The 70,956-nt window shown below is 44.7% G+C and overlaps 3 protein-coding genes and 4 non-coding genes across 7 annotated transcripts; 6 read left to right on the top strand and 1 right to left on the bottom strand.

Moving 5' to 3' along the window:
* Positions 1 to 32,148: 32,148 nt before the first annotated feature.
* LOC118398457 (ribonuclease H1) lies at positions 32,149 to 37,892 on the bottom strand. The gene is made up of 8 exons (XM_052470793.1): positions 37,370 to 37,892; positions 37,118 to 37,242; positions 36,767 to 36,937; positions 36,573 to 36,672; positions 36,420 to 36,478; positions 36,191 to 36,271; positions 35,820 to 35,944; positions 32,149 to 32,385 (listed from the first exon to the last, which is right to left on the bottom strand). The coding sequence occupies exons 1-8, from the start codon at positions 37,495 to 37,497 to the stop codon at positions 32,299 to 32,301; spliced, it is 876 nt and encodes a 291-aa protein (XP_052326753.1). The 5' UTR covers positions 37,498 to 37,892; the 3' UTR covers positions 32,149 to 32,298.
* Positions 37,893 to 37,930: 38 nt separating this feature from the next.
* rps7 (ribosomal protein S7) lies at positions 37,931 to 42,152 on the top strand. Its single transcript, XM_052470795.1, has 7 exons — positions 37,931 to 38,006; positions 38,760 to 38,845; positions 38,959 to 39,030; positions 39,420 to 39,563; positions 40,538 to 40,602; positions 41,513 to 41,663; positions 42,040 to 42,152. The coding sequence occupies exons 2-7, from the start codon at positions 38,771 to 38,773 to the stop codon at positions 42,115 to 42,117; spliced, it is 585 nt and encodes a 194-aa protein (XP_052326755.1). The 5' UTR covers positions 37,931 to 38,006; positions 38,760 to 38,770; the 3' UTR covers positions 42,118 to 42,152.
* LOC118398890 (small nucleolar RNA SNORA73 family) lies at positions 39,108 to 39,332 on the top strand. The gene has a single exon (XR_004828713.1). It is a non-coding gene; the product is annotated as a small nucleolar RNA SNORA73 family (small nucleolar RNA).
* On the top strand, positions 40,234 to 40,458 carry LOC118398914 (small nucleolar RNA SNORA73 family). Its single transcript, XR_004828735.1, has one exon. It is a non-coding gene; the product is annotated as a small nucleolar RNA SNORA73 family (small nucleolar RNA).
* LOC118398892 (small nucleolar RNA SNORA73 family) lies at positions 40,758 to 40,983 on the top strand. Its single transcript, XR_004828715.2, has one exon. It is a non-coding gene; the product is annotated as a small nucleolar RNA SNORA73 family (small nucleolar RNA).
* Positions 41,706 to 41,930, top strand: LOC118398891 (small nucleolar RNA SNORA73 family). Its single transcript, XR_004828714.2, has one exon. It is a non-coding gene; the product is annotated as a small nucleolar RNA SNORA73 family (small nucleolar RNA).
* A 3,901-nt stretch (positions 42,153 to 46,053) lies between the features above and the next one.
* On the top strand, positions 46,054 to 50,726 carry allc (allantoicase). The gene is made up of 11 exons (XM_035792655.2): positions 46,054 to 46,427; positions 46,528 to 46,578; positions 46,680 to 46,767; positions 46,881 to 47,000; positions 47,630 to 47,709; positions 47,786 to 47,918; positions 48,015 to 48,170; positions 48,726 to 48,799; positions 49,087 to 49,195; positions 49,672 to 49,799; positions 50,363 to 50,726. The coding sequence occupies exons 1-11, from the start codon at positions 46,338 to 46,340 to the stop codon at positions 50,516 to 50,518; spliced, it is 1,185 nt and encodes a 394-aa protein (XP_035648548.1). The 5' UTR covers positions 46,054 to 46,337; the 3' UTR covers positions 50,519 to 50,726.
* The last annotated feature ends 20,230 nt before the right edge of the window (positions 50,727 to 70,956 follow it).

Here is a 70,956-nt window from a genome sequence, read left to right as displayed (position 1 = left end):
CAGTCATCTCAGCCATGGGGCAGTGTGGTATGTTGCAGTCATCTCAGCCATAGGGCAGTGTGGTATGTTGCAGTCATCTCAGTCATAGGGGGGCAGTGTGGTATGTTGCAGTCATCTCAGTCATAGGGCAGTGTGGTATGTTGCAGTCATCTCAGTCATAGGGCAGTGTGGTATGTTGCAGTCATCTCAGTCATAGGGCAGTGTGGTATGTTGCAGTCATAGGGCAGTATGGTATGTTGCAGTGCAGTGTGGTATGTTGCAGTCATCTCAGTCATAGGGCAGTGTGGTATGTTGCAGTAGGGCAGTGTGGTATCTCAGCCATAGGGCAGTGTGGTATGTTGCAGTCATCTCAGTCATAGGGCAGTGTGGTATGTTGCAGTCATCTCAGTCATAGGGCAGTGTGGTATGTCACTGTTATCTCAGCCATAGGGCAGTGTGGTATGTTGCAGTCATCTCAGCCATGGGGCAGTGTGGTATGTTGCAGTCATCTCAGCCATAGGGCAGTGTGGTATGTTGCAGTCATCTAGGGCAGTTCAGTCATAGGGCAGTGTGGTATGTTGCAGTCATCTCAGCCATAGGGCAGTGTGGTATGTTGCAGTCATCTCAGCCATAGGGCAGTGTGGTATGTTGCAGTCATCTCAGCCATAGGGCAGTGTGGTATGTTGCAGTCATCTCAGTCATAGGGCAGTGTGGTATGTTGCAGTCATCTCAGCCATAGGGCAGTGTGGTATGTTGCAGTCATCTCAGCCATAGGGCAGTGTGGTATGTTGCAGTCATCTCAGCCATAGGGCAGTGTGGTATGTTGCAGTCATCTCAGCCATAGGGCAGTGTGGTATGTTGCAGTCATCTCAGCCATAGGGCAGTGTGGTATGTTGCAGTCATCTCAGCCATAGGGCAGTGTGGTATGTTGCAGTCATCTCAGTCATAGGGCAGTGTGGTATGTTGCAGTCATCTCAGCCATAGGGCAGTGTGGTATGTTGCAGTCATCTCAGTCATAGGGCAGTGTGGGTTATCTCAGCCATAGGGCAGTGTGGTATGTTGCAGTCATCTCAGCCATAGGGCAGTGTGGTATGTTGCAGTCATCTCAGTCATAGGGCAGTGTGGTATGTTGCAGTCATCTCAGCAGTCATAGGGCAGTGTGGTATGTTGCAGTCATCTCAGCCATAGGGCAGTGTGGTATGTTGCAGTCATCTCAACCATAGGGCAGTGTGGTATGTTGCAGTCATCTCAGCCATAGGGCAGTGTGGTATGTTGCAGTCATCTCAGCCATAGGGCAGTGTGGTATGTTGCAGTCATCTCATCTCAGTCATCTCATAGGGCAGTGTGGTATGTTGCAGTCATCTCAGCCATAGGGCAGTGTGGTATGTTGCAGTCATCTCAGTCATAGGGCAGTGTGGTATGTTGCAGTCATCTCAGTCATAGGGCAGTGTGGTATGTTGCAGTCATCTCAGTCATAGGGCAGTGTGGTATGTTGCAGTCATCTCAGCCATAGGGCAGTGTGGTATGTTGCAGTCATCTCAGCCATAGGGCAGTGTGGTATGTTGCAGTCATCTCAGCCATAGGGCAGTGTGGTATGTTGCAGTCATCTCAGTCATAGGGCAGTGTGGTATGTTGCAGTCATCTCAGCCATAGGGCAGTGTGGTATGTTGCAGTCATCTCAGCCATAGGGCAGTGTGGTATGTTGCAGTCATCTCAGCCATAGGGCAGTGTGGTATGTTGCAGTCATCTCAGTCATAGGGCAGTGTGGTATGTTGCAGTCATCTCAGCCATAGGGCAGTGTGGTATGTTGCAGTCATCTCAGCCATAGGGCAGTGTGGTATGTTGCAGTCATCTCAGCCATAGGGCAGTGTGGTATGTTGCAGTCATCTCAGTCATAGGGCAGTGTGGTATGTTGCAGTCATCTCAGCCATAGGGCAGTGTGGTATGTTGCAGTCATCTCAGCCATAGGGCAGTGTGGTATGTTGCAGTCATCTCAGCCATAGGGCAGTGTGGTATGTTGCAGTCATCTCAGCCATAGGGCAGTGTGGTATGTTGCAGTCATCTCAGCCATAGGACAGTGTTGTATGTTGCAGTCATCTCAGTCATAGGGCAGTGTGGTATGTTGCAGTCATCTCAGCCATAGGGCAGTGTGGTATGTTGCAGTCATCTCAGCCATAGGGCAGTGTGGTATGTTGCAGTCATCTCAGTCATAGGGCAGTGTGGTATGTTGCAGTCATCTCAGTCATAGGGCAGTGTGGTATGTTGCAGTCATCTCAGTCATAGGGCAGTGTGGTATGTTGCAGTCATCTCAGCCATAGGGCAGTGTGGTATGTTGCAGTCATCTCAGCCATAGGGCAGTGTGGTATGTTGCAGTCATCTCAGTCATAGGGCAGTGTGGTATGTTGCAGTCATCTCAGCCATAGGGCAGTGTGGTATGTTGCAGTCATCTCAGCCATAGGACAGTGTTGTATGTTGCAGTCATCTCACTCATAGGGCAGTGTGGTATGTTGCAGTCATCTCAGTCATAGGGCAGTGTGGTATGTTGCAGTCATCTCAGCCATAGGGCAGTGTGGTATGTTGCAGTCATCTCAGCCATAGGGCAGTGTGGTATGTTGCAGTCATCTCAGTCATAGGGCAGTGTGGTATGTTGCAGTCATCTCAGTCATAGGGCAGTGTGGTATGTTGCAGTCATCTCAGCCATAGGACAGTGTGGTATGTTGCAGTCATCTCAGCCATAGGGCAGTGTGGTATGTTGCAGTCATCTCAGCCATAGGGCAGTGTGGTATGTTGCAGTCATCTCAGTCATAGGGCAGTGTGGTATGTTGCAGTCATCTCAGCCATAGGGCAGTGTGGTATGTTGCAGTCATCTCAGCCATAGGGCAGTGTGGTATGTTGCAGTCATCTCAGCCATAGGGCAGTGTGGTATGTTGCAGTCATCTCAGCCATAGGGCAGTGTGGTATGTTGCAGTCATCTCAGTCATAGGGCAGTGTGGTATGTTGCAGTCATCTCAGCCATAGGGCAGTGTGGTATGTTGCAGTCATCTCAGCCATAGGGCAGTGTGGTATGTTGCAGTCATCTCAGCCATAGGGCAGTGTGGTATGTTGCAGTCATCTCAGCCATAGGGCAGTGTGGTATGTTGCAGTCATCTCAGCCATAGGGCAGTGTGGTATGTTGCAGTCATCTCAGTCATAGGGCAGTGTGGTATGTTGCAGTCATCTCAGCCATAGGGCAGTGTGGTATGTTGCAGTCATCTCAGCCATAGGGCAGTGTGGTATGTTGCAGTCATCTCAGTCATCTCATAGGGCAGTGTGGTATGTTGCAGTCATCTCAGTCAGTGTGGTAGGGCAGTGTGGTATGTTGCAGTCATCTCAGTCATAGGGCAGTGTGGTATGTTGCAGTCATCTCAGCCATAGGGCAGTGTGGTATGTTGCAGTCATCTCAGCCATAGGGCAGTGTGGTATGTTGCAGTCATCTCAGCCATAGGGCAGTGTGGTATGTTGCAGTCATCTCAGCCATAGGGCAGTGTGGTATGTTGTCAGTCATCTAGGGCAGTGTGGTATGTTGCAGCAGTGGGGCAGTGTGGTATGTTGCAGTCATCTCAGCCATAGGGCAGTGTGGTATGTTGCAGTCATCTCAGTCATAGGGCAGTGTGGTATGTTGCAGTCATCTCAGCCATAGGGCAGTGTGGTATGTTGCAGTCATCTCAGCCATAGGGCAGTGTGGTATGTTGCAGTCATCTCAGCCATAGGGCAGTGTGGTATGTTGCAGTCATCTCAGCCATAGGGCAGTGTGGTATGTTGCAGTCATCTCAGTCATAGGGCAGTGTGGTATGTTGCAGTCATCTCAGTCATAGGGCAGTGTGGTATGTTGCAGTCATCTCAGCCATAGGGCAGTGTGGTATGTTGCAGTCATCTCAGCCATAGGGCAGTGTGGTATGTTGCAGTCATCTCAGTCATAGGGCAGTGTGGTATGTTGCAGTCATCTCAGTCATAGGGCAGTGTGGTATGTTGCAGTCATCTCAGTCATAGGGCAGTGTGGTATGTTGCAGTCATCTCAGTCATAGGGCAGTGTGGTATGTTGCAGTCATCTCAGTCATAGGGCAGTGTGGTATGTTGCAGTCATCTCAGTCATAGGGCAGTGTGGTATGTGTGGTATGTTGCAGCAGTGTGGTATCTCATCAGCCATAGGGCAGTGTGGTATGTTGCAGTCATCTCAGCCATTGGGCAGTGTGGTATGTTGCAGTCATCTCAGCCATAGGGCAGTGTGGTATGTTGCAGTCATCTCAGTCATAGGGCAGTGTGGTATGTTGCAGTCATCTCAGTCATAGGGCAGTGTGGTATGTTGCAGTCATCTCAGTCATAGGGCAGTGTGGTATGTTGCAGTCATCTCAGCCATAGGGCAGTGGTATGTTGCAGTCATCTCAGCCATTGGGCAGTGTGGTATGTTGCAGTCATCTCAGCCATTGGGCAGTGTGGTATGTTGCAGTCATCTCAGCCATAGGGCAGTGTGGTATGTTGCAGTCATCTCAGTCATAGGGCAGTGTGGTATGTTGCAGTCATCTCAGCCATTGGGCAGTGTGGTATGTTGCAGTCATCTCAGTCATAGGGCAGTGTGGTATGTTGCAGTCATCTCAGCCATAGGGCAGTGTGGTATGTTGCAGTCATCTCAGCCATAGGGCAGTGTGGTATGTTGCAGTCATCTCAGCCATAGGGCAGTGTGGTATGTTGCAGTCATCTCAGCCATAGGGCAGTGTGGTATGTTGCAGTCATCTCAGCCATAGGGCAGTGTGGTATGTTGCAGTCATCTCAGTCATAGGGCAGTGTGGTATGTTGCAGTCATCTCAGCCATAGGGCAGTGTGGTATGTTGCAGTCATCTCAGCCATAGGGCAGTGTGGTATGTTGCAGTCATCTCAGTCATAGGGCAGTGTGGTATGTTGCAGTCATCTCAGTCATAGGGCAGTGTGGTATGTTGCAGTCATCTCAGCCATAGGACAGTGTGGTATGTTGCAGTCATCTCAGCCATAGGGCAGTGTGGTATGTTGCAGTCATCTCAGCCATAGCGCAGTGTGGTATGTTGCAGTCATCTCAGTCATAGGGCAGTGTGGTATGTTGCAGTCATCTCAGCCATAGGGCAGTGTGGTATGTTGCAGTCATCTCAGCCATAGGGCAGTGTGGTATGTTGCAGTCATCTCAGCCATAGGGCAGTGTGGTATGTTGCAGTCATCTCAGTCATAGGGCAGTGTGGTATGTTGCAGTCATCTCAGCCATAGGGCAGTGTGGTATGTTGCAGTCATCTCAGCCATAGGGCAGTGTGGTATGTTGCAGTCATCTCAGTCATAGGGCAGTGTGGTATGTTGCAGTCATCTCAGTCATAGGGCAGTATGGTATGTTGCAGTCATCTCAGCCATAGGGCAGTGTGGTATGTTGCAGTCATCTCAGCCACAGGGCAGTGTGGTATGTTGCAGTCATCTCAGTCATAGGGCAGTGTGGTATGTTGCAGTCAACTCAGTCATAGGGCAGTGTGGTATGTTGCAGTCATCTCAGCCATAGGACAGTGTGGTATGTTGCAGTCATCTCAGCCATAGGGCAGTGTGGTATGTTGCAGTCATCTCAGTCATAGCCACAGGGCAGTGTGGTATGTTGCAGTCATCTCAGTCATAGGGCAGTGTGGTATGTTGCAGTCATCTCAGCCATAGGGCAGTGTGGTATGTTGCAGTCATCTCAGCCATAGGGCAGTGTGGTATGTTGCAGTCATCTCAGCCATAGGGCAGTGTGGTATGTTGCAGTCATCTCAGCCATAGGACAGTGTGGTATGTTGCAGTCATCTCAGCCATAGGGCAGTGTGGTATGTTGCAGTCATCTCAGCCATAGGGCAGTGTGGTATGTTGCAGTCATCTCAGCCATAGGACAGTGTGGTATTTTGCAGTCATCTCAGTCATTGGGCAGTGTGGTATGTCACTGTTATCTCAGCCATAGGGCAGTGTGGTATGTTGCAGTCATCTCAGCCATAGGGCAGTGTGGTATGTTGCAGTCATCTCAGCCATAGGACAGTGTGGTATGTTGCAGTCATCTCAGCCATAGGGCAGTGTGGTATGTTGCAGTCATCTCAGCCATAGGGCAGTGTGGTATGTTTCAGTCATTTCCGTCAATGGAAAATGCTTTATGTTTCATTTACAGGGCAGTGCTGTATGTTGCAGTAATCTCAGTCATAGGGTGGTGTTTTATGTTTCAGCCATAGAGCCGTGCTGTATTCCCCCAGCCCCAGCCTGTGTTCCATGCTACCGTCGGAGGCCCAGCTCCCCTGTTCCCCTGTGAGAGCCCAGTGCTAGTCTGAAGGGAGGTGCCTATCTGCTGCAACATGCCTGTTTTGGAATGGGAAGGACCCCGGGGAGGAGAGCCTCTCTCACACTTCTGTCTGAGAGATGGAGGGAGGATGGGAGGCGGAGGAGCGAGAGGCAACCGTGAGAGAAGTCAAGGGGAAGTGGGGGAGATCTCAGATGATCAACGGTGACCTCATTTGGAGTCAGTGTCTATGTTTATCACCGTACCTGCATTTCATTCATTGTACAGCACACTGTACGGACAGTTTCCAAGGCAGAGGAGCTGGATGTCAATGTCTTCCACAGATGACCCAATGCCTGCATAACAAACAGTTCCAAGCTGACTCTTGCCCGCATACATGTTGTGTTTATGACCAGCTGCCAAAAACAGACATCCTTTTATTGTGACTAAGAGTCATAAACAGTTGGGCTCACAGGAAAGTGGATGGACCTCTCTTCTTATCAGTCACGTGTGGAGTCATGGTCAGCGCTCACACTCTCCTAGTGGTTCTATAGGGACACCCCTCCCTTGCCCTTTTCCATCCCCCTTCATCCCATTGTCCCCTCCTGGGGACAGTGACACTGATAAAGGTGTCCCTTAGTCCCAGTGTAGCTCCAAGGTCAGGTTACAGGAGCACTCCTCTCTCTGGGCTTCAAACTCTCTCTCTCTCACTCTCTCTGAAGAATCTCCTGGTCTCTCTCCTCTCTCTCTCCTCTCTCCTCTCTCATTTGCTCTCTCTCTCCATACTTTCTCTCTCTCACTAGTCTGTCGCAGTCGAGTTCCTCTTCTCGGTCTCTCTCTCTCTTCTCTCGCATTTGCTCTCCCTCTCTCCTCTCTTCTCACTCATTCGCTCTCTCTGTCTCTCTCTGTCTCTCTCTCTCTTCTCTCTCATTTGCTCTCTCTCTCTTTCTCAATCTCTCTCACGGAGGAGGCTCCTGTTTCATGTGTGAATCCTGAGAACCTGAGACATGCAGGCAGTGGAGGGAGACTTCAGGGGAATGCTTTAAAAGTGATGCCTCCTGATGCATATGCATTTCTGGGGAGATAAAAGGAAGAAGCCTTCCCTTCCCAGCAGGCATCAGACACCGAGTCTTTCATTCCGATCCCTTCCTCTGTCCCTGGGGGTCAGCAGGGCTGCCGAGGTAAAAGGCCCCCAAAACAGAGCATTCTTCACACACACACGTCTGTGAGTGTGTGTGTTCATGCTGCACGTGTGCCACTGTGTATGTACTGTGTGTAGTGTTGCTATCTGTGTGTTTTGAGTGTTTGTGTGTTTTGAGTGTGTGTGTGTGTGTGTGTGTGTGTGTGTGTGTGTGTGTGTGTGTGTGTGTGTGTGTGTGTGTGTGTGTGTGTGTGTGTGTGTGTGTGTGTGTGTGTGTGTGTTTCTATCTGTTTGTATGTTTTTTGTGTGAATAGGCCTTGGAACTTTAGTTGTATTTGTACAGGGGCTGTGTCAGACAGAGATGTCCTCTCTCTAGGTCATTCATCGGGCTTTCTGGCTGCCGTTCCAGCCCTGCTGCTCTTCTGCCTGCTCTGCTCAGGGTACAGCTGATAACCTCCCAGGCTCACTCACTCACACATACACACATACACACACAGACACACAGACACACAGACACTCAAACACGCAGGCTGCCATGCAGGCACACAGACATGCACACTCGCACCCCCCCACACTCAACTCTAGCACCCACACCAACGCACACCAACACTCACAAGCAAATAAAGTAAACTTCTCTGCATTTGATACATAGCTTGTGTTATATCTGAAATACTCAACCATAATTGGGGTGGACATCACTGTCAGAGCCCCTGAGTCAAGCTACCAACTACCCAGAGTTTATGTACAGCCAACATACTATCTACCATCCACCAACAGAAATGAGAACCCTGCAACCTCAGCCCCTGCTCCAATCAGAGCTCCCAGTCCCAGATGGGGGCCTAGATCACAGGGGGGCGAACGCCTCGTCGGTCAGGCTTCCATCAAAGTGATGCAGGGGGGGGTGTACATGGCTTCTATTGATCCCCTTCTGCTTTGATGTGCGGCTGCTCTGATCCCCCAGCACCAGCTCCCGTCCACAGGACAGAGAGAGAGAGAGAGAGAGAGAGAGAGAGAGAGAGAGAGAGAGAGAGAGAGAGAGAGAGAGAGAGAGGGCAGTTAGAGGGGAGAGATAAAGTGCCTCCGGAAAGTATTCAGACCCCTTGACTTTTCCTGTGTGCTTGGGGTTGTTGTCCTGTTGGAAAGTGAACCTTTGCCCCAGTCTGAGGTCCGGAGCGCTTTGGAGCAGGTTTTCATCAAGGATCTCTTTGTACTGTGCTCCGTTCACCTTTGCTTCGATCCTGACTAGTCTCCCAGTCCCTGCTGCTGAAAAACATCCCCACAGCGTGATGCTGCCACCTCCATGCTTCACCGTAGGAATGGTGCCAGATTTCCTCCAGACGTGACGCTTGGCATTCAGGCCAAAGAGTTCAATCTTGGTTTCATCAGACCAGAGAATCTTGTTTCTCTTGGTCTGAGAGTCTTTAGGTGCCTTTTGGCAAAATCCAAGTGGGCTGTCATGTGCCTTTTACTGTGTAGTGGCTTCTGTCTGGCCACTCTACCACAAAAATCTGATTGGTGGACTGCTGCAGAGATGTTTGTCCTTCTTCTCCACAGAGGAGATCGGAGAGTTCTGTCAGAGTGACCATCAGCTCTTCTCCCCCGATTGCCCAGTTTGGCCGTGTGACCAGATCTAGGAAGAGTCTTGTTGGTTCCAAACTTCTTCCATTTAAGAATGATGGAGGCCACTGGGTTCTTGGGTGTCTACAATGATGCAGATATGTTTTGGTACCCTTCCCCAGATCTGTGCCTCGACACAATCCTGTCTCGGAGCTCTAGAGACACTTCCTTCAACCTCATGGCTTGGTTATTGCTCTGACATTCACTGTCAACTGTGGGACCTTATATAGACAGGTATGTGCCTTTCCAGATCATGTTTAATCAATTGAATTTACCTCAGGAAGACTCCAATCAAGTTGTAGAAACATCTCAAGGATGAGCAATGGAAACAGGATGCACCTGAGCTCAATTTCGAGTCTCATAGCAAAGGGTCTGAATAATTACGTATAATTCAAAAAAACGGTTTTCGCTTTTTTTATTGTGGGGTATTGTGTGTAGATTGCTGAGGATTTATTAAATTTAATGGGTCTGGAATACTTTGAATATTCTGAATACTTTCAAAGCCACTGTATATAGAGAGAGGAGAGAGAAAAGAGAGACAGGAGAGACAGGAGAGAGAGAGAGAGAGAGAGAGAGAGAGAGAGAGAGAGAGAGAGAGAGAGAGAGAGAGAGAGAGAGAGAGAGAGAGAATGGAGAGAGTGAGAGAGAGTGAGAGAAGGGAGAGAGTGAGAGAGAGAGAGAGAGAGAGAGAGAGAGAGAGAGAGAGAGAGAGAGAGAGAGAGAGAGAGAGAGAGAGATCCTTCTGCAGCTGTACAGGCTGAGAGACCATCATAATAAGCCCAGGTCTCCCTACAGCTCCAACCAACACGTTGATTTAGTCACCTGATTTGTGGTGCATTTGCTGCATTTGACGTGCAAAGAGGATGTGTGGATTTGAATGCGTTTCCCGTGGGAGATGTTTGTCTCAAGGGTTCACAGAAGGACAGAGGCAGTAGAGGGCAGACGAACAGACTCCCACACGTATATACACAGTGCATAGCACACAGAGAGAGGGATGGAAAGTGACAGGGGACAGGGAGAAAGGGGAGCGTGGTGTGTCGAGAGAGGGAGGATGCAAACAAAGAGGGAGAGAGAGATGATTGAACGTCAGTGTATGGGGTGTGCTGTGTGAAACTCCAGCCGACACCAGCGGAATGTAAATCAGCAGGGACACCAGGGATACAGAGGCTGTCCCTGGCCCCCCTCTACAGGCAGGGACCGTCAAACACACACGCACTTGATCTCTGGTTGTTTCTCATAGGCATGCAGTAGCAGAGCCTACCTCCTCCTACACAGAGCAGACAGTCGGCCAGGCTCTGAGCTGAAGCGCCGAAAACCCAGCTCCATCCGTCAGTCTGCATGCCTGGCTCATAGACTCACACACACACATACACTGGAGCCACGCACGCACCCACACAGGCACGCACGCACGCACGCACGCACGCACACGCGCGCGCACACACACACACACACACACACACACACACACACACACACACACACACACACACACACACACACACACACACACACACACACACACACACACACACACACACACACACACACACACACACACACACACACACACACACACACACACACACACCTCAACAGGCCTGGCTGGCAGAATAGAGTACTATATGTTAGAATACGAAGTAGAAAATACAATTATTCTCAACCATTAGGTACCAAGTCGGCGTTAAAGGGAAAGCACTTGCGTGTCTATGTCAACCAGGCTAGTAGCAGATCGGGAGAGATTGCTATTGTCCTTTAGAATCTTAACTGCCTCCTAAAACATCCAACTGGAATAAGGTGAAATAAAGAAAGAAATCAGAGAGATAAAGAGAAGTCAGAACCAAACGCCTTTTGCCACATGCACAAGTCAGAATGTACGGCCGTCATTAAAAAGTTAATTCATCTTAATTAACTTCTCTTTTGTCACAAATTTCTTTATGGCGCTGAAATGATTTACCACACAAGAGGAAGGAAGGAAACAGGGTTCAGTGTAATCCTGTAATCAGCCCACTGCAGGAGGGAAGGCACTGGAGCCGCTGATTGCTTTTCTGACAGAGACTTACGCTCTGAAGCTCCACCGCTTCTCTGCCCCAACATTTGAAGAACAATCTACATCGATGGTAGCTTGAAACGGAAGACTGCTAATCCAAAGCAGCAAGGAGCTTTAGGCTTTCTCCAATGGGTATTTCTCCCCATTCTCCCTTTCCTTCTTCACTGCTGCTGTCCTGTGCTGCTGCTGCACTCCCTCAGGCATTATGTAGCCAGTGCCACACAACAGCTGAAGCCTAAGGAGGGGAGGGCCATGGAAAAGTGAACCTGTGTTGGGGGTGTGTGGGATATGTAGGGTGTGTGGACTGCGTGTGCGCATTTGAGAGTTTGTGCACGTGTAGGCATAGGTGCGTGTATGACACAGATGTGTGTCTGTTGGTCTCTCTCTCTCTCTCTCTCTCTCTCTCTCTCTCTCTCTCTCTCTCTCTCTCTCTCTCTCTCTCCCTCCCTCCCTCTCTCTCTCTCTCTCCTCCCTCCCTCCCTCCCTCCCTCCCCTCCCTCCCTCTCTCTCCCTCCCTCCCAACACCCCCCTGTCTACTCTACTCATCCAGGCTCCACATGAGTGCTTGAGTGGTGCTGGGTAAGGCGGTGCGTGTGCTGAATCCCAAATCACTCTGAGGCACACGGAAAAGAACAACAAACGATTTCTCCCACTGTTTTCCTATGCAGTACGCTGCTGTTATTGTCATTCCACACGATCGACGGCTGCTAGTCCCATTGCCTCAGAGGAACCTGTTTTCATGCGCAACAACCACACACACACACACACACACAGGCAACAAAAAAAAAATGAGACGCTTCGTGACGGAAAGGCTAATGTTACTCTTATCAAAGCCTTCCAACGAGAGCTGAGCGTGTAGTCAGGCTGGACTCTTAAGATTTAGTCTTTCAAACAGATTCAACTGCTCAAACTTCTATCTCACACAACACCACACACAAAGTAGCCTACATTCTCCCTCTCGTCCGCAAGCTCTGCACTGCAGTAGCTTCTATGGCATCAGACATAGTGAGAGTTGCAGCATTCGGACCTAAACAAGGCGGTGGGGTGTGTGACAACTGGGCAGCTCTCCAGATTCCAGATGGTTTTTATTTGGTTCCGGCAGCACGTCCCCTATCTGCCTGTAAATATGGAGGAGGGCAAAGAGCAGGGCTCGACGCCCAGGCAGCCAGGGGAATGCTGGGAGCGGGCGGTGGCCATCTTGCTCACGACGTTATCTCCCTCCCATATGTTCACCCCAGGCAGGCTCATCTCGCCGTAATTGACTTCCTCCCATGGATCCCCAGCCTGTAGCTGGAGGCAGCAGTGCACTCGCGGTGTCTGCTTTCACCCTGATACAACTACTACACTCCTGCACATTTCCCCGGCTGTGGTGAGCAAGTGTGTGTTTGTGTGTTTCCAAAGGCAGTGCCTTGCCTATGTCTCTGTGTGCCAGTACTTATGCTTTGTGTCCGGTGTCGCCCGAAAACAGAGGCCGCAATACTGATGATTGACCTCGACAAGGTTGCCGTCCCGAGATTACAAGAGCCACGGGTTTTGGCTTAACGTTGCATACAGTGCACATGTACATCTTCCATGACGTACACACCGTACGCCACAACCAAGACCACTGCATAAAGGCTCCTAACCTCTCCGTCCTTTGTATTGTTTGCAGTGCTCTTCTGGGCTTTCCGCTATTGGAGCCGGCTGAAGAGGATCTATGGCAAATAACGGTGTGGAATACTAAAGAGCTGCCTATTATTTTCCTCTACCAATGCATCTCTCTCTCTCTCTCTCTCTCTCTCTCTCTCTCTCTCTCTCTCTCTCTCTCTCTCTCTGCCGTTCCCCAAAGTATTTGAGTGACTGGCGCTGGAAAACGAGGAGGAAAAGTCTCTGGAAGACCTGTGGCGGTCTGCCTAGAGCCACCTGCGTTGACCGGGATCACCTGCTCGCGGCAGCCCCTTTGAATTCGGGGGGCGTTGATTTTTACCGGCGCTCATTAACTTGGTTAATTTTATTGAGGCCTGTCATGTTGCGGAGGGAGGGAAGGCGGTAAATTATTCATCCCCCCTTGAAATGCAAAAGACAGATGAGGCGAGCATCGCGGCGTTATGTAGGTCACTTTCTCTCACTCACACGGCCATCACACATCACACTGGAGGGGAGAGAGAGAGAGAGAGAGAGAGAGAGAGAGAGAGAGAGAGAGAGAGAGAGAGAGAGAGAGAGAGAGAGAGAGAGAGAGAGAGAGAGAGAGAGAGAGAGAGAGAGAGAGAGAGAGAGAGAGAGAGAGGGGGGGGGGAACTTGACTGCGACAGACTAGTGAGTGCTGCTGTTCCCATAGAGCCTATACGTTCACACACTGTGGTAGGTATAACTGTGGGTTCATAGAGTACACACACATAACATGGCCTTCAGAGAAATGACTGAAAGGCTCTATATACAGATGTAGGATCTTAATTTGAGCTAGTCTGCTACAGCAGGAAAATAATAATTATGTGGTGGGGTATGGTCGGACTGGGCCACAGTGTCCCAGACCCCCCTTGTCTCAGCCTCCAGTATCTATGCTGCAATAGTCTACAGTATGTGCTGGGGGGTTAGGGTCATCTGGTCCTAGACTTGGCGCTCCGGTACCACTTGCCGTGCGGTAGCACAGTAAGCAGTCTACGACTTGGGTGACTGGAATCTCTGACAAATTTATGGGCTTTCCTCTGACACCGCCTAGTATATACGTCCTGGATGGCAGGAGGCTTGGCCGTACCCACTACCCTCTGTAGTGCCTTACGGTCGGATGCCGAGCAGTTGCCGTACCAGGCGGGGACGCAACCGGTCAGGATGCTCTCGATGGTGCAGCTGTAAATCTTTTTGAGGATCTGGGGATCCATGCCAAATCTTTTCAGTCTCCTGAGCGGGTCGAGAGCTTCAAGTTCCTTGGTGTCCACATCACCAACAAACTATCATGGTCCAAACACACAAAGACAGTCGTGAAGAGGGCAAAACAACACCTTTTCCCCCTAAGGAAACTGGCACCACAGGAACACAATCTACCGCACCTCCCCAATCACCATCACACAGGCCAGCCAGGCCACACAAAAAACACTTGTCATAGGTGCCTCCCTCTCTGAGTGATCTGGCCCTCACCGGTGGCTGGTGTTGCTGGGGATATAAGTGGCATTGGGCGTAAGGTCACGGGCCGGCGTGAGGGCGTTAAGAGTGAAGCCCAAGACAGGGAACGTTATCCATCAATGCTCACCCTTACAGGCACAGGCTGAAAAATCGATAAGATCTCAAGATCACGCACCACACTGAATAGACCTCACCGCCACCATCTTCTTCTGGGCTATTGTTCGCTCGACCATTCATCATTGGCATTGGCTTATAGACTTCACATCTGAGTGCACCCTACTGTAAGGAATACCAATGGAATAGGGTGGTTCTTTGTTAATTTCTCTCTCCCCCCTTCTCTTTCTATTTCTATCTCACTCTGTCATCCCTCTTTGCCTGTAAGACAGAATGACTGTATTGGGGGCGTCTTTCTTCTCGGTAGGAACAGGCAGCCATTTTGGCTCGTGGCAGGGAACCTGATGGCGTAAATAAGGCTGCCATCAATCATTCTCAGGAGCCTGGCGGCGATAGAGCCTCTGATCCGAGCAGCAGCACTCACTCACAGGCACATTTAAAGACACAGACTCACTGGTTGGGCTCAACGTGCCAAAAGGACTGGGGAGGAGAGGGAGGGAGGGCTTGCCGTTTACAGTCCAGAGACTGGCAGAAGGAGAGGGACCAAGGATGTCACCTGAAATTGACATTAATAGACATATTTCGATATCAATGCTATACGTGGTGCCTCACTTCTCCTACATGAATCCAATATAATCTGTGGATGCAGAGGCTCTGCAAATGCGGAGCCAAATGAAAAATCAGGAACCGACTTGAGGAACTGAGAGCGAGAATACATTTAGACACATGTCAATACATGCTATGTGCGATCTTCCTATATGAATCTGACATAGGATGAACTAATGGACCCGGAAGCTAGATTTCGGGAAATAGAGCGAGAGAAAAAAAGAGAAGAGCCTAGTGAATAGTCTGAGACAGTAGGAGGTTGATTAACATTTAATAAAGATCCATGAACTCTATTCAATCACTGGGGAACGGTGAGACCGCTGGAGCGCCAGTGTGGACGGAGATGCTGGCGGAATGCTAATGAAAGCCGAAAGGTCGTAACTCACGGGGCAAAGATTAGCGTACATCCGCTATCATTCTCTCCCCGCGGACCCCCACCATCCCCATGCATCTCCTCGTCAACCCACCCCCAGAAACCGGCCGGGTCCACATCAATAGAGAGGAATTACCATTTACCCACAAAAAAATATGTTTCGCTTGTGTGAACCAATAAAATCGATGGCGCTGAGGAGAAAACAGATCTTCATTGACCTTTGACAAAACAAGCACTCATCACATGCATAGCGAAGGAAGGCTGTTTCATGGTGGAGATATCGATCGGCAACATCTCTGCACCTGCTATGCTTATGCCTTCCCTCCTCATGTCGAATCTTTACTTGGCATCTGATGAGTTTTCCTCTGCTGGAACCACTGCCAGTCAAGTGAATTCATTAGTGAGACAAAAAGAGAAAGTTGGGGATTTTAGGAATGCCTCTCACTGGCAGAGTAACAGGGCGTCCTTACAGCGCGAATTAGTCGACACGGACAGGAGCCAAAAAGCAATAAGGCTGTCTTGTCTCTGTATCTCATTGAGGACACACCAGACTTTAATCTAATTCAAACTTAGAAAGAGGAGAGAGGGTGGGGCGGGGGGGGAGAAATAATTAAAGATTGAACGAGTAGAGAGAGATAGGAGACAGAGACAGAGAGATATATAGAGAGAGATAGGAGACAGAGACAGAGACAGAGAGATATATTTATAGAGAGATAGGAGACAGAGACAGATATATAAAGAGATAGAAGACAGAGACAGAGAGATATATATAGAGAGAAGGGAGACAGATACAGATATATATAGAGAGACAGAGAGATATATAGAGAGATAGGAGACATAGACAGAGAGGAATATATAGAGAGAGATAGAGACAGAGAGAGAGATATAGAGAGATAGGAGACAGAGATAAATATATAAGAGAGAGATAGGAGACAGAGACAGATATATATAGAGAGATAGAAGATGGCTGTGACGGGTGGAGATTATAACAGAACATGGCCAAGATGTTCAAATGTTCATAAATGACCAGCATGGTCAAATAATAGGTCTGGGACAGGTTGCACATCCGGTGAACAGGTCAGGATTCCATAGCCGGAGGCAGAACAGTTGAAACTGGAGCAGCAGCACCTATATAGAGAGAGATAGGAGACAGAGACAGAAGACAGAGACAGAAGACAGAGAGATTGAGAAATAAATACAAGGGAGAAAAGGCAGCCCAGGTAGGCTTCATTATGAGTGAAATTAAATTATGCTAATAAGTGGATTTTAGGCCCTGTGTGAGAGTACTTTGTGCTTTAGTTACAGTGTGTCTGGCAGAGCTGAGGGAAAGGGAGACTGCTTTATAGCGTAAGAGAACAAATGTGTGTGTGTGTGTGAGCATACATGCATAATATTTGCATCCCCATCAGTACTGGGGAAAATGACTGGGTTGCCATCCTCTTTTTCTATTTGAAATGCCGCAGTGCCCTCAGTTGGCAGTGCCACTCCACAGCCCCCGCCTGCTGTGCCAGGCTGACTTCGATGCTGGAGAGGAGCCAAATCTGCACTATACCTCAGCCTCCACTGAGCCAGAAAGCTAGACAGACAGAGAGCCAGACAGATGCACTGCACACCAGCCCAGACTGGACATCCCTGGCGTCATGTGGTGGGCCAGGAGGAATCTGGAGGTGTGATTTGAAAATTCAATATATTGATAAAAGTACTGGTTCATGAAATAATATAGGCTCCTATATGGATACCAATGTGCACACATACACACAAACACACACACACACACGCGCGCGCGCGCAAGAGAGAGAGAGAGAGCACCAGGCTCTAAATCAATAGTGAGGTTTCAGCCAGGGCATGTAGATGTGGGCTGCGGGCTGGGTTGTCAAGGTGACAGAGGAGCTGGGAGCTCTGTGGGATGTGTGATGAATCGGTGGAGGATGAATGACCCTCTGATCCGCGGGTTGGTTGCTCTACTGCTCGGCTGTGGGTAGGCTCCACTGGGTATGCTCATGCTATGCTAGCAAGCTAACCGCACGCTGCCAAAGGGAGGGACACCCATGCGTTACAGGAGGCTAGACCAGTCGTAAGGGATCCGACCGATACGAACACGCTGTCCTTTGCGGACCTCAACAGAGATTTGACCGACATTACAGTGAATCATATAAAAGCATACGATCATGTATACGCGACTGGTTCAAAAACAAGTGCATACTTGCAACATCTTGTGCTGATTTCTGATCAAATGTGATGTACTATTACTGTACATCTTTAAACTGCCCCCCCCCCCACAAAAAAAGAAGAAAATGGTCTACAGATGGTGCTCTCACACCTTATGTGTTGGAGATAAAGACAGTAAGAGAGAAGAACACTGATGTGACTGACACTTCCGCAATGTGTTCATGCCATCTGCTCAGCTTGGCACCAGCGCTGGCACCCATGGGTTCTCTCTGATGATGAAACGCCTGTGCCATGTTGAGCAGGGTCTGGGGGGCACTGTGGAACTCTCCAGGGGGCTACTTGCCAAGTTGGCATGACTGTGTGGCATGTGCCCATTAACACCCTATCACAGATTATTGTGAAATAGACACTAATTGCTTAGTCGAAATTTGCGATAGGCACACACAATTTTGTTCATAAGGGAATGCGTGTCTAGTACACGATTTTCAGGTCCACCACATGATTTTATTCGTAATACATTTGTAGCCAGTAACGTTAAACGTTTTCTTATTAAACTATTCCAATTTGTTGTGGCTAACATTAGCTAGGTGGCTAATGTTAGCTAGGCTAGGGATTAAGGTTAGGAGTTAAGGTTAGGGTTGGGGTTAAGGTTAGGGTTAGCTAGCATGCTAGGTAAGTAGTTGGAAAAAAAAGTAGTGAGTAGCTGCAAAGCTGCTAACTAGCTAAAGTGCTAAAGTCGTCAATCCAGTGATTTAAACACAGGATGTTTCGGTTGCTAGACCTTTGCATTATGTGCCTAACCATCCTCCCAGAAAAACCTCCTATCGTTTCTGTCTTAAGCAACCTGCTGCCTTCATCTGTTATTGAAATCCACTGTATACAAAAATATTGGTTGTCACGGATTTCACGTAAGTAATTTCTGTCTATGTTCACAATAATTAGTGATAGTGGGTTGGTGCCCACAGGTGGAGGGGGTGGCTGTATGTGACTCATTCTGCAGTACGACCATGAAGGTTTGGTGTGCCTCAAAAGCATTCCAGCAGTCAATGGGCATAGGATGGAACACACACACGTGCACAAAGTAGTAGTGTACACACACACACACACACACACACACACACACACTCACACTCACACTCACACACACACACACACACACACACACACACACACACACACACACACACACACACACACACACACACACGCATATGCATAACCAAACACACACAGTGTAGGCTGGGGAGGCATCTGAACAGTTTTGAAACTTTAGTTACTCTCCCCTTCACCAGAACTGCTGCCTACACCCATGAAGGCTCATTTAAACCACTCTAAAAAAAAAATGCTCACTATTTACATCATGTCCTTGGCTCTCTATTCATGCATGGGACACAGTGGACAATTTATGTTCAGAATGGAAAACACTATGCTATTTGCAGGGATTTCAGAGCTGCGTTTCCTGCAGAGAACGTTCATACTTCAACGAGAAAGAGATTCAGGCATGACAACAACAACAAAACTTTGCTCTGACTCAACTCCCAATACAGGCAGTCAGACACACAGACTGACTGACGCAACTCCTCCCAGATTAAGTCTCCCTGCTGTGGTCTAGGTTGTGTGCGCCTCCACCGTCAGTGTACGTGTGTGAGAGAAAAAGATAGAGAGAGAGAGAGAGAGAGATCCAGGATCTAAGATCTAAAACACGCAACCATTTCAAAGAGACCGTAGGGGGCTTCTCCTTGATATCCGCCCAACAAACCCAAGGTAGAGTCTTCCTTCCTTCTCTCTCCCCTGCCTCTATAACCCACCACCTGCCTTCAGAGCCAGAGCCAGGCGGGCAGGGAGACGGGCAGGCAGGGAGACAGGCGGGAAGGGAGACAGGCAGGCAGGTGGGCCCGCGCTGCATGGCGCACACTGGCTTGGCCTGGTGCCATCAGATTGGAATCTCTCAGGGACCTAATTAACTTGACAGCAGGCCCCTACTTTTCACTGATGAGCAACAGAGGAAGTCAAGCCTTGGTTGGCTATGGTCTGTATCTGGCTATGTCCTCAACCAACCAGTCCACATTATCCTTCTGTAGAGGTCTTATCATCTCAGCTCCAAAGGCACTAGGGAAAAGCTATGGGATTGGAATTTGTACAGAGTGAACCCCTGTGGAATAGTAAAGGGAATTCTCCAGTCCAGACCTCTTGCTTGTCCACACTTCTGTGTTCCACATGAAGTCCAACTGACTGTTTTAAACATGGATTTAATGTAATAGCCTAAAATGGATTTAAATCCTCAAATCAAAGTAATTCAATTATTCCTAAAACCTTATAGGGAAGCACTTTATAATAACACCTTGTAATAAAGCATCTATAATGGTTTAGTAAATATTTTATTCATTTATATAACGGGTGGGTCAAATCCTGGATGCTTATTGGTTAAAACCGCATTTCAGACTGTGTCTGTTCCACAAGTTACCACCGTGAAATGCCTATCTACTCTATTCCATCTCACTGCACAATCCGCTGTCTCATCAGCCCAGCCAGGCAATTTATAAACTTGATCTCCACTGTAAAAAGCATCTAGATATTATATTCCATTCCTTTTAGACTAGCAATTGGTTTTCAATAGCGGAGATTTTTTTTAAAACCTTGCTGTCTTTCTCTTATATTTTAAAAAATGTTCCGTATTGAAATTCGACCTCCAGCTGTCCCATAGTAATGAATGTGTCGGGAGTCCGGATGAGACAGACAGGCAGGCAGCTTTTCTCAGCCAGACGAAATCATGAATCGGCATAATTTTAATTTTTTTTATTATGTAATAGAAAATAAATGTCAATAGAAAACAGGAAAAAAACGAAGCAAAGTGCAGCTAGTTTGCTGTCTTCCCAGCTTCAGTTTGAAGTTATTGTGTTAGCTGTATTGTTGGCTAGCTCCTCTGAACAACAGTGTCCTGACGAGAGAGCACATTTTCTATGTCAGGTGAAACCATGCATCATTAGCACATTGTTAAGGATGTATCCAAATAAATGTCACTAGAAATAAACAAACGCAAATGCAGCTACTTTGTTGTTAATCTCGCTGCACTGTTTGACGTGACTGTAATTTAGCCATCGTTGGCTAGCTAGCAAGCAAGGGATAAGAATGTTGCCAGCCAGTACGGCAATAAGGAATTTAGAACAAATGACTGGGTCACTTCCATAGATAAAGAACAAAAAGACTTAACGACTGGGTCGCGTCTCTGACAACAGAACCGAAAGAATGAACGACCAGCCGGCTTGGGTAGCAACCCTAGATTTGTGTCGGGATTATATCTTGTGGAAGGATGAAATAATATTAATCAATTCATCCAAATAACATTTTGAATGAAAATATGTAAAACATTATTTGAATATGTTGGTAACCCCTTGTATAAATGTGATAATGCCCTCGAAGCCGATGTTTGGAGGACATATTGGCACGGTGTAAAGGTTTTCCTCCTCTTCATCTGAAGAGGAGGTGTAGCAAGGATCGGACCAAGATGCGGCATGGTAAGTGTCCATGGTTGTTTATTTAAAAAACAAACTGAACACTATGAATACAAAAAACAATAAACGTGAACAAACCGAAACATTACCGTGTGGCGACAAACACAGACACAATCACCCACAAAACAACAGTGAAACCCAGGCTACCTAAGTATGATTCTCAATCAGAGACAACTAACGACACCTGCCTCTGATTGAGAACCATACTAGGCCGAACACAGAAAACCAAGATAGAAACACAAAACATAGAATGCCCACGCAACTCACGTCCTGACCAACTAAAACAAACACATGACACAAGAACTAGGGTCAGAACGTGACACACGGTTTACAACAACCGTGCCAATATATCCTCCAAACACCAGCTTTGAGGGCATTTTCACTTAATTATTAATCATTACTCCCAAATTTGTAAATGTTATTAAGCTAGTTACCGTTAGTCACACATTTTTAGAAAAAAAGTATGTAATAATGATTCATAAGTTGTCATAAGCCTACTCCCGCTCTCTCTCTCCAGCGCTCGACGTTGCCGGTCTACTAACCACCAGCCCTGGCAACCATTATTACGCACACCTGCTCCCCATCATTACACACACCTGGACTCCATTAGCACCTTGATTACCTTCCCTTTATTTAGCACTCAGCAGCCTCAGTCATCAGGCAGTATTGGTTTGTTTTCATGTTACGCCTTCCGTTTGCATTCTGTTCATTTGCCTTGCATAATTGTTGTTAAACTCTCCTTCTGCACCTGCTTCCCGACTCCTTGCAGATACGTGACATAAGATCCTTCATAAAATGTTTAATATATTCCCTTACAAACCATTTACTAATCATAACTTAAGTATGTGTGTATGCACTAGGAAACAGGACTGCCTTAAATTAGTATTAAATGTACCTTCATTTTCCCTTAAAACATATCAATTCCCCTTAAATTAAACAATTGGCCTCTTAAATTTCCCTTAATTTTAAAAGGCAAAAGGGGATCCATTAAACATAGCCTATTATATTTTTGCAAATGTGTGTATATATATATATATAAAAAACTAAAAATACCTCATTTACATAAGTATTCAGACCCTTTGCTATGAGACTCGAAATTGAGCTCAGGCGCATCTTGTACCATTGATTATTCTTAAGATGTTTCTACAACTTGATTGGACATGATTTGGAAAGGCACACACCTGTCTATATAAGGTCCCATAGTTGACAGTGCGTGTCAGATAAAAAAAAAACATGCTATGAGGTCGAAGGAATTGTCCGTAGAGCTCCAAGACAGGATTATGTCGAGGCACAGATCTGAGGAAGTGTACCAAAACATTTCTGCAGCATTGAAGGTCCCCAGGAACACAGTGGCCTCCATCATTCTTAAATGGAAGAAGTTTGGAACCACCAAATTCTTCCTCGAGTTGGCCGCCCGGGCCAAACTGAGCAATCGGGAGAGAAGGGCCGTGGTCGAACCAAGAATCCTATGGTCACTCTGTCAGCTCCTCTGTGGAGATGGGATAACCTTCCAGAAGGACAACCATCTCTGCAGCACTCCACCAATCAGGCCTTTATGGTAGAGTGGCCACGGAAGCCCCTCCTCAGTAAAAGGCACATACAATTACTCTCAGACCATGAGAAACAAGATTCTCTGGTCTGATGAAACCGAGATTGAACTCTTTGGCCCGAATGCCAAGCGTCATGTCTGGAGGAAACCTGGCACCATTCCTATGGTGAAGCATGGTGGTGGCATCATGGTGGTGGTTTTTCAGCAGGAGGGACTGGGAGACTAGTCAGGATCGTGAGAAAGATAAATGGAGCAAAGTAAAGAGAGATCCTTGATGAAAACCTGCTCCAGAGCAGGACTTCACACTGGGGCGAAGGTTCACCTTCCAACAGAACAACAGCCATAAGCACACAGCCATGACAACGCACTAGTGGCTTTGGGACAAGTCTCTGAATGTCCTTGGGTGGCCCAGCCAGAGCCCGGACTTGAACCCGATCTAACATCTCTGGAGAGACCTGAAAATGGCTGTGCAGCGACACTCCCCATCCAGCCTGACAGATTTTGAGAAGATCTGCATAGAAGAATGGAATAAACTCTCCAAATACAGGTGTGCCAAGCTTGTAGCGTCATACATACGATGACTCGAGGCTGTAAGTACTGAGTAGAGGGTCTGAATACGTCTGAATACGTTCGTAAATGTGATATTTCATAGCAAAAAAGTCTAAAAACCCATTTTTACTTTGTCATTATGGGGTATTGTGTGCAGACTGATGGGGGGGGTTGAATCCAATTAAAATAAGGCTGTAATGTAACAGAATGTGAAAAACGTCTAGGGGTCTGAACGCCGCCGCTACCGAATAAGTGTGGAGGAAACACTGGGTCTACTTTTAGTAACCTGTAATTTCCTGTTCATCTTCCATTTTGTTTCATACACTAAAGACAACTCCACAGAGCTGAGGCTAATTAATGTCACCCCAGACTTCAGGAGTACATCTGAAGTTTGGTACACAGACCTTTACCTACCCTATCTTAAGCGAGATACAGTATCGACTGCCATACGTCAAGACCAAGTCAGCACATTTGATTGAAATAATTCAATTTCATGATACATCTAACAGTTGTAAAGCAATGTGAACAAGGCTACATATTGTCATGCAACCACTGTATCTGTGTTGTGTCTGTTTTATATGAGGGCCAGTATCTGTGGTGGAAAAGCACCTGTGTGCACCCTGAAGGAAGGGGAGAGGGAGTGGAAGAGAGAACTCGGAGCGGGGGAAAGAGGAGAGAGAGTGGAGCAGAGGAGAGCAGAAGATAGGAGAGGGAAGAGAGGAGAGGGAGGGAAAGACAAGAGAGAGGAGAGAGAGTGGAGCAGAGGAGAGCAGAAGATAGGAGAGGGAAGAGAGGAGAGGGAGGGAAAGACAAGAGAGAGGAGAGAGAGTGGAGCAGAGGAGAGCAGAAGATAGGAGAGGGAAGAGAGGAGAGGGAGGGAAAGACAAGAGAGAGGAGAGAGAGTGGAGCAGAGGAGAGCAGAAGATAGGAGAGGGAAGAGAGGAGAGGGAGGGAAAGACAAGAGAGAGGAGAGAGTGGAAGATGAGAGATAAAGTATTGAGAGAGGGGGGGGAAGAGCAGAGAGGGGGGGAAGAGAGAGGAAGAGGAAGGTGCAGATATAGAGGAAAAGAGAGGAGAAGACAAGAGAGACGGTGAGGTGAGAGAGCGAAGATACACTTGGAGTGAGCAATGGGGGGGCAAAAGTATTTAAGCCCATTAGAGGGATGCGAAAAATAAATAAATACGGCTTTAATAATAATGCTTTCACCTGCTATATAAATTCTGATGAATTTATTTTCTTACAATCTAAAGGATAGAGTATCGCTGATGTGGTTTAACTTCTTTAAAGTGAACTGAGTTTGGTGTTTCTCCAGGGTCATTCCAAATATTTTAATTCAGACTTAATTCTTACTTGGAAAACTTAAGCATGTGTACATACCCAATATCCTTGATTTTTCTTTTTAATGTTTTCAATTTTGCATTTAAGGGAAATTAAGGTGAATATACATGACTTGTAAGGAGTAAAACCCCTGAAAACCCCGTACAACAGTCCTTAATCAGTTGGCTGCAGTTGTGCCTTCTTCACCATACTGTCTGTGTGGGTGGACCATTTCAGTTTGTCCGTGATGTGTACGCCAAGGAACTTAAAACTTTCCACCTTCTCCACTGCTGTCCCGTCGATGTGGATAGGGGGGTGCTCCCTCTGCTGTTTCCTGAAGTCCACAATCATCTCCTTTGTTTTGTTGACGTTGAGTGAGAGGTTATTTTCCTGACACCACACTCCGAGCCCTCACCTCCTCCCTGTAGGCTGTCTCGTTGTTGTTGGTAATCAAGCCTACTACTGTTGTGTCGTCTATAAACTTGATGATTGAGTTGAAGGCGTGCATGGCCACGCAGTCATGGGTGAACAGGGAGCACAGGAGGAGCTGAGCACGCACCCTTGTGGGGCCCCAGTGTTGAGGATCAGCGACGTGGAGATGTTGTTTCCTACCTTCACCACCTGGCCTGTCAGGAAGTCCATGACACAATTGCACAGGGCGGGGTTGAGACCCAGAGCCTAAAGCTTAATGATGAGCTTGGAGGGTACTATGGTGTTGAATGCTGAGCTAGTCAATGAACAACATTCTTACATAGGTATTCCTATTGTCCAGATGGGGTAGGGCAGTGTACAGTGTGATTGCGATTGCATCGTCTGTCAACCTTTTGGGGCGGTAAGCAAATGGAAGTGGGTCTAGTGTGACAGGTAAAGTGGAGGTGATTATGATCCTTGACTAGTCTCTCAAAACACATGATGACAGAAGTGAGTGCTACGGGGCGATAGTCATTTAGTTCAGTTACCTTAGCTTTCTTGGGAACAGGAACAGTGGTGGCCATCTTGAAGCATGTGGGGATAGCAGACTGGGATAGGGAGAGATTGCATATGTCACACACCAGTCAGCTGGTCTGCGCATGCTCCGAGGACGCGGCTAGGGATTCCGTCGGGGCCGGCTGCCTTGCGAGGGTTAACGTGTTTAAATGTCTTACTCACATCGGCCACAGAGAAGGAGAGCCCACACAGTCCTTGGTGGCACTGTATTATTCTCAAAGCGGGCAAAGAAGGTGCTTAGTTTGTCTAGAAGCAACACGTCGGTGTCTATGACGTGGCTGATTTTCCTTTTGTAATCTGTGATTGTATGTAGACCCTGCCACATACATATCGTGTCTGAGCCGTTGAATTGCGACTCCACTTCGTCTCTATACCGACATTTTGCGTGTTTGATTGCCTTGCGGATGGTAAGACGGCACTGTTAGTATTCAACCATATTCCCAGTCACCTTTCCATGGTTAAATGTTCGTGCTTTCAGTTTTGCGCGAATTCCGCTGCCTATCCATGGTTTCTGGTTAGGGTAGGTTTGAATAGTCACAGTGGTTACAACATCTATACACTTCCTTATAAACTCACTCACCGAATCAGTGTATATGTCGATATTATCAGGTGGATGGATGATATTGGCAAAGGAGAAATGCTCACTAACAGGGATTTAAACAAATGCGTGCACAAAATGTGAGAGAAACACACTTTGTGCCTATGGAAAAATTCTGGAATCTTTCATTTCAGCTCATGAACCAATCTTTCTTATGTCTCTCAGACACTTCCTTTAGATTTTTTGGGGGGGATTATCTGTTGCTCCATATAGTTAATCTGTTACTTAAAGTGTGTGTAAGGGCCAATTTTCTTTTTCATCATCAAAAAAAAGAAACAATTATACTTAAAATTCAAAAATCAATATCAAAATCACCCTTGAAATCACCTAAAAACACGTCCATATTGCTTAGTAAACCCCCCTTCTGTCTGTCTGTCTGGACATGCTGTATTGCTGCTAAACCTCGTGTGTGACGTCTGACCAACATTTTAACACCCCAGATTGAGACCGAACGTGTGTGTGCGCGGGAAGGGCTTTTTTGTGAGAGAAAGAGACGGAGGGAAGCCGCTCACTGAATCCCAATAACATCGAATAGAAATGTGTGTTGCGTGTCACAGACTGGATTATCAGGCAGGGGGACCTATGGAGCAACTCCCATGTCTGTCTAACGCTACAGTGAATACAGTAGCGGTGAGTACTGTTGCAGCCAATAATATGACTAAAAGCCTTCTCCTCTCCTCCTGACCTCTCCTATCAACAACCCCTTCCTCTCTCCAGTCTCTACCCCCTATGACCTACTGTCTCCTCACCCTCCTCAAACACTCCCTCTTGCACAAGTCTCTTCTCACCTCTGCTTGTCTTTTCTCTTTGTGTCACTCATTCCTGCTCCTCTTATTCTATACTGTCTGTTCTTTTCTCATCTACTTCCTCACAGGTTTTTCCCAGCGTCGCTCCGATTTCTTCTCACTTCTTCTTGCCCCTCCTCTCTCTCTCTTTCAGTGCCTCACTCATTTCCCTGGGTCTCTCACATCTTTTCCTCAGTCTGTCTTCTCCATCTCCTCTGCTCCTTCCTGTCACGCCCCCCCCCTCCCCCCTCACACAGTTCTTCTCAGTTGGGTTCCTGCACCCCACAGTTTCTTCCCTGAATTCACCTCTCATTACGATGAAATATGTGCTCTAGGTGCTGCACAGGGAAAGCCTGGGGCGTGAGGGTAACCTAGGTTCAAAAGCTGATAGCAGCAATTAAATCTCTTTCTTTAGCCTCCGTGAGAGAAGCATTACGAAGATTTTTCTGACTTACTCAACGCAATGTTTTCACAGCAACAAATCGTTTTTGGGGGGGTGTTTTCTTTCTGGTGATGAGAAGAATAAACGCTGCCATGAGATATGGAGGGGAAAGTACTAGGATGGACCCGGGCTTGTTCTACAATCATTTTGATGCTCTGCTCGTCTGGCTAAGCTTGTCGACATCAGTTTTGTGTAGTAGTGCAGTACAGAAATATTGAATCATTATGTTCTGAGAATGCAACTTTTTGTTTTGCTATTTTGAGCTACATTGCCCCGTCTAATGACAATTCCGAGGCACTGGATGTACCGAGAGCTGGGTGACAGCCCTGTCCTCCTCCTCCTGTCAACCCCCCCCCCCCCACACAAACACGGCCAGAGAAAGAGAGAGCTAGAGGAGCTCCCATCTGCGTAATGACATCTCACGCTTGGTTAGGGATCTGCAGGATAATTAGAGCCCTGGCGGGTGATGGATGGCACTGCAGCGGCGCGCTGCACGGCCCGCCTGACCTTGGCATCATTATGGGACGGCAGGGCCGACTGGACCGGCTCGAGCACAGGCGAGCAAGCAGCTGCTGACTTTAATGGGACCATTTGTCCCCCCCCCTCATCCTCTCTTTCTGTGTATTTTTTCTCCTTCTCTCTCTTTTTATTACCCTGGACGGCTGATACTCCCCGTTTTGTTCTCTGGAAGGAGTGCTGAAAGCTGCAGGACCATGCTGAAGGGTACAGTGTAGGAGGAGAGGGGGGCTGGCAGACATACCCTCAGCTGGTCCACAGATAGATGGCTCTTCCCAGACATGACCAAGTCATTACATGCCAGACAGGCGCACAGATCATTGTCATTAGTGCCCTACTGTTGCACTTGATATATGTTCTCCTGAGTACATATTATCACCACACCTACTACAACTGCAACAGGCTCTGTATGATAATGATCTATAAATAATGTGGTTTATATAGCATTCTCAAAGAGAAAGACAAGACTGGTACAAACACAGTTCCATTGACACAGTTGCATACTGGCAGGACAACATATCTCCAAGGCAACATGAAGGTTGCATTTGATAGCAGTATGATATGTTATGTGACTTATCTTTCTCTCTGACTCAACATAAGAAACCAACAAAAGGAAAATGATAAGCTGAACCCACACAGTCTTTGTAATGTTATGTTTTAAATCATCACTGCATGTCTAATCAGTGTGTGTGCTTATTTCATTTTTATTTTTAGCATTTATATCCCTGAACTTCCTTTGGCCCTTGAATTGCTCAGTCTGATTGTGTGGGCATTACGAAACACATTTTAAGATATTTACATGCACCGCCCTGATTGGCTGATAGGGGGTGTGCTTTAGACCATCCTTAGCCAGATGAACAGACATTGGTCTATTATAAACAGATCACATTGTGACATCATGATGTGGGACAAAAGTTTCATACCACCTGAAGTGACCGAATATCCAGGCATTTGTTTCAAACAGCTCTTATACAGAAAGGGCATCATTTTTCACAATCTCAGTGTTATTTCCACACGGAGATCGAAATATCAAAAAAGGAAAGTCACATAACTGCCCTGCCCCTTTAATCTAAAGAAATGTTATCGTGACCCTGAAGTCAATGTACACATTCTGCACAAAGCACTGATCCCTATGTTCCAATGTTTCAGTAACCTTGCCAGTCCAACTGCCTCAGACCTGAACATTACAAAGAAACCCCTTGTTCACAATGTGTCCTCTATCTGTGATGAGAGTAATTACTACCATTTTTAACCATTATAGACCAAACTTGGCTGCCTTGCTATGCTAGACTGTGTCCAGGTAAAACTCAGTCAAAACACTCTCACAATAGTTATTTCTTACTGCGGCGTGTCTGTGTAGATGTTTTTATACAAGCCAGCAGGGGACAGTACAACTTCAAGGCCGTTCTCTTTCCACAGGCACAAACTGGAGCTTTTCATCCCAAGCAGCCTGTGGAGAAGAGAGACTTAAAAATGTCTCTATGCTGGCACAAGCTAATGCCTTGTTCCCAGACTCCTCATCAAGCTATGGGTTGAACAGCAGGACTAAGACACAGACTGACAGTTTACCAGTGTGGAGTTTTCCTAGCTCGAGTGGAGAAAACTCTGCCTCTCAGCTAGACAATAGAGCTAACGTGCTTATAGAATTCAAAATTCATGACCAGTGTTCAGTCTCCAAATTTTGTCTCGATGAGGACCCACAAACACTGGTTTAGGGGGGGACATTTTATCAACTGAACCCTGTTACTTTTTATGGATCTTGTGTAATTATATGGTAGAAAGTGAAGACTGTAATTGATCGATACGTCTAATCTACAGAGAGTAAGAAACTGGGCTAAACCACCTGTCTGCTATTCTCAGATGGACACAAAACCCCATCTGATACCTGCAATTTTCGACAAGCTACAGGATGAGTTAGGAGAGTGTTCCTCTTCCTGAGCAGGTGTGTTCCGAGGAGGGAGGGGGGGTCTGGAGGCAGCCTTGAGAGGAGGAGCTGCAGAGTACCGCAGTGCCAGCCTCTCACCTTGTCAAGCACCCTCTTGGGTATGGCTCACATGCAGACAGCAGGCTGGCGCTGCCCTCCCCCTCTGCCAGCGGTGCATGTCTCTGGGAGTGAGCTGTCAGGCTCTGAGGTGACCACACTGGGCCTGGCTACTGCCTACAGTAACCCAGCCTCACAGGGTCTACTCCAGGGGCACCATGCCAAGACAGGGCCTGGATGCCTGTCTACCAGTCGTGCCCGATACTTACCAGAGAGGGGAGGAGGATGAGGCGAGAGGAAGACATGTGGGAGGAGGAGGGGATGGGGGTAAGAAGGGGAGGAGGAGAGGAGTAGGTTGCTGAGGGACGTTGGGAGAGAGACAGCATGAGAGGCCGGGAGACAGAAACAGAGGGACGGTGGGAGAGACTGAATGCCGGTAAAGAGAGGGACAGAGAGATACTAATGAGGCTGATGAAGTAACCTCCCGTGGCACAGTGGGTGGCGAGATTCATCTGCTCATACTTTTCAATGACTTTAGCTTCCAAGTTTCTTTGCATGTGCACATTCTCTTCTTCTCACTTCTCCTTTCTTCTCTTGCTTATGAAGAGTCTCTCTCAACATTGTTCACCTCCTATTCCCTTCATGTCGGTCCCTTATTTCCCCACCTCCAATTAATGTCCAATGACGACAGCAGGTTGAAAGGCATTAGCTCACCCTGTTGAGATGATAAAAACGAACTTGTTGTTCGACTACCTCTCGATTCGCGGAAACCAAACAATACTGAGTGAGTACTGCTGACAGAATGTCTTTCCTTTCACTGCGAAATCAAACGGTCACATTAGTTCTAAGGCAGGAGTTAGTTAGGCTGATCCAGACAGCTGTCATGGAAACAGATGTCAGTTCTGTTCCGAGGTGCCGCTTTTGCTCCACAGAGGCGGCTGCCACGATGTTTGATTGTGACTCCCTCTGCCTTCCACAAAGAGTGGCTTCCCTTGATGTTTCCCACCGTCACACACACACACAATTGCTGGATTCGTTAGGAGAGAATCATTCTCCATACATCTTCTAATGCACATGACAAGAGTCAGCTGCCAGCAGTCTCTGAACTGCGTCGGCACCAGATGTGCGGTAACGACTAGGGCTCAGGACTCAGTCTACTACTCCTCCCCTGCATCTCACATGGATGAATAGCGTTAGATGCTTATCCTCAAGCCACACACAGAGAACTCAATATTATACCAAAAACAAGAACAGATTCAAATGGATTATCTGTATAACCACAGGGCTTTGCAATATCTTTCACTGTGGCAGTCAACACCCTGATAGAACACCATCTTGAAATCTAGATTTTTATTGTGAGTTACTCATGCAGACAACACCCAGCGCTCTTAACAGTAACCAACGCAGAAATCTCTTCGGTCACCCGCCGTGACTGACCTGCCCTGAGCTTGGCAAGCGAAACAAAACAACTAGGCGACAAGAGCTAGTCAGCCACAAGAGCCAAATAGAAGAGGCGGTGTCAAACAGATGAATGCCTGAGCAGCATATTTGCTGATGGAGCAAATGTGTTGCGACGAAGCCCTAACGAGCTTCAGTCTGATGTGGTGAAGCCCCGTGACCCCTCTCCACCCCGTCTCGCATCGACCTCCGAATGCAGCCGCAGTATCTCCCAACACCCAGCCCCAGGCAGGACTTCACATCTCCAGACAAGCCGGGAGCGTGCCGTGGAGAAGCCAGCCAGCTAAGGTCAGAGACAGGCACACTCATTCCTGGTGCTCTGGTTTTCTACAATCACCAACCTCACAGAGGGGAAAGGCTATATGGAGATTTCTCTCAGCTAGAGCTGTCATTATTTTCCCTCGCACACATATAGGCCCACTGTCTAGACACCAGCTTACTGAATGGATGAGACACGTACTGAAAGACTAAGTAGTATCTGCCAAGAGCAGACTGAGTAAAGTGGAGAAGATGGAATTGTGCACCAACTAGTCAAAGAGAATATCACCAAGATCATTTCATGTCAGAGTATACATGAATAGATGATCTTTGAAGCGTGTGTTGTTTTTCTTTAGAAGAGGGAAACGTTCATGTGACCACTCGCCCTAGTAACAGACGGGCTTTTGAGCAAGACAAATAATCCTTAGATCACACAACACAAATGTCATAAGTGGCCGTTATCTTACAGCATGCAGCATGTCTCACATAGAAACCAGAGAAATCCATCTTCTATGTGAGGAATCCTCTTTCCACAGAGGAGCCTAGTACAGAATGTAATTCAGAGAGCCAGTCCTATTCCGAGGTATTGGATTTGTTTTGATGAGCTAGAGCTCCATCTACTGTCTGAAGTGTACCATTACACAGTGGTTACAGAACCGTTTCATCAATCAGAATGGAATGATTTTGGAATATTGAGAAATGTTCATATGGTACAAGCACAAGCTGAATTCATTCCTTAACTTAGAAAGAACCATAAAGATGTCAAACAGGATGGAAATAGATGGTATTTCATAACATTTAGAACATGGCAGCCCAACAGAACAAACAATATATAATTCCCATATTCCATTCAAAACCATAATCCAAATGTTGAATGAACTGCCCAGGAGCAGTAAATGAGATAAATTTTCCTTTGGCTAATCTAAGTGTTTCGCTGCTCCCGCTCTGGACAGCCTGTCGGCCTCCTCGTTCCCTGGGTACCCAGCGTGGCCCGGGATGTGCAACTGGGAGACAGAAGAGAGAGAAGATAGTCAGAGGCAAAAGGGGACTGTTAGTCATTTCAGTTGTGCATCATCCATGACTGAACGTTCTAGTGCAGGGGTTCCCAAATGTCTGTTGGGCCACGACCCAACTTCCATATCAGAAATGTATTGCAACCCCAACCAACCTTTATTTGGGGCTATGACAGTCGATTTCAAAAACAGTCAGAGGATTTATGATCTTCTTAACTCACCACTAAGGAGATGGGTATACATAAATGTCCTGGGGAGGTTCTCAAAAGTCAGGGGGGCGCGTGGTCGATACTGCACACCTCGTCACTGTTGTCTCATCCTTCAGTGTTTGGATCGGACGCAGACAAGAGCCCTGAATCCTGCTTCACATAGATATGAGCTGGCAAAGGATACCACTCTCTTTCATGCTGACGAAACAGTTTATCACTCTGGTCATGTAGTACCACGTTTTAATTTTTTGTTGTCCTAGGCTACCTGTTTGCTTGCCTAACTTCATTTCATGGGCAACGTTAGCTAGTTAACATTAGCCTTCTACATCCATCTACTGTACATGTTGAACTTTGATCCTCTCAGGACAGGGGCACAATAATGTAAATGTTTATTCAGATCACTACACAGGTTCAGGAACCTGGGGGGACCTCTTCATTCAGTACTCCCTGTAACACTTCGGCTGTAAAGTCCTGGAGATCCAGAAATCTATGCCGCCTTCACATATCTAGCTTCTTAGATGTATTAGTTTGCCTCGTGCAATTCATCACTTGCCCTATAAAAACGCAACAAAGTCCACCTTCACTCACTATTAGTGTGTTGGGATCCTTCTCCTGCATGGCATTCACTGCAGACTGTGGGACATCCACTGCCATCTCCTCTCACCTTCAGCGATTTTTCACTGACGCCATATAAGAGACTTGCTGGGTGGCCCTGATCCTAGCTACGGTGGACCCCTTCATCCTTACAGGGATGTATGAGAGCTGGACTTCTAATGCTTAAACAACTTTAAACAGAACAGAGGGGAGGTTCGGAGGTGAACGGGAAGACGGAGGAAGTGGATATTGAGTTGGAATTAAGCAGCGCGACGAGTACATTTGGAGGAGACGAATATTCTGAACGGACAACAGTAGTATTGAAAACTAGTACAAAAAGGAAATTGTCAAAACATTTGAGTAGAGGATACGTGTGTTAATGATAATGAATCGTTTCTTGTTGGGATGCGGTTGTTCAGTAAGGATCCATGTGGAAAACCCGTTTGAGGTGTCAAATGGTGAAGTATATGCGCTTGGAAAAGTGGAGTCCGAGTGACAAGGAGTGGTCTTATTTTGATTCATTGTATTTCTGAATAACTGAGGAAGAATTGCAGTGGGGCTCAAAACAATCCGGACAACAGACGTTTTGTGTTTTAAACTTTGGAGTAGAACAACCGTCAAAGGAGTCATCTCAGGGGTGACGACAGATGTTCAGGTTGAGAACCTGAAAATAATTCCTGGTGTGGTTGGTTTCTGGCATCTGACCCACTGGGCGAATGGAGAGAAAGAAGAAAGTCTGTCGGTCGTGTTGTTTTTTTTGATAAAGAGTAAATACCTCCGTATGTGACGCTTGGTTAAGTAAAATAAGCCGTAAGAGCTTTTGTCCCCAAACCACTGCAGTGTAAAAACTGTAAAGGATATGGCCATGTTTCAAGTGTGTGCAGACGAACAAGAGTATACTGAAGAACGGTGTGTAGAATAACGATGGTGTTGCAATTGTGGTGGGGATCATGATCCTGAGTTCCTGGAGTGCCCGGTAAGGGTGAAGGAAATTGAGGCGGCAACAGTTAGAGCGGTCAATCGAATCTCCTATGCGGGGGGGGGGCGCTTAAAATAATTGAGAACACTAGTGATGCTAGTGAAGAGATGGTAGTGGACACACCACAGACCGTAGTAAATGTTTGCTGTCAGACAAAAGATAACGCGTGTTAAAAAGGTGGATTTGGTTGCGTTCATTGCCAGTTATAAACTGTACAGCACAAGTCTCAAAGAAGTCGAAGAAACTGGACATTACTGTGGCTGCGGCAGAAACGTTTTTGGGACTCAAGGATTTTACATCGGGAGATTTGCAAGGGGTACCAGCACCGGAAGACGCAGACCCGGTGGGGAGTGTGGTGAAACTGTCACTGTCAGTCTTTGAGTTTCGAGTCAGTCTCTACCAGACAAAGTCATGTTAGGATATATCAGTTATACTGTTAGAGGTCTTGTGCAGAATCCACTGCACTGTTTGAGGTACAACGTTTATGGTCATATTGCAGCAGTGTGTAGGAGGGAGATTCCAAGATGTGGGTAGTGTGCAGGAGGGTATGGGAAAGAGGATTGTGTAGTTTTGGTGGGAAAGGTTGTGTGTGTCAACTGTAGGGGGGGCCCATGTTGCTGGGGATCGGAGGTGTCTGGTGCGAGAGAGGCAGGATGAAGTGGCCAGAGTCAGAGTAGTGCAGAAGGTGTCGTTTGCTGAGGCAGTGAAGAAAGTAGAGGGGGATGGGGCGAGGAGTCAAGGGTGAGGGATCCTGAGAGGATGTGTAGTAGATTTGTGTCAGAGCAGAGGAATAGGGCAATGAGTGATTTATGCTTCAGTAAGGTTGGCTTCTGAGTGTTCATAGCAATGGTTACCAACTGTATTGCAGATACTTAACATAAATCACGGAAAATAGAAAAAATAGCAGAGAAGTATTTTAGTATAAGAGATCTGACTTCAGAAGAGTTAGTGTGTAGGTGTCCTGTCCTCCCAGGCCGTTTGCATGGTGCAGGAGCAGATAGGATCAAAGCATAGGAATCGGGTAGTGGGTTTTTAATTAGTAGGTGGCAGCTGCAGAGGAGTATCTGGGTATATAAGATTTTACTGCAGAAGTTAATGGGGTGGTGATTTTTATGAAATGGTGGTATATACTGCAGGGTTAGTCGGTGGTGCTAATGAAGAGAATGTAATATAGGTAGGCTGTGACTGGTCTCACACAGTACAGTATGTGGCGGTGTATGCACCTTAAAGTTGGATGCGATCTGCCAACCCAATCCCAAAGAGGACCGACATAGAAACTGGAATACTGAATGAACTAAGGACATCCAACTTGCTTTACAAATACTTTGAACAAATACATTTCAAAATAAATGTATTTCGTGAAGGCGACTCCATCACAGTTCATTTTTTTGTGTGGTTAACCACAAATGTTTTTGAGATGCGGGTACAAACATTACTTATAATGATAAACATATATATTTTTTTATTATTAAAATATTTCACCAGGCTTTTGAGAGTTTCTCCTGCCATCACATCTTCAAATCAGGTGAGCCCTCATGGGGTCGTGACCCCTAGTTTGGGAACCACTGTTCTAGTCTGAAACTCAAAACACTTGCGTACTGAATCTCTGAAGTGAAAATATGTAGAGCAACATTGATATTTACCCATACAACCTCCAGCTCTTCATTCAGCTTGTCAAGTTTTTCAAAGTGCTCTTTGTTGATGACGGGGCCACCAGAGTTGAGCCTCCAGTTGTTCAGCTTCCAGTTCTTCACCCAGCTGGTGACACCTGATGGAAAAAAACACCGACATATGTATTTTCTTAATTGCATACACCTCACCTCCTCTTCAAAACACATTGGAAGAGAAGGTCAGAGGGGAGGGACCTCTGGATTTCTCATCCATTGGTCACAGTAGGCCTAGCTAGTAACATTAGCTGCAGCATCAAGCCTGCAGCATTACATGATGCCATGCCACATTTAGTCAGGCCCTTGCTGATAGTGTTGGTAGAGTGTTGTAAGCAGCACATATGTACCGTTTATGGTGAACTTGCTGTCTGTATAAAGCACCAACTTCTTGATGTTCATCTCTTTGGCCTGCTCCAAGGCTTTACATGCTGCCTGTTATTTAGAAGCAAAACGTGAGATTACATCTCGTGGGGTTGGTTACAATCTAAAGGGAACTGTGGCAATTCAATAAGTCGAAAATAATAACAATCTGGTTTAGAGTTCACAACTAAAGCAAATATGACATTAACACAGTACTTGCCTGTAATTCGGCTCTCTGGTTGGTCTGTCTTCCATCCAGGGGTTCAGCTACATTCCTACAATAAAAAGACAGTCAACATGAACACTTCTGGACTCTATTGTGTCAAGCTCTCTTGAAGTATAATTTCCTACAGGCCTGAATCAACTCACAGAGGATGGTCACGTCCCCAGTACACTCCGATGCCAGCTCTGGCCCCGGCCTTCCCATTGCCTGAACAGCAACCATCTGTGTACACCACCACTGCATCCCCTGGAGGAAAAGACAACACTTTGTTTCCCCCAAAAAACATTGACAGTGACCATTTCAATCTGCAACATTAATAACCCAATGAGAATGTCTGTACCAATGTAGGTGAATCCATCAGAGCTTTTTGAAGATGGGCTGCTGTATTGACTCTGTTTGGCGGGGGACACCTCCTCCTCGTCTATGTGATCATAGTGCCTCTTCTGACCAATGGGTATGTACTCAAGGGCCTTCGGTGCTCTTCTAGGGAGTGTTGCCTCATAGCTGGCTCCTAAAAGGTAATATTGTGATCTGAGTGCAAGTCTGATTTTGCCATGCCTGAATGGTGCACTAGTTGTGTAATGATTAGACGTGCTGCCCATTCCTAGAGCCAGTAACATCAGCACCCATCGTATTGCCATTTCAGTATAGCGACCTATAGAGAAAGAACATAGCCATCTAATGTATCTACCCTCTGACAGGTCTGCCGTTATCGAGGTTGTGAGGCTTCTGACAAATGCCCATGCATCCTTTTCTGCTGCAAACTTCTTGTAGCTGGCATATGGGAACTTGTCGACTTGGCTCTTACATTCATCCCTAAAAAAAAGTAGACACATGCAATTCTATGAAAATAAATGGGACTAGAAATGATCATATAAATGTCAATGAGTTAAGACACACCACAGCTGCAATTAGCTAGCTAGTCAACTACACCACAACTCACCAGGTTTTGTAAACGCCAGGTTTGAATCCTTTCCTCACAGCGTAGAAGAATTTGCCTTTCACGATGTCATCTGTGCCATTGCAGACTGCCCTGCGTACTATACTATACAGACCAGTCAATCTGAACATCACTTAGACCAGCAATTACTTGAAAGTGGAGGCACCGGTCATTGCACTTAACTTAACTTGAGCAGTGTGAACAAACTGACTTTCTATGTGTTGAAATGCTAGGAAAACGATTAGCTAGTTGTCATTGGAACTAGTACAGGCACGTAAACAGTGCAGATAGCATGCTAGTTAACACAAAAACATATTTGGCTAGCTAACGTTAGGCTAGCCGCTATCTGACGAGCAAATATGTTATTTCTGTGTGACAAGCGTAATATCAACATATAAACATATAAAAGTTAGCTAGCTAGCTATACATTGTAACATGACGTACTTATGCTTCTCCTTTGCCTATGTATTCGCATGAATTAATTACTTTTGCTTTCGAAATAGACTATCTGCTGGGGGATGGAGAAAAACAAGTCTTCAAAATCACGGCTACTTCCGCGATCCCATGACTCCCTAGCGCGACGTACTTCTAGTTAGCTCTCGCGAGATTCCGGCCTCTTCCCTGGCCGTTGTTGACTGAGGTTGGTTATAATCATGCTCCCAATTTCGGAATTTCTTTTCAAAATGTTGTACATGTGCATCAGATCCCCTGTATTTTGTATCAGAGTGCATGCGAGACGTTTGATGCGTTAGATTGTTATATTTCAGCTTTTGGATGGCCGGTGTGTAGTGAATTATGAAGTGTTTCAGGATAGACCCAACGTGAACGACTTGGAAGGAAGGACTGGTAGTATAACTGCCGCGGTTTGAGGCCCATGTGTTCCTAGAATAATTGCTTGTAGTCAATCGACGTGTCCGTTTTTTAACCGCGTAGCTTAGTATTTGACTTTGTAGACTTGAAATATGGTGTATGTTTGAGTACTGTGTTCCCTGGTGTTAGCTGCTAACTAAAGTTAGCCATATGATAAGGAACATTGGTTGAAAGACACTGCTAGCCGGCTAACGCTGACTAGCCAACAATGTTGCATGGGGACATGCGACCGTAAGTTATATTGATTCAATGCAATTACTTGCTCGGTTGTTTGCGAGATCATATGGTTGAATGTGTAGATTGGAACCAACCAGTGTCGGCTTCGTTTGATCAACCGTAGCTGGATGATAGCCAAACTACTGTCGTTATACTGACTAGTCAACTTATTAACTGCATGTATGTATGGTGAGATGGCGTTCAGCATGGACCACTTTGCTGCAGTTTAGTTTCATCTGAAGCATTCAACTATGCCCAAAGATGTACAACATGCTCAAATGGCTTTCTGGTCTGTCTTGTTTTCCAGAAACATAGGCCATGTTCAGTACCAGCGCCAAAATCGTGAAGCCCAATGGCGAAAAGCCAGATGAGTTCGAGTCTGGCATTTCCCAGGTAACCAATGGCTAATATGTTAGCTATTGCATGTATGGCTAATTTAAACAACTCATTTAACTTAGTCACTTGGCTAATGTTGTTTGCAGTATTCAACATGTCTGCCTTTCTAGGCTCTTCTCGAGCTGGAGATGAACTCGGACATGAAGGCTCAGCTGAGGGAGCTGAACATCACTGCTGCAAAGGTAAGGATCATGCACACGGCACCACATGGAGCATGTGTTGTACTTACGGAGCTGTGTTGGGTTATTTGAGTTAAACCCCTACGTGGACATCCTGTGAGGTTGCTCTCACATGGCTCTGTCCTTGTGGCGTATGGGAGCGTAGCGCGTCACAGTGCTGTGACGTACAGTCCCGTTCCACGACGTTGGAGAGCAAGCTTTGTCCCCGGCCTTCGGGCTGGTGAGGACGGTGTTCTGTATATTCCTACATCTTCCCAGAGCCCTTTGGGCCGTGACTGGGGGGCTAAACCATGCAGTGCATACTTTTTCATCCAGACAGCTAAAAAAGACTATCTACTAAAGTGTTTGTATTTGCCTCCGTACGTTCAAATAAATCTTTTCCCCTCCCTCAGGAAATTGAAGTTGGTGGTAGCAGGAAAGCCATCATCATCTTTGTCCCAGTGCCCCAGCTGAAATCTTTCCAGAAAATTCAGGTGCGACTCGTGAGAGAGCTGGAAAAGAAGTTCAGCGGCAAACATGTCGTCTTCGTTGCACAGGTAAGAATGCAGCACAGGTAAGAATGCAGCACAGGTAAGAATGCAGCACAGGTAAGACTGCAGCGGTCCTGTTTTCTGAGTTGCAGGGGCAGTTTGTATAGCTGTTGCTGTGAACCAAGCTAACATAATGGGTTATTTGAGACAACTGTTTATATATATATATATATATATCACACTTTTTTTGTGTATGTGGACACCCCTTCAAATAAGTGGATTTGGCTATTTCAGCCACACCGATTGCTTACAGGTGTATAAAATTGAGCACACCTCCATGCAATCTCCATAGACACGCCTTGGCAGTAGACTGGCCTTACTGAAGAGCTGTGACTTTAAATGTGGTACTGTCATATGATGCCACCTTTCCAACAAGTCTGTTTGTAAAATGTATGCCCTGCTAAAGCTGCCCCGGTCAACTGTGAGTGAAGTGGAAACGTCTAGGAGCAACAACGGATCCGCCACAAAGTGGTAGGCGACACAAGCTCACAGGACGGGACCGCCGAGCAATGTTCTCTAGTGGAAAGCTTTCCCAGTAGAGTGGAGCGCTGTTATAGTAGCGAAGAGGGGACAAGCTCCATATTAATGGCCATGAGTTTGGAATGAGATGTTCGACAAGCATGTCTCCACATACTTTTGGTCATGTGGTGTAGATGCTGTGATTGTAACATTACTATCAACGTGGACATCCTGTGAGGTTGCTCTCGCATGGCTCTGTCCTTGTGGCGTATGGGAGCGTAGCGCTTCACAGTGCTGTGACGTACAGTCCCGTTCCACGACGTTGGAGAGCAAGCTTTGTCCCTGGCCTTCGGGCTGGTGAGGACGGTGTTCTGTATATTCCTACATCTTCCCAGAGCCCTTTGGGCTGTGACTGGGGGGCTAAACCATGCAGTGTACATTAGTTATCAAGTATGCTTCTTGGGCTTTTAAATTCTGCCTATGTAAATTAGTAATCCTTAATATTTTCATTAAACTTGCAGAGGAGAATCCTGCCTAAACCAACCAGGAAAAGCCGTATCAAGAATAAGCAGAAGCGTCCCAGGAGGTGAGTTACATTATCATACCTGCATGTGCACGACTACATACTGTTTGGAAGAGACTATTAAATGGCTTTAAAGTTGGTGTGAATGGGTACAAGTTCAAGAACTTCAAATTGTTTGTCATATCTGGTGCTGCCATAATTGCTCACCAATTTTGGACCCAACGTGGACATCCTGTGAGGTTGCTCTCACATGGCTCTGTCCTTGTGGCGTATGGGAGCGTAGCGCTTCACAGTGCTGTGACGTACAGTCCCGTTCCACGACGTTGGAGAGCAAGCTTTGTCCCCGGCCCTTCGGGCTGGTGAGGACTGTGTTCTGTATATTCCTACATCTTCCCAGAGCCCTTTGGGCCATGACTGGGGGGCTAAACCATGCAGTGTACAATTTTACTAACATGTAAATGCTTTCTACCACTCCAGTAAACCTGCACATTGTAAATATGGTATTGGCACTGACCCTGAAACGTACCCAGTATATAGCTTGCTTACTTGCTTGTTTTTTCTTGTGTGTTTTTGATCTTAATTTGTAATACTGATGTTTGTTATTGCGTTGTTGGGAAAGAGCTCGCGAGAAAGGCGCTTCTCTACTTCAAGCATGTGACAACTTGAAACTTCGAATGGGATTTTGAATAAATCGATACGGTTACAAGATGACCGGAGACTAACCGTATGATGCAAAATCAACGTTCCCTCGTATTACCTTGCGTTATCTAAAGCAGACTGCTTGTCTCCAGTGATGTGATTGAGACATCTGCATGGCGTTTAGATTTACTTTCTCTTTCCAATATATGCCTTCAGACATGTATAAAGAATCTTTAATTTTGAATGAGGCAGGTGGTAGGAGAATTTTGTTTTTGTAAGGATTGCATTTTTTTTATTTGCCATATGTCTAATGCAAGTTGATTTATTTCTCCAGTCGTACTCTGACAGCTGTGCATGACGCCATACTTGAAGACCTGGTCTTCCCCAGTGAAATTGTTGGCAAGAGGATCCGCGTGAAACTGGACAGCAGCCGGCTCATCAAGGTCCACCTTGACAAGGCTCAGCAGAACAACGTTGAACACAAAGTGAGTGTCGTGTAGCAGTTTGCTAGTTCACCCAACTTAACCCCAACGTGGACATCCTGTGAGGTTGCTCTCACATGGCTCTGTCCTTGTGGCGTATGGGAGCGTAGCGCTTCACAGTGCTGTGACGTACAGTCCCGTTCCACGACGTTGGAGAGCAAGCTTTGTCCCCGGCCCTTGGGCTGGTGAGGACGGTGTTCTGTATATTCCTACATCTTCCCAGAGCCCTTTGGGCTGTGACTGGGGGGCTAAACCATGCAGTGTACAACCTTTTTTCTTTTTTTATGTCTCAGTTTTTAGTGTTTCGTACAAAATCATTATGACCTATAAATGTTAATATATGCAGTGGTTAACTAGTGGTTGCTTTTCTATTTTCTAGGTTGAGACCTTCTCTGGCGTCTACAAGAAGCTTACAGGCAAAGACGTTGTTTTTGAGTTCCCCGAATTCCAACTGTAAAGTGCAGATGACAAAATAAATGTGTTTACTGTTAACACCATTGCTCTGTTCTTTGGGGGTGGGAGGGGGTTAGTCATGCTAGTCCATACATGTTCAAGACTGATGTCCTTTCAGACAGAAGGAACTTAATAACTAAAACAGTAGGACCGTTACCTCAAATAACTACACTTGGAGCAGCTTTGTTCAGACTTGCTTTTGTACCTCCATGAAATGGTAGTATTCACAATATGTTTTTGCACATTCACTGATGCAGAATGAAATTGACCAGTAATCTATTTGTCAATGTATTCTGGTGGTGGGCCATAGCAGGCCACCTGCTTTAGTTGGTGAGAAAGATCGCTGTTGAGGGAGGAGCTGGTTTTACATAGTGTATTTCTGCTCAACACATTTCCATTTGGTAATGTCAACTCTTGCACATTTCTTCAAAATACTTATGTTCGCTAGCTGGACAGGTAATTGCTGCCAAGTTTTAAACTGAACCAATCAAATTGTGTAGAAACTCTGAACAACAATCACATTATGTGCATTTCAGGTAGTAAGTAGAAAGCTGGTGACATCGAGAGGGATCTCCATCCGACAAAATGCTATCAAATACGGTATTTATTTGTAATATGTGATACCATCATTCCAAACTGAAATGACAGCTGAACACGGCAACCTTAACGTAGCTAGCTACTGTAGTTGCAACAAGATCTGTTGCTAGCTAGCATGAACAGATTTATCACGAGCTATCTAGTCATTCTGGGACTGAGAGATTTAGCTTTTAAGGTTATTCTAAGTAATTTAAGACTACAAACATGTATAGGAGAAGTGTAAATCTAATAGTCAAAGGCAGGACCCACAAATGTCATTCATACTGACTAATGCCACAATCCTATCAATAGGAGTAGGATGTTTGCAGCCCACAGTGTCAAGGGTGTTTCATTTTCTAGCTTACAAACTACATTCCTTTGCTGTGATTTATTTATTCAATCTCACTTTTGTCGCGCATTATCTTGTCCCAGTGATCAACCAAGTGCTATTCACCAAGCATGGGCTGAATCGCTCACCTGTGAGGAGAACATCCGACTGCAGTTTGAATTAGCCCTAACGTCACTGTTTAGACATTGGGACCACATGCATTTCCCAGTTTCTGTCTTAAGTCGTGCATTTTAGAGTTGGAACACCCAATACAGATGCAGTTGCTTGTTTGAGCATCTTTATTCACTAAGGTTTTTAATCTTAGTCTTCCATGATCTATTCACCTAGCCCTGCCGTCACTATATAAACACGGAGACCATTTGTCTTTTCTTTGTGTGTTTTGTCTTAGTCACATCAGGGTGTTAGGTAGCCAAGCACTTAAGAGCATTGGGCCAGTAACCGAACGATTTCAGGTTTCAAAGACAACTAGGTGAAAAATCTCTGCCCTTAACCGAGGCACTTAATCCTCATTCCTCCTGTAATTTGCTTGGGAAAAGAGTGTTAAATGACAAATGGAAATGTCTACATCGGTCAGCTACATTGTTGACCGCGGTGGGATACTAATTGTGCCCTCATTACAAACACAATATTAAGTTGCACTCCCATTTTGCCCCAGAACAGCCTCAATTTGCCCCGGCATGGATTTCCACACTGATTGAAGTAGAGGCAGTGACTTCAATAAGCGATCATAGCATTCACCTGGTCAGTCTGTCATGGGAAGAGCAGGTGTTCCCACTGTTTTTTATACTCAGTAGATTACAATATATTTACATGCGTCAAATACTGCCCGAGACGCCTTTTATTACTTTTCTCCATACTCAAATGGTGAGACATGATTTGTGATTTTGTTCGTATCTATATGTGTGAAACGCACATTGAAAATGTTTCTCACAGTCACAGTAGAAGAACGAATGGATTGGCGAGATTCTGGCACCGTCAACTTTTAGAAGGTTAGTAGGAAAGTTAATATACTCCCATTCAATGAACATTGAGTATTTCAAACAAAGTTTAATTACCCAACTGCTGTTTCTATAATCCTGCAGGTTCGTTATTCTCCATACTTTATATTCCAATGCATCCAACATTATGCAGGCCCACCATGGTATTGGACAGCTGCTATTTGAGAGAACTCATATGGTTTGGAGATTAAACTCTGGTTATTTTACTGCAGAGTACATTGTACAACTGTTTTTAGAGATGTAAAGCGAGGTATGCTATAAGTGCTAGGCTATACCACATGTATTGGCTAATATGCATATGCAGCTGTCGTTTAAAAAAAACTCCAGTCAAGCATGACAGACATTTCTCAAAACATGCTTTTATGTGTTTCCATGCTAAGTGTATGATTTAATGTTCCTTTAAGCCTGCTGCTAGTTACTTGAGACAATCATGCCAAAACATGATACAACAACTGAATTCACAGACAGATGGCTAATGAACCACAAATTGACATTTATAGTTGACTAGACTAGTCTGTTAACATTGGCTAGCTTTTAATAAATAGTCTAAATGGTCAACGAAGTTACAGTGCCTCCTTTATATGATCAAGACGATTCGTATTGCTTACTGCATAATACTGAACAGAAATATAAACGCAACATGTAAAGTGTTGAACCAATGTTTCACGATATGAAATAAAAGATCCCAGTATGTTTTGCACAAATGTTTACATCCCTGTTAGTGAGCATGTACTTTGCCAATATAATGCATCCATCTGACAGGTGTGGCATATCAAGAAGCTGATTAAACGGCATGATCATTACACAGGTGAACCTTGTGCTGGGGACAATAAAAGTCCACTCGAAATGTGCAGTTTTGTCACACATCACAATGTCACAGATAACAATTTGCATACTGACTGTAGGAATGTCCACCAGCACTGTTGCCAGATAATTGAATGTTAATTTCTCTACCACATGCTGCCTCCAGTGTTGTTTTAGAGAATTTGGCAGTACATTCAATCGGCCTCAACCGCAGACCACGTGTAACCACACCAGCCCAGGACCTACACATCAGACTTCTTAAACTGGGGAGTATTTATGTCTGCAATAAATCCCTGTGGAAAAACTCGTTCTGATTGGCTAGGCCAGGCTTCCCAGTGGGTATGCCCTCCCAGACCCACCCATGGCCACGCTTATGCCCAGTCGCGTGAAATCCATAGATTAGGGTCTAATTCATTTATTTCAATTGATTGATGTCATATGAACTGCAACTCAGTAACATTGTTGCATGTTGCGTTTGCATTTTTGTTCAGTATATTTAAACTTCTTTCCAAAACATATTTTTATCGTATTTCAGTTTGGGAGCTATATATGTTCCTTTTCATCAGACAGTAGCTCACGTTTTCACAAGAGTCGAGTGTTGAAATGTACTGTAACGACCCTGGGTTTATAAGCGCGAGCATGCTTTTGCGGCACAGGCGATAGTGCGCCGGACCTCGGGCTAGAAGGTCGCGGGTTCGAGACCTGCTCCATCCATGCTGTTTCATTACAGTACTTGTAATGAGAAAATGTGCAAAAATGTCACATTCAAGAAATGTCAAGTCACCAGAAGAATGTTTTACTGGTATATACAAGAAAAAAACTGCTCCTCCCTAGACAGGAGTGACCAGTTCTGCCCAACGGTGAAGTCAGCTCAAAACAAGAATTGACACTCGGTTAAGCACGTGGAGTAATGAGTAGGATTCTGTTTTCACATGCAAAAGTGATTGCTTTTGATAAACGCCTTTTCTGCCTTCCCAATGATAACTGGCTAGAAAATGTGAACATGCATTTTATGGAAAAGAGACGAACGTTTCTGAATGACGGATCATGCTGCCTTTGTAAAAACAACCAGGGCGCGCCTCCCTCACGTGACGGACCATAGCCCCGTGCAACTCTGGCCAGTTTAATATAACCCAATCGTGGTTGTACAAGGTGCTCTCGCTTTCTTCCCACAAAAGAAAGCTAGAGCACAATCTTGAACAGATATTCAGTATTCAAAACAAAAAAAATCCATTCCCCCACCACCTATCTCGTTTAGTTAACACTGCTGTCAATGACTTCCCAGTCACCGGACTTTGCCCTGGTGAATTGATTGAAAGAAAACAGGCACAAGAATAATCTTTTCATTAGTGGTTGTGGACTGCTTTTTTAAACTTGGAAGTACAGGAAGCTGTAACATATACAAGCAGATTTCTTATTGTATGAGGTAAATGATAATTATTTTCTCAATCTGGATCGAGTTACATGTCGGTATTGTAAATTATAGTCTGCAATAGAATGGCAGACCGAAAAGCAGTGAAAATTGTCAGTGATCAACCAGACTTTCTGCAGTTTAATAACCTGGCCTGTGAGACAGCTGGAGGAAATGTAAGTCTTACACCATGGGCACAAGTTTGACATTTTGAAAACTGTAAATTACACAACACGAGACAATGTTCATCTGTTTACGTGCTCACTATCATCTTAGGTTATTTTTGCGACAGACGAATGGTTTGCACCAGCTAGCAATCTTCTGAAGGTACTGTGCACACTTACATTACTAATCCACTGTCATCTGTTGATCCACTACCATTCACATCTACCACCCTCTTCCCTTTGTTCACTGCACGTGGTTGGAAGAGAGAGCCACCAGAGTTCATAGCGTCTGCATTCACAGAGTACGGAAAATGGATGGACGGCTGGGAGACGAGAAGGAAAAGGATACCTGGTATAACTTGAAGAGACACAAAATTACAATAATTTCATTGGTGGGAAAATGAAATGATCATAGGTAGGCTAATCTGAATACAGAAGCTTGACCTTGTCTGCTTTCTCTGCCAGGTCATGACTGGTGCATCATCCAGCTGGGTGTACCTGGCATCATACATGGCCTGGATGTGGACACGTCCTTCTTTACTGGAAACTACTCGCCCTCTGCCTCAGTTCAAGCTGCATGTCTGGGTATGGATGACCGTGTAACAGGCTGTGTTTACACAGGCAGCAAAATACTGATATTTTTTTCCACTAATTGGTCTTGACCAATCAGATCAGCTCTTTTGCTAATAATTGTGAGAGGAAAAAAAATCTGTCTAATACCTCATGATAGGTTAGAAAGATCCATAGGGTGTTTTCACATATGGAATTCAGTACCCTGGTTTGGTTTCCTGGAGTATTTGTCAGAATTCTACAGAATACGTTTTGCATTCACAAGACAAGAAAATAACTGTTTCGGGGTATGAATTAGCAAGGCCCACATTCTACATGACATCCGAAAACTAACCAGTGTGAAATGCCTAGCTAGTTCGTGGTGCGCACTAGTAGTGTTTCAATCGGTGACGTCACTTGCTCTGATACCTTGAATGAGTTGTTTTAAAATAGAGTGAAACAGGGAGGTACTACCTGAACTTTTTCTGTAACTTTTGTGGAGGGATAGGCAACGATGCTTCGAGCGTGATTGTCACCGACGTGTGCAGAGGGTCCCTGGTTCAAGCCCAAGGTTGGGGCGAGGAGAGGGACGGAAGCAACACTGTTACAGTTACAATTGGCAAAAGTCAGTCATGTATGTTTCTGTGTTTTGTCTGTCTGATTAGATGAGGCTCCAGCACTGACCCTGGAGGGAGACCGCACTGGCATGGCTGCTTCCGACAGTCAGTTTGAAGCAGTTGCTAAGGTACAACCGTTTACACTGACACTGTACACACACACACACTGGAGAAGATCAATGATCAATTGTGTTTGACTGACAGTTGCACTCTGAGTTGTGGGAGGAGCTTGTTCCTGTGACAGAGCTGAAACCTGGATACTCTGACACCTGTCATAACTACTTCCCAATCACCTACCCCAGCAGAGTCACCCACCTACGACTCAACATGTACCCAGGTAACACCTCCACGTCAGACACTCTCTTTGCTATTGGTTACATCATTTCTCATCAATATTCCTGATAAAGGATCTGTACTTATGCTTGTGTTGCAGATGGGGGGATTGCTAGACTGAAGGTCTATGGCGTTGGGCAGAAAGAGTGGTCTGCCCTGCCCACACAGGACCAGCTGGACCTGGTGGCCCTGGTCAACGGTGGGGTCTGTCTGGGCTACAGCGACGCCCACTTTGGCCACCCCCGGAATATGATTGGTATGCCAATGCTGTCATTCTGCAAACATTTCAATGGGGCTTCTGTCATCATACTGATTAAGGAATCAATCACTTCAGTACAGATGGCACTGGAATATAAAGTAAAAACAAATAGGGCAATATTTATTTTCGCACTATTCATTTGGAAATACAAAGACCGATATAACAAAGGCAGAATTCTTTCAACCAGCTGTGTCCATCTCATTTATTGATCTATCTTTCACTAATGAAGTGCACACATGATTTATCTATTTGGTAAATGATTCCAGTCAGTTGGGCCTTTGTCGCTGAAAGATCTTACTCCAATCTCATGATGTACCTTTGGGATTTGTAATTGTTGTCGAAAGAAGCCGTGTGAGTCTTGAATAGTTAGGTGTTCCTTTATATATATATACACAGGGAAATTACTGGCAGGCCTGTGATATGTTTTAATGACGATGTCAATATTGGCAACGGTCCAGAATCTCATCGGTAGTGCATACCATTGGTAATGAACATATCAAAATGAGACAAGTCTATAGACTGGGTTGACCGGGAAACATCATACCCTTGTAGGTTTGGGAAGATCTGCAAACATGGGCGATGGATGGGAGACAGCCCGTCGACTGGACAGACCCAAAAACCTACAGGTAACTTAAAATCACATTTTATTCGTCACGTGTACAGGATACTTACTTGCCGCTCTTCATCAACAGTGCAAAATAAATTCAGCTAAGTTTGGCACATGCCATAGCACTGGATCGTGTTCAGTAGGACAATTCAGAGTAGAACTTTTTGAAATGTTTTCTACAGAAAATGTGTTATTTTTGGGCAATTTCAGCTACTACCTCCCTGTTTCACTCTATTTCAAAACATTTTCTCCTTGGTGAACACGACACTGATGTATCATCTGGTGACATGATACTGTGCTCCACAGGTGGATGGGAAGGGCATCCTACAGGTACCAGGTTATGAGTGGGCCGTTTTCAGACTGGGGCATCCCGGAGTCATCAGCCAAATTGAGATAGACACCAACCACTTCAAAGGTAGAGTAACACACGCACGCACACACATTCTGTCTGTTCCAGTCTCTGTTAAAGACTTGGTTACTAGGGTTAGGATTAGGGCAGGTAGGCTAGCGGTTAAGAGCGTTGGGCCAGTAACCCGAAAGGTGGAAAAATCTGTCGTTCTGCCCTTGAGCAAGGCAGTTAACCCCCAACAACTGCTCCCCGAGCGCCCATGACGTGGATGTCGATTAAGGAAGCCCACTGCACTTCTCTGATTCATAGGGGATGGGTTAAATGCAGAAGACATATTTCGGTTGAAGGCATTCAGCTATGCAACCGACTACTAGGTATCCCCTTTCTCTAGTTATGACAATGTAACAGGTTAGATTACAAGCGATCACAATGGAGACATCCACATCTTTCGCCTCTGTTGTAAAAATTTGGCAGTCCACTGTACAGACTACTGAGACAGGTTTTGTGTTTCTCTTACTGTATCATGTGATGACAACACGCAGGAAACTTCCCAGACTCCTGTAAGATAGAAGCGTGCCATCTGACCCCGGAGGAGGAAGGGAAGTATGTGAGTGGCAGGTGGAGCAGCGATCCAGGAAACAAATGGCGGGTGCTTCTGCAACCTCAGAAAGTATGTCAACCATTATCCCTATAATTCACTCCAATGCCTGGGCCCGTTAGATTGCTGATCTAGGATCTGTTTAGCCTTTTAGTAAGTTCACAATGCGTAGGGGGGACCCGATCCTAGATCAGCGCTCCTACTGAGACTTTATCAGCCCATTTTCATCCAGAATGTTTTTTTCAGCATTTTAATCCATTCAGTGTTTAAATGGTCTCCTCATCCAGACAGATGGGGAGAAATTGAAGTGTGTGTGTTTCAAAACATATTATTTAGGTAAACAATGTTGAATGTGCATGTATAACAACTAAATCAGGTCTTGGCAAATGTAAGGAGGATATCTGTCTCATCTGTGAGAGGTGTTGTGCTTCACACTTCACTCTTCAATGTGCCCAAGTTTCTGTGACGTGAAACATCTGCCAAAGTCAACAGTCCACCTAACTTACTTTTCGCCCCTCGTGCAACTGCTTAAGTACGAAAACGACTCATAACCTACAACCTGTGATGATAATAACCATTCCAAACTGCCACAGTAAAACATCAGTTTGGTGAGAACTGTTTCCTGTCTGTTCTAGCTGCAGGCCCATCACAGGCACTTCTACTCATGTGACTCGCTGGCGCTGTCTGGGCCGGTCAGTCACGTGCGTCTGGTCATCGCCCCAGATGGAGGGGTCAGCCGACTCAGACTCTGGGGGCGTCCGACTTCCACAAGACACACGTCCAAACTGTGATGCATTAGGCCACATTATTGGATGAGTTTTGGTGAGCTCATTGTGGAAATTAATGGTCTGAGTGTAACATGTAGGCTACATATGAAACCTAAAAAAATAAACTTTCATCTGAAAAGATACAACTGGGTCTAAGGAGATGCATAAACTATGTATGTTTTGACATTATTTTTGAGTTTATATTGGATGCAATGATATTAAGAAATCTTGCATAGCTGCAACAGTGGGTCTCACAGGGTTAAGCCGTTATAGGAAACAATGGTGTGTGTGTGTTGTGTCAATACCATGTGAAGAATTGTAGCAGACAGTAAACAAACAAGTGCTTGCACTTGTTGGGGATTCAGCACCACGGACAGCGGCAATTGGAATCCCCACGATCTGACCTTCACACTATTTAGGCCTAGTTGTAGGTTTGCACTGGAAACAAGCCAATAATATTGTAATTTTCCATTTGTTTCCCACATTCAGAGCTATCTAGCCTTATCAACCGCAAACGTTTGTCATATTTTGGCTACAATGTAGGTAAAAAGTGAAATCAGACATGCCGGCTTACTTAATCTAGCCTAACATTTATTTTGCCATGTGACTGAGATAATAAGATGGAAGTAGACCGAATTGTAAACAGCTTAGTGTCTTTGAAAAAATGTGTTGCTTTTTTGTTATAGACTTGTCCAGTTAAACAGAGTCACGCTGCCATCTAGTGGATAGACTCATCTTCAACATTTTCATTTTGAAGACTGATTGAAAATACTATTATTGAAACTTAAAGTATGACAAATAATTTCAATCAAATACTTAAAAAGAAGTTTGTAGGCATGTGCCCATCAGTAAGGAAAAAGAAAGAGGAGACAGACTCTCACATTCATCCTTGAATCTCCTATTTCACTATTTCATTTCAGTTCAAACTGTAATAAGGAATGTGCCTATGAACTGCAATTAAGTGTAGACATATTTATGTATTTGTTTATCTGGATAGAGTTTAAGCTTCCAAAAGATATGCTGAAAAATATGGTAGCCTACATGCACGTGTTCTGGTGGCGTGCTGGTGATAATGGGATTTGATTGAAAAGCTAGTTTGGAAAAAAACTGTCCAAAGCTTTTGAGTTCGTCTTAGCTTTTGGGTTCGTAGTATATCCTGATGACGAATTCAAAGTGTAAGACAGTGACGAGGGAAAAGTGGATCGTACATGTTCTACCAAAACAAATCCACAATAGGATGGCATAGGCTACAGTGCATTCGGAAAATATTCAGGCCCCTTAACTTTTTCAGAATTTGTTACGTTACAGCCTTATTCTGAAATTGATTACATTAATTTTTGCACTCAATTTACACACAATATCCCATAACGACAAAGTGAAAACCGTTTTTTAGACATTTTTGAAAATATGTTAAATATAAAACAGATACCTTATTTACATAAGTATTCAGACCCTTTGCTATGAGACTCGGAATTCAGCTCAGGTACATCCTGTTTCCATTGATCATCCTTGAGATGTATCTGCAACTTCATTGGAGTCCACCTGTGGTAAATTAAATTGATTGGACATGATTTGGAAAGGCACACACATGTTTATATAAGGTCCCATAGTTGACAGTGCATGTCAGAGCAAAAACCAAGCCATGAGGTCGAAGGACTTGTCCAAAGAGCTCAGACAGGATTGTGTCAAGACACAGATCTGGGGATGGGTACCAAAAGATGTCTGCATCATTGTAGGTCCCGAAGAACACAGTGGCCTTCATTATTCTTAAATGGAAGAAGTTTGGAACCACCAAGACTATTCCTAGAGCTGGCCGCCCAGCCAAACTGAGCAATCGGGGGAGAAGGACCTTGGTCAGGGAGGTGACCAAGAACCTGATGGTCACTCCCACAGAACTCCAGAGTACCTCTGTGGAGATGGTTGTCCTTCTGGAAGGTTCTCCCATCTCTGCAACACTCCACCAATCAGGCCTTTATGGTAGAGTGGCCAGACGGAAGCCATTCCTCAGTAAAAGGCACATGTCAGCCCGCTTGGAATTTGACAAAAGGCACCTAAAGGACTCTCAGACCATGAGAAACAAGGTTCTCTGGTCTGATGAAACCAAGATTGAACTCTTTGGCCTGAACACCAAGCGTCACATCTGGGGGAAACCTGGCACCATCCCTATGGTGAAGCATTGTGGTGGCAGCATCATGCTGTGGGGATGTTTTTCAGCAGCAGGGACTGGGAGACTAGTCAGGATTGAGGGAAAGATGAACGGAGAAAAGTACAGAGATCCTTGATGAAAACCTGCTCAGGATTTCAGACTGGAGCGAAGGTTCACTTTCCAACAGGCCAATGAACACAGCCAAGGCAATGTAGGAGTGGCTTCGGGGGACGTCTCTGAATGTCCTTGAGTGGCCCAGCCAGACCCCGGACTTGAACCTGATCTAACATCTCTGGAGAGACCTGAAAATAGCTGTGCAATGACGCCCCCTATCCAACCTGACAGCGCTTGAGAGGATCTGCAGGGATAAAATCCCTAAATGCAGGTGTGCAAAGCTTTTACCGTCATACAGAAGAAGACTCGAGGCTGCCAAAGGTGCTTCAACAAAGTACTGACTAAAGGGTCTGAATAAATGTGATAGTGTTTTTTACATTTTGAATAAATTTGCAAACATTTTTTTTAAGACTTTTTGCTTTGTCATTATGGGGTGTTGTGTGTAGATTGAATCCATTTTAGAATAAGGCTGTAACGTAACAAAATGTGGAAAAAGTTAAGGGGTCTGAATAGGACCATTTCTGTGTTTTGACTTGCAGAGAGTGGTAGAGGAATAGTAGTGTCAGGAAGCCAGGGGAGCAGGGCACTGACAATGATGCAGGTAGAGATATAGGCCACAGCATTGGTTCTATACATCTGTCTTGTGATGTGCAGGCCAATTGTAATCTGTTGTCAATGACACTGTAGTCAAATATTGTAGTCAGGATGAAAGGCTGCGTGGACAGTTTTATTTAAAGAGACCTATAAAACAATGATATCACTATCAGAACATGGTATTGAGAGAGAACGTAGATTTCTCTTACATTTTCTTCTACTTCCTCAAGGTGCTGGAATAGCTGTGCTCCTGTTATCTTTGTGCTGACTTGCGGTAACGCTGTGTTTCTAAATCAGTAGTTGTATAGTAAACTATTGAAAAACATGAACTTGTTTGACCATGCTGCAGGTGATAATTGTTTTGTAGGCAACATTTGCTTTGTGGATTTCACCAGACAGATGTTTGTCTCTGGTTTTGTGATGAAACAAACATATGTGTAGTTGAATTTATTCCACCACTGTGTGACTGTTGTCTTTTTGGTGTCACAGCCTTATTGTACATCACGGTGGCTCATGAACAAATTGATTACAGAGCAAACAACGCAATTATCACAACAGGTTGTAAAATGGCTTTTTGCTGGCTTGGATTGGCTTCCTCAGTGATTTTACCCACGCACCACTACTGTGAGTGAGATTGATTTGATCATGCATTGCTTGTTTGTTTTGAAGTTCCCAGAGCTCAGTGAAAGTCCACATAGGGACGTCAGAGGACAGTATCATCAGCAGTGTCCAGGAGCAACTGTCTGACCATGAGATTATGTCCTCTTGCCCACCTGAGCTGACTGCTGGTCTTTTCAAAGAGGTGATTGAACAGCTCAACTCTTATCAGCAGAACCCTTTCTGGGCAGTCCTCCCCTGTTGCCTCTGGTACTCCGGCAACCGAACAGATGGTCAACATGGTCCAGAAGTGTTTCAATGATCACACCAATCCAGAGGACGAAATAGATGTTGAGTCCTGCATTCCACCCGCGACAGACAAGGTGATGACTGTTTTTGAAGACATGTTGGATAGATGGAACAAAATAAGACCCGGGAATCGTCTAAGTGGCTTTGAGAAGTGGCTGTGAAAGTTAAAATGTTGGCATCTGGCAGTGACCTTGCATTGGAGCACCTGGATGCTGAAGACTCTCCTGTTCCAGAGTACCTGAACATACAGTTTATTGCAAGGCATTGGTGGAAAAACCTTGACACTCTGTCAAGTGCCAAGTTCAACACTAAAGCTTCAAAGGCTGTGGCCGAGATGGTAGCGAGAAGGTTTTGTAGCGTTACCTAAAGGTTTTGGTTCAGACTTCCCATTCATTTAGTGGCACTCCCAGCTTAATGAATACGTCTGGCCCATCTGACAGGATCCTTGATTTCAGTGGCCATTGGGCTCATACAGACAGATGTGGATTTGGAGGCGTCGAAAATAATTGACAACTTTGTTGTTGATGTCAAAGATCTTGTGAAGGAAGCTGAATTAGATAAGCCAGCAAGCACCCAGAGAGATCCCCAAATGTCACATTGCATGTCAAAGCAAATAACTATTTCAAACTAGAAAAACAAGCCAAAGCAAGAATGGCTGAAGGCAAACAATCCTCAGCCATATTCTGATTTCCAAAATAAAAATGTTGACCAAAAGGAGACTGCAGGAGAGCTTTCACAAATAGGGAATGTGGTTGGAATTATGCTGGAGGACATTGAGAAGGTTAGCAGTGGATGTGGTGAGGACCTGGAATCCATTTTCCTCTTTGCCAAGGTCATCAGCCAAATTACGGAAAAGAGTGTGAATTTGCTCTCCCTGGCACTCCCATCCCTTCTGAATAACCAGAGAGGACTGCTCCACCCATTGTGAGATGTCCAGTTATCGACATGAGCGGATCCACTAAGCCAGAAACATTGGTGTGTGGTGCCAGGAAATCCATGTCTGCTATAACAGATACCGTGATAAAGGAGGAATATCCAGAGGGAGAAGGGCAGGTTACTGTGATCTGACAGCTTGGATAGCTAGAATGGAGGAGGTCATATATCAGAGTAGGATTGGTGCTCTCTCCCATGATCTTACTCACCAAGTCAACGTCATCAGTGACCGTGGCGGCTGGAAAGATTGCATCCGATACAGTTCTTACTAAGCTGAAGAGAAAGGACAAGAAGTTCGGGAATCCAACACCTTACGAGCTTGTTCAGCTGTTTGCAGAGGAGTCTGTGAAGCATCTCCATCCTAGCCTTGTTTTCTTTAGCATCAACAAGTTTGGCTCAGGGAGTCAGTTTGTCGGCTAGCACGTCCGAAGATAGGATTTCCTGCTCCTCTTCTTCATCAGTATTCAGTGAGTGGCACAGTCAGTCTGTTTAACAAAGTTATGGTAAGCCAGGTCATGGACTCTGGTTTCTGATGCCCAAAGCAGAGTGTCATCTTCAACCGAGGGACCAGAATCCCTCCAAGTATCTTTGTCCACTGTCACTGACCTAGGCAGTTTAATGAGTGGCAAATCCTCCCCCTCGGCCATCTCTCTCCTGTGTCAGTGTGGCAATAAGTGAACCCTCCAAAGTAGTACGAGGCTTTGAAGCCAACCTGGACGGAGAGAAAGAAGATACCACCAGTCATTCTGGTGTAGCTCAGAAAATCGCCAGAGATCAGATGTCGCCGGTCCCAGATGTGGTCAAATATGCCTCGCCTCCATCCCAATCCTCTGACAACTCAGACATTGATGATGCCTTTTACCGGCCTCGTCAACACGCTGTCCAAAATCCAAAACCCCAGTTGATGTCGCACGCACATCACAAGTCCTGAATCCCGACCGTAATGGCTGTCTTCTGTGCAATGTCAGGCTCCTCTTGAGACCCAAGCTTCTCCAGAGAGCCTGAGGATTCATAAAGAGTACAAACATCTGTTGGAGTTTAGCTCAGAGAAAATCCTCCAACTGGCTTTGTCGACTCACGACCATACCTTTGATAGGATTCTTGTCAAGTCCTTGAGTAAAGAGCTCCTCGACATATGTAATAAGGCCCGCCTCAAGAATATTGTTCGAAGCCACCGGATCTAAAGTGCTTCCTCTGGCTGACGATGCGAAGGCTAGCAAAGTGATGTTCTCCTTCCTACAACGGCTTGTCAAAATTGTTCAATGTGAGTAAATAACTCAATTGCGAGTGTCCCAAATCTAAAACCATCCATTCATTTATTAATCTTTCTGGTGTGTTAGATTCGGTAATTATTATGTTGTTGTTTTTTCTCTTCCAACACTTAATCCTCAAAGAAGAGGAACAATAAGGATTCACACCTCTCAGAGTCCAAAGACCAGACTACTGCTGAGAGTTTGCCTGGATAAGAACATACAGCAGGACATTTTCTATTCAATATTGGTGTACAAAGAAAAGCTATTGGAAAATAACAAAAATGATCTAGTCTAGTAATCTGTTATGTAAAACTCAAGTTGCTGGTTCTCATGTATCGATGTAATTTATGTTGTAACTGAGAATAGATGCCATTGTACATTATAACATCATTCCTCAATGAAAGTACATGTCAAATCAGTCTTCTGTAGTGCCCAGCATAGTTCCACATGCTGCCACATCTGCACTTCCAGAGGATCTTCCCTCCACGTCTCAACAGGAGAAAGCAAGCATACCCTTGTCAAGATGTTTTCGGCGATCTCCAAAAGGCCTGTCCAGGCCCTTCAAGCGCTTCTCAAAGAGAAAGTAAACCAACCAACTTATTGGCTAATTGATTAAATATCATTGCATGAATTGATGGCCTTTCTGACTTCTTGTGGGGGTCATGTGTTAAATCAGATTAGAAAATATATTTTTAAAATGTTAGTCTAGTAATTAGTGATTACCACTTAACAGGGATTAATGCAGGTTGAGGACAAGCGTGGAGTGCCACACTCAATTTAATCATAACTATATCACCATCTACACAACCAGACCATTACTAAACAGAGTAGTGCTGTCCATGAGTGTTGATTCTAGATGACACACACACGGAGGCAGGTAGCCTAGCGGTTACGCGTGTTGGGCCAGTAACTGAAAGGTTGCTGGTTTGAATCCCAGAGCAGACTAGGTGACAAATAAGCCAATGTGCCCTTGAGCAAGGCATTTAACCGTAATTTCTCTTGTAAGTCGCTCTCAATAAGTGGGTCTGCTAAACTAACGCACACATTAAATACTTTATTTGAATCCACCAATCGAATGTACATTTTAAAAAAAGCATACAAACATTTCAAAGGTGCCTGTATGCAAGTCACTGAAGGGTACAGGGGGCACAGAAATAATCTCCTCCTTCTGCCTACGACAGCGCAGTACCCAGCCGCCAACAGCTTTGGCTAGTTTTTGCCAGGCCCACAAGCCTGTGCACGTGGCAGAGGCCGTCAAATATCAGTGCCACCAGCTTGCACCTCCACCCAGGCTGTCCAAGCACGAGGGGCTGGTATTTAAGAAACTAGCCATCAAATGAGCAGCCCACTTCCAAAATGAGCTGTCGTTGTGAGGGACTATAGTTTTATCAGACATCTGTTCTGTTTTGTCCTGTGATGTGAGTGATCTGTTTTTTCACACACACACACACACACACACACACACACACACACACACACACACACACACAATACTTCAGATACTTCCTACCTCAGTCTAAAATAACTGATGCAATATTAACTACTTAGTTCATATGTAATGCATTGATAAAGGATGCAGGACACAAGGAAATCAACAGTTTCTTTTGTTTTTTTAATCATTGTAGAGAATTTGGTGCCATAATACATATTATACCTGTATATCCAGTAGGGGGCAACATATACAGTATACACAAGACACAGGACCACTACATTCTATCATCAGCCACTCATAGGAATATAGTTTTTAAAAATATTTTTCAAGGGGTGCTGTAGCACCCTCAGCAACCCTACTTCCCTCAGTTATGGACATAGGACCAAATGATAATGTACTACCAAAACTATAAATGCGATTGAACATACTCGGGCTTTGGGCTATCAAAAACCATGAAGACATAATGGATATAGGCCTACATGATATAATTGCCCAAATTGTAGAGGGTAGAGAATGATAGAGCAACCAATGATGACCTGTGACGGAGGCATCGTTGACGACATGCTGGCGCCAAAACACATCGTGGGATTCAATCACGACGTATGCCGTTGTCCGTATTGTCCGTATGTTTTCACATTTTAGGGGCGAGGCACTCCCACACTTGCATCTTCCCTCCGGAACGACATCTCTCACGTTGCGCACAATAGTTCCTGGCGCCATCAGAGGTGTGAAGACTGATCAAACTTGAGTTGACATATGAAATATAACTGTATGAATTGAATTGTGATGTTTGTAATCTCATTAGCGAATAAAGAGCTGAACATTTTCATGTCTCACTGTACTGTATGTGGAGCAGATATTTATTTCCAGAGTTGCTCGACTAAACTGGTTTCATCAAAGCAGTAGCGGCCCGGTTGTGCGCTCATATTATTTAGATAGAGTTGTGATGATTAGATTAGAGGATGTGTGTGATGTTTTTATTCTCTTTGATTTCTTTGTTTTCGCTGGCAAAGTGAAGCTAATAAACGTTGGGGGTTATTGAAATTGGGTTCCGCCCTGGGTAGGATAAAATGAGGATGTTTGTCTCCATTCAATCTGAGTCATTTGTAATTACACATTTCCTGGCAACACTGACTTCGCTCACGGTTACGGTGTATGCTATGTTCTAGACTTAGACAACATTTTACCTTTTTATATTGACGACTTATGGTATGTACTCTTTTGATAATTGTATCTTATTGCATTCCTGTAATAAATCTGATTACTGTTGTCCTCATACTTCAGAGTAATATTATTTGATTGATGTTATGGTTTAATGGTACAGTTAATTACACAATCTTATACTTTGGTTTCCAACTTGGTGTAACCTTCCGGTTCTAAATCCTTTCTGAGGCATGGACACGATAGTACTGGAGCTCATACAATCTTTGTTTATTTATTTATTTCTGGGACAGACAAAAACTTACACCGCAGTGTTAGTTGACATGACTTTTCCCACACTCCATTAATTACATCACCATGAAACAGTATGTTATATTATTCTTGTTCTGAACGTATAGTATTTTACATTTTGCATATGCGCTCCACACAAAATGATCAAATACAAAATGTACAATAGCAATCACATGGTATAAATACCCGATTGACAACAGACAATAACATACACCGCAGTGGTAGTTGACTTATGACTTCTCGCACATTGCTACAACATAAAATGATACAAATCCAACAAAAATGTTGAACCTTCTAGGTTTGGACAGGGCGCACACGTTGAAAACAAGCTAAAAGTGTAACGTGAGATGGCGAACAGGACGAGAGCTAGCATAACAAACGATTTAGCATTTTAAAAAACGGTTAAAACAACCAAAATACACTTAACACCAGTGGCAATTTTATCATGTAAATCTTGGTGGGAAAAAAAAAAAAATGTATGCATCCCGGCAAAGCCACTACACTACACAGCCCTAAACAGAAAATTACGCTATAACGGTGACAAACGGTGCCCACGTTCTTACCCAATTAAAATTATTCGGGTGAGGCACATGGGCTACTAACAGTTTACTACACAACATACACTAATTGTTACTTTCTTACCTGCAGTATACATATCACCATGTCTTATTACATAATTTATCCAGAAGCATACAATACATTTTTGGACTCACCTTGCTGTGTTCACTTGAACGTGGGGCGGCAGTCCTTCCTGTGTAATTTTTGTCATTAAAACGTCTGTCATTCTCTGGATTTATGGTGCTTTCAAGACAACTGGGAACTCTGGAAAAAAAAACTAAATCGAATCATGACCTCAGTGATCTTCTGGTCGGAGCTCTAGAAAGAGGCCTGAGTTCCCTACTTGGAATTCCGAGTTGGATTGCTATTCAAAACGTATTTTCCCAGTCGGGGGCTCGTTTTTCTCTGAGTTCCTAGTTGTCTTGAACTCACTGAAATCTGAGATTATCGAGTTCCCGAGGTCCAGTTGTTTTGAACGCGGCAGAAATCATGCTGGATTGACATCATGGCCGATGTTGAATGTGTTTCCTTTTTAATTTGGAAAAGAGACCCTTAAACACAGACTTGGACCACACACCAACAACTGAATAGCAGGCTAGTGATTGCTTTAAAATGATTGCAGTTATCCACGGATTCCTTCCAAACCACATTGTTGAATTTGCGATTTCCAATTTGTGTAATGTTATGTCCAATGGCCGATGAGCACCGATAAGTTTTATCTATCATTTATCTTCATAATTTCTCTTCATATATGAAAATGATTAAAAATGATTTGCCAGTAGATTATCAATTTGATTCATGATGATGACTGCTGGCTAACATTTTGAAAGTATGATGTTGACATGATCAGTCCAATCAAAGCTACAGTAATAACGTGATTTGATGAAATTTTATCTGTGGCCAATGACCTTGAGACTTGTTGGATGGGCACTTCTAATGTAACTCTATGGCAGCACCCAAGGGGCTTGAATTTTCGAGCTCTCTTGAGGTGACCTAGTGTCCCCATCAGTGACAGAACACTTAGCCAATCACAGAGCAACTAGAGAACATTACCAACCTGAAACACCTACATTTTGCAGCTGACTGATATATTTTATATTTGATATTCTTCAAAGTAGCCACCCTTTGCCCTGAACACAACTTTGCATACTCTTGGCATTCTCTCAACCAGCTTCATGAGGCACCTTCATGAGCCACCTGGAATGCATTTCAATAAACAGGTGTGCCTTGTTACAAGTTAATTTGTGGAATTTCTTTCCTTTGAGCTAATCAGTTGTGTTGTGACAGGGTAGGGGTGGTATACAGAAGATAGCCCTATTTGGTTAAAGACCAAGTTCATATTATGGCAAGAACAGCTCATATATGTAAAGAGAAACAACAGTCCATCATTACTTGAGGACATTAAGGTCAGTCAATCTGGAAAATGTAGAGAATTTTGAACGTTTCTTCAAGTGCAGTTGCAAAAACCATCAATCGCTCTGATGAAACTGACTCTCATGAGGATAGTCACAGGAAAGGAAGACCCAGAGTTATCTCTGCTGCAGAGGATACGTTCATTAGAGTTACCGGCCTCAGAAATTGTAGCCCAAATAAATGCTTCACAGAGTTCAAGTAACAGACACATCTCAACATACATTTTTCAGAGGAGACTGCATGAATCAGGTCTTCATGGTCGAATTGCTGCAACGAAACCATTACTAACAGACACCAATAAGAAGAAGAGACTTGCTTGGGCCAAGAAACACGAGCAATGGACATTAGACGGGTGGAAATCTGTCCTTTGGTCTGATGAGTCCAAGTACTAAGTAAAATACTTTAAAGTACTACTTAAGTTGTTTTTGGGGGTATCTGTACTTTTCTTTACTATTTATATTTTTGACTACTTTTACTTTTAATTTTAAAAATTGGGTTCTAACCGCCATGCCTTTGTGAGGCGCAGAGTAGGTGAACGGATTGTCTCTGCATGTGTGGTTTCCACCGTGAAGCAAGGAGGAGCAGTTGTGATGGTGTGGGGGTGCTTTGTTGGCTATACTGTCAGTGATTTAGTTAGAATTCAAGGCACACTTAATCAGCATGGCTACTAAAGCATTCTGCAGCAATACGCCATCCACTGCTTCACATTGACTGTACGTTTGTTTATCCCATGTGTAACTCTGTGTTGTTGTTTTTGTCGCACTGCTTTGCTTTATCTTGGCCAGGTCACAGTTGTAAATGAGAACTTGTTCTTAACTGGCCTACATGGTTAAATGAAGGTGAACCCCCCCCCCCTCATTATATACAAAGGAAGTGCCTTGAACTGGGAAAGGAGTGGAGAAGCATTACTTCCCTACCATTAATTCTATTAGCATGAAACAGTTTGAGGGAAAATGGTACGCAAAACTTAGGGTGCAATACCGTCAATCAACCACAGGATGTCCGGCAAGTACCCCTGAAAGTAACCTATCAATAGGAATAATTGAAACTATAAAAAATATTCAAACATGTACTCAAGAACATGTATTCAATGCTTATGAAACTAATTTTGTCGAACTTCACAAATGAAACAGGACATATTTCTTACTCTGTTACATTGGCACCTCTGCTCTAATTTGACTAAATTAATTTAATGCTAGAATATTGACTGCGAGGATCAGCTTTTTGTTTCTAGTCTATTGTTAATTGCATAAACGTTAATTTCAGTATCTGAAACTGGCAACGCCTAGGCTCGCTACCTGGCTAGGTCCGTCAGACACGAACAAAGCTTCTTGCATTTAAGTACACATGATATGGAGACAGATTTAAATACTATTAGTATAGAATTTCTCCTAAATTTATTCTGTCATCTCCAGAAAGTTGGAGTGGGGAAATTGATGTCACGTGTGGATACATGATTGGGTCTAATGTTGCTCCAATTTCAATGCAGATCTGTGCTCTTCCTTAAAATATGCAACGGGGTCGTTTACTGAGATTTCACCACCCAAGTATTGCGTAATGTTTGATGAATGCAGATACTATTTAAGTATATTTCCGCTAAGTGAACCATAACATAATTTAGGTATCTACTTAGCAGAGTGAGTGCTGTAAGTGTTTATGCTTGATAACACATCCACCCTACTTTTTTTTGTCACCCTAACAATGTTTGATCTAGCGTGGATGACAGCCGTTAACAAGCCATTTATTTTCAAGCACTTTTTCCACATTTGCTGGTTATACGATCAGAATGGGAGCAGAAAGATGTAGGCGTCTCCTCCCCTATGACAATACATCTCATGTTCAGTAGGTGTCACTACAGCTCCAGCAAATGTTGAAATCCGGCAACTCCCTCAGTATTGATGCTATCGTTCCACAATGCCCCGTTAAATTGTTCAGATAAGACTGTGTTCTGTTCTGAAATGGAGTCTGAAGTCCAATATTTTGAAACAGTCTAGTCCTAGACTCTTAGTCTATATCATACCAAATCATGCAGGGCCCTAATCCTACTGTAATCAATTAGGATACATGATGTATTGTCTTATTCTTTATAAACCCTTAGCACAAGGAGGAAATACTTAAAGGCTAGTGCACACCACACTGAGGTGTTGTGAAATGGGTCTATGTTAGCTGTCTATGGTGGGAGGAGAGCTGGTCTCTATTTCACGCTAAGCAGAGTGCTAGCTCTCACTACTTAGTGCAAGTAGACAAAACATTAGGAACACCTTCCTAATGTTGAGTTGCACCCGCTTTTGCGCTTAGAATAGCCTCAATTCGTTAAGGCATGGACTCTACATTCCGTAGGGATTGCTTGCCCATGTTGACTGCAAAGCTTCCCATAGTTGTGCCAAGTTGGATGGACGTCCTTTGGGTGTTGGACCATTCTTGAAACTGTTGAGCGTGAAAAATCCAGTAGCATTGCAGTTATTGACACAGTGAAACCGCTGCGCCTGGCACCTACTACAACATCCCGTTCTAAGGCAATTCAATATTTTGTCTTGCCCATTCCCCCTCTGAATGGCACACATACACAGTCCATGTCTCAAATGTCTCTGGGCTAAAAAAGTTACTTTCATCCGGTCTCTTCCCCTTCATCGACACTGATTGAAGTGGATTTAACAAGTGACATCAATAAGGGATCATAGCTTTCACCTGGATTCACCTGCTCAGTCTATGTCATGGAAAGAGCAGATATTTCTAATGTTTTGTCCACTCAGTGTAGGACGGCATCCATAGTGGTTCTCATTCTCTAAAGTGGATCTCTTTTTCTCAGAGATCTTCCTCCCTTCTTTTTTTTCTCTTCCCTCCATTTCATCCATCCCTCCTCCCCCTTTGAGGTAGATGATGTTTAGCTGTGAGAGTGAAACCGAAGTTGGTGGAGGAATAGGGGTGGCAGCGTAGCCTAGTGGTTAGAGCGTTGGACTAGTAACCAGAAGGTTGCGAGTTCAAACCCCCGAGCTGACAAGGTACAAATCTGTCGTTCTGCCCCTGAACAGGCAGTTAACCCACTCTTCCCAGGCCGTCATTGAAAATAAGAATGTGTTCTTAACTGACTTGCCTGGTTAAATAAAGGTTAAAAAAAAAATCGAGATAGTTCACTCAGAATTAAAAGGTCAGTTCTGGCCCACTTAACTGGGTGTGTCTCCCATAGACATCAATGCAAAAGCAGCTGGGTCTGTTCTACTTAGTTCATTGACCTGGATTCACCTGCTCAGTCTGAACCAGAAAAAAACAATGGAAGAAAAAAAACATTCTCCTTACCGGCCAATTGGTTCAAAGCATTGCTGTCCTGGTAGGGACAGGGACATCCATTTACACAGAGACAGTGGGGGTGTTAATAGTCCAACAAAATGCAATGAAGGAGGAAGTTTTAAAATGTATATTGGAGGAAGGGAAAAACAAAAAGTATCCTCTGCAATGTTGATCTCATGAATATGCAACTGTAATGATGCAGGGTAGGCTAAGCATTGAAATGCATTGGGACAAATCTTGACAAAGCACAGCCCTCCCTCCCCCCTTAATCTTCCATTGACACATTCCATTTTTATTTGATTGCTAATAAAGAGCACTTGAGTCAGATAAAGGGTGAATCAATGGCAAGATGCTTTTCTCCTTTTGTAGCATTCACATCCCATCAGTGACTGGACATACTCATTCACTCTCATTGAGTAGCTCTAATCAACACGGTGCATTCTCAGTAGATTACCACCTCTATCAAGGGTTCTTGCATGGTGCAAGAAGATACATTAGGTATGGTGAAGAGCCCATATGCCAATGCGATATATATATATAATAAAATAATACATATATGGTTGTCCTCTACATCATATGTGCATGTGTGACAATAACCATACCCAGATCCATTTTTTTCACACATATATATATATATGTATTATTTTGTTGAGAGAGAGAACGGAACTCATCAAGCCATGACTCACTATCCACCATTCTTATCCTTGGATTGGTATTAAAAAGGCTCAAAGTTCCGAATTGTGAATTCGCAGAGCTGTGGAGGAGAGCCCGAGAGTCCGACTGATTCATGAAATGAGCTTAACTGGGAAAACTGTGATCCGTTGCCCATTTCGAGACTTAAGATTGTGATTTTAAAGCATTTTTTTTACGCACAGCTGCCAAAATTAGGTATCAAATGTAAATGAAAGAGCGTTTTAATACATTCCAGAGTAAAAAAAAGAAGTAAAAACAGCTCGAGCCAGAAGACCCATCAAGGTGGGTTTGGCAATGTGACTCTCAGCAATAGTGATATTCTGCCACATGCAGCCACACAAAGAATACTTGTATTGGCTCTAGAGTGGGAGAGAGTGAATATTAAATACTATTACATGGTCTATTTTCCAAGCAGCTGTGCTTGTGAAATGCATTCAGTGTAAACTCTATGAGCCAGTGGGAGATGGAGGGCTGTTAAGAACTAGAATTCAGTGTTAGAATGTCCCCCTCTGTGGGACTCAACACCTTTGATCCTTAGTTTTAGAATATAATGTTGTGAATTATATCACAAATATCAGTGTGTGTGCATACGTGTTTGAGTGAATACGGTATTTACCGTTACCTCAAAGTACACAGGCTTCATAGAAAATGACGTGATATAGTCTGGCATGGCCCTTTAAAGCAGTCTTGTCCGAGCCAGAAAGGCAGCAACCTTTTTTTTTCTGTTGCTAGTCTTTTTAGATTCTCATTTTAGTCTTTGGTACGACTCAACCGGGGCTCGAACCCCTAAAATGCTCATCTCAGGGAGGACACTCTAATCACAAGGCCTGCTGAGTTGGTTATATGGTGTGAACCTTTAGTGCTCCTTATCTGCTTTCATCGCGTCCTCTTCCCTGTTGAAAGCTCGTCCTATTGCACTATTTCATTCTCACGTTTCAGCTTTCCTAATCATACAACATCAAAACAGCTGCTTTAGTTTTTGTCACATGGTTTGGGTGCATATGTCAGATCATTACACTAGCATTAGCGCCACAAAAGGCCAGGGACCGAATATTATTCTCAATTAAAACAAGCGTGGGAAGTGAGAACTATTAGTCAGAAAGATTTGGGTGAAATGGCTTTCAGGTTTTCTAATTAAATCATATGCTGTATCTGCTGCTGCCTTTGGGTGACTTTAGGTGACTTCAATCCTCAGCTCAGTTCTGGTACAGAACCTCTCTGAAATCATATTGAATATAATATCATAAATAGTGAATCAGGGGGAGACACGTTGTGGGGGATCTCAAGTTAGGTTTCTCTCGTTTCTGAGTTTCTGAGTCGCTGACATTGAGGGGCAATTCTGAATAACCTTGCAGATGATGTACTTGGTAACTGATGATGCATCCCAGTTTATCTTCTCATGTCTCATTTCAAAATGTTCAGTTTAATGGTCTGAAAAATAAGAACAATAAAAGTTGTTGGCACACTCAGACTAATGAAGCCTAATTATCCACCAGCTTCGGAACAGAACACAAAGGACGAATATTCACTGGCCCAAATACAATGACAAACAATGAAGAGGAAATATATATCACTACTATAAGAAATAAGGGATATTAATTATATGCGAGTTGTTGAAAGACTATTTTTGATGCGGGCTGCAGAACATTCCAAACTTTTAAGAACATTTAATTTTTCTTGGCTCCTCCCAGACTCCTCAACACTCAAAATGTGTGGCCCGGAACTAACCATTTTATAACGAGAAGTCATTTCCAGGCATGGCCTTCAGTCCTTCAGGGCAACGATGAAATCCCCAAGATACAATATGGATCAAGCAATGATGAGTGACCCTGAATGAAACCATTGACAAAATCTTTCCCTTAAGGGCCACCGTACGCAGGTCCAACATACTTTATCCATGGTGTACATGAGGTTGAATACTTCTGGGCTGACACGTGTTGTACTGGAATCCACTTTGATTCAGTAAAGCATCAAACCGTTACATTCTAGGAAGACGTAACGTTATACAGCATCACACAGCATTTACACTCCACTAAATTGGACAAGTTTGGGTAAATAAAGCAGCAAGAGACAAACAATGAACTTAACTGTGTTTCCAGGTGAACACAAACCTGCTCCCCCTCACAGCGGGATCATGGGTAAAAGATGGCAAGTGTCTGTTGATGAAACAAACCCCACCCACGCACAAACACACACGCACACGCGCATGCACTCACACGCACACATGTGCACGCACGCTATGCACACACACACACACACACACACTAATATAAATCCTGCAAAGAGCTTCTTCTCTGTTGGCACTCTCACCAACTGAGTTTCTTTTTGAATCCTTTTCCCCTGCCAAATTTGCAATATGTCACAAAATTCGTATTTCAAGTGGAGCCGCATCGTATAAATCACTCAGTCATTTTCGTGGGTGTGAAATAATAGGGCGACGAGGGAAACTATTTCTCTGCTCTCTGCAGTGCAGGCCTCCTCACAGCAGACTGCCCGGTGTGCACAGGATGGAAACGGTGACGTGTTCTATCCATCTCTGTGTCGTGTGTGTGTGTGTGTGTGTGTGTGTGTGTGTGTGTGTGTGTGTGTGTGTGTGTGTGTGTGTGTGTGTGTGTGTGTGTGTGTGTGTGTGTGTGTGTGTGTGTGTGTGTGTGTGTGTGTGTGTGTGTGTTCCACTGTCTGAGAAAGCCCGGAATGTAGAGATCAGTGCCCCAAATGCCAGGAACCAGTCGTCTCTCTGTCTTTCTCTCATCCTCCTACCGCACACACACACACACACACACACACACACACACACACACACACACACACACACACACACACACACACACACACACACACACACACACACACACACACACACACACACACACACACACACACACACACACACACACACACACACACACACACACACACACACACACACACACACACAGTGATGGAAAAAGTACTTGAGTAAAAGTAAAGATACCTTACTAGAAAATGACTAGTAAACGTGAAAGTCGCCCAGTAAAAGTTAGTCTAAAAGTATCGGGTTTTAAATATACTTTTTTATGAAAAGTAAAAGAAAAAGCATAAATAATTTCAAATTCTTTGTATTAAGCAAACCAGACGGCACTCATACATCATTTACAAACAAAGCATTTGTGTTTTGTGAGTCCGCCAGATCAGAGGCAGTAGGGACGACCAGGGAAGTTCTGATAAGTGTGTGAATTGAACCCTTGTCCTGTCCTGCTATGCATTCTAAATGTAACTAGTACTTTTGAGTGTCAGGGAAAATGTATGAAGTAAAAAGTACTTTTTTTATTTTTATGTAATGAAGTAAAAGTAAAAGTTGTCAAAAATAGAAATAGTGAAGTACAGATACAAAAAAACCTACTTAATTAAGTAGTACTTTAAAGTATTTTTTACTTTGCACTACTGCCATACACCCAGTGAGACCACACTTACACTGCCAACCATTTAATTCTGCTGTCCTATCCCCATCAGCGACAGTCAGTGAACCTCATAGACAGGGCTGTGTGTTCTAGTGTCGGTGAAACAAACGGCTCGTCCACAACCTTCGTTGTCTATAACGACTCGTTCCATTCTAAAACACCCGTTTCCATCTGCTAGCAGAATCAGAGGTGAGCTTGCAGCTGATTGACAGTTTTATTTATAATCACTTTGGTACTATATTCACATTTATGTGGTACATTTTCACAACTCTTAATACAAAACTCCAAACTGGTCACGCTTGTAACGCAGCCAGTCTTCTATTCAAAACCTGTCACTGTGCATTCATTTGGATTATTATAAACTCTCACCACACAACCATTGATTCAAAATACAAGTTGATTGTGAAATGTAATGAGAACATTGGTTTAATCACCATAACACAACATAATGATGTCTTTTTCAATTTAGTCGTTTTAACTACCAGTTAATCCAGCAGCAAACAATGCAAGATACGTGTTTAAAATCGCCCTTAGAAGTACTGAAAGTAGTATGCAACAGTACTGTAAATTGCAGTTGACTACACAGTTTTCACATTAGGCAATACATTTACATTATCCAACAAAATTGACAGAAAATCTATGATTTCCATAATATCTCTCCAATGTGAATTCAAAGGTGTGCTGAATGAAGACATTCTCTACAATCATTCATGCAAATATATATAGATTTCTTTTCCGATAGAATTGCAACATAAAGTAGGTGTACTGTCTATATTCACATGTAAGAAATTAAATGAAAAAATTAAATGAATGAAAATAAAACCCACTGTTTATCACGCATTCATTTGCATCAACCCTGTCTTGAGCATTTGGCCATACATTCTCATCCGCATCACAGTGAATGTCCTCATTGTTCATGTACTGCTGGACAAATATTTTGGCGTGGCGAATCCGAGCTTGACATTGCTCTTCATTGATGTTGTCACATGCCTCACCCACGGCCAGAAGGGTGGCACGCTCATGGGAATGGCGATCGTACACCTTCAACCTCAAAAGAATTCCTCAATAGGGTTGAAGAAAGGAGAGAATTGGGACAGATATAGGGTCACGAATCTGGGACGGGCCCCAAACTATGCCTGAACCAACTGCATGGTGAAACCTGACATTGCCCCAACAATGACATAGGAGTCCCCTTCACCTTGACAGGCCTGCTCAATTTAATTGAGAAACACAATGAGGTGTGCAGTGTTGTAGGATCCAAGTAATGACCCACGTCCTACCCCACCATCTTCAGCAAATAGCTGCACAGATGGAGATGTTTCACCCATGCTGTCCAGGCACTTGGATGGTCGTCCTTTGGCCGATGAGGTTACGCCCATGGCGTCGAGTTTTGACCAAGTTGAAGTCCGCTTCACCAATAAAGATATACTTGTGAGGGTTCACAGCTTCATCAAGCACCATCACCCTCCAAAAAATATATTTTGGTTAGTTATTTTTCAAGTATAGTTCCAATATGGTATTGTGAAGTAACAGTAATACCAGGGCTGTACCTGAACATACTTGTCCCACAGTTGTTTCACCCAGTCGTTGTTTCTCTTAAAAGGCACCAGGTAAATGTGTTTCATAGATACAGTACCTGGTGCCTCTTCAAAAGGCGGGCGATTGTTAGTATGCTGATGGATGCCACGTTGGCAAAGGTGTCATCGTTCTCCTCAATGGCCCGCTTTATTTAGGACAGCCATATGTCACTCCTGGCCCTCACCATTTCCACCACTTCCCACTCTGTCTGGTTGATCAGCACAAGGCCACAGGCACCACCATTGGGTCTTCTGTCAATTCTGAGCATAGAACAGAGTATACTGTCAATAGAAAGTACTAAGTACTAAGAATTCTGTAACATGAATTTACATGCATTACAATATGTCATTTGCTGTAAATGTAAAGCATAGGGAATATCCTGCAAATCCTGGTGAAATGTTCTCTTGATTGAATTGACAGTTGATCTTTTCAGATTGGGGTGAACCAATCTGGCAGCCTCGGCCATGGACTCTCTTTACCGTATGGTCAACGACGATGGCTCGGACTTCATTAGACACAATAGTTCCCTGCTGTCTGCCTCCCTCTCACTGATGTTCACCTCTGACGGGGCCCATGCCCACCTATTTGACCTCTTTGATGGGGCCCATGCCCACCTCTTTGACCTCTTTGATGGGGCCCATGCCTACCTCTCTGACCTCTTT

This window comes from Oncorhynchus keta, chromosome 19 (genome assembly GCF_023373465.1).
Source record: "Oncorhynchus keta strain PuntledgeMale-10-30-2019 chromosome 19, Oket_V2, whole genome shotgun sequence".
NCBI lineage: Eukaryota > Metazoa > Chordata > Actinopteri > Salmoniformes > Salmonidae > Oncorhynchus > Oncorhynchus keta.
Note: the sequence above shows the minus strand (reverse complement) of the source record. Positions and strands in the feature narration are given on the sequence as shown.

What these genes read in the sequence shown, in the direction of transcription:
- LOC118398457 (XM_052470793.1), bottom strand. Translation starts at nt 37,497, where the DNA reads ATGTTCAGATTGACTGGTCTGTATAGTATAGTACGCAGGGCAGTCTGC. An exon ending in AACGGCAGACCTGTCAGAGG is followed by an intron (nt 36,938 to 37,117) that starts GTAGATACATTA and finishes ATTACCTTTTAG; the next exon opens with GAGCCAGCTATGAGGCAACA. An exon ending in TGATGGATTCACCTACATTG is followed by an intron (nt 36,673 to 36,766) that starts GTACAGACATTC and finishes CTTTTCCTCCAG; the next exon opens with GGGATGCAGTGGTGGTGTAC.
- rps7 (XM_052470795.1), top strand. Translation starts at nt 38,771, where the DNA reads ATGTTCAGTACCAGCGCCAAAATCGTGAAGCCCAATGGCGAAAAGCCA. An exon ending in TCGAGTCTGGCATTTCCCAG is followed by an intron (nt 38,846 to 38,958) that starts GTAACCAATGGC and finishes CTGCCTTTCTAG; the next exon opens with GCTCTTCTCGAGCTGGAGAT. An exon ending in AAGCAGAAGCGTCCCAGGAG is followed by an intron (nt 40,603 to 41,512) that starts GTGAGTTACATT and finishes TTATTTCTCCAG; the next exon opens with TCGTACTCTGACAGCTGTGC.
- allc (XM_035792655.2), top strand. Translation starts at nt 46,338, where the DNA reads ATGGCAGACCGAAAAGCAGTGAAAATTGTCAGTGATCAACCAGACTTT. An exon ending in GAGAAGGAAAAGGATACCTG is followed by an intron (nt 46,768 to 46,880) that starts GTATAACTTGAA and finishes TTTCTCTGCCAG; the next exon opens with GTCATGACTGGTGCATCATC. An exon ending in ACGACTCAACATGTACCCAG is followed by an intron (nt 47,919 to 48,014) that starts GTAACACCTCCA and finishes CTTGTGTTGCAG; the next exon opens with ATGGGGGGATTGCTAGACTG.